We start from the raw sequence: 69,567 nt of genomic DNA on the forward strand, positions 1-69,567 counted from the left end.
AGGCCTACGAAGAGGAGCACCATTCGGGAGGGTGGAGGCAAGCGCCTCCAGGCTGCGGTGGCAGATGGAGAGACGGCTAAGTCCGAGCAGAGGCTAAGAGATGAGCCTCTGGGGAGCTGCAGGAGAAACAAAGGCCAAGTTATATATGATGTCAGCATCAGAACCTTGGCCAGCAGCCTCTTCCAAGTCCTGGGTCTCCCAAAGACACCACTGTATCACAAACACACACTTGTGTGGTCCGACCAGTCCCCACCACAACTTCTTTCCTCAGGCCTCAAGGACTTGAGGTCCGACTCTGCCCCTGTCCCTGTTCCTCTCACTCCAGCCCCTCCCTAGTCAGCATCTTGCAGACTCCCCTCTGAGCCCCTACCCTCTCATCCACTCCCTCTTTCGATCCAGCCTGTCCCCCACCACCCTCTCCGGCTTAGCAATTCACCTTCTAAGCCTCTCAACCTCGCCTCACCAGTCCTGCGGACCATCGGAGCCTCTAGGCTCCAACCCCACACTCTTCGGCAGTCCCAAGGCCTGAGTTCCAGTCATCCCTAATGACCAAGAGCAAAAAATCCCCGTCCTGGCTTTACCTCAGTTTACCTTGTTGTGCGGGGAGCGTCAGGGAGCAAACAATCTTCCCCCGCCCTCCCCGCAACAAGACTGTCCAACCAAAAACGCCCCGGCGGAGAGGAAACGGAAATATGCCATCGCGTAACAACGCTATCCCTCCCTTCCTCACTGACAAGCATAGCCCTGTGCGGGCTCAACGTCCGGAAGGCTGGCCTTCAGTGTCCGTACAAGATGGCGCTGCTCTTTGTCCAACATCGCCTTTCCTGGCTCCCAGTTCATCCCCACCGAGTCTAAGTGAAATGAACGCCTGAATATGAGATTCTGAGGAAAACTACAGCGGGTGATGGGGACCTAGAGTCCCTCCGGACCAGGAAAGTGCTAGCAATAGTGTCGTAAGAGAGCGGACATCTTGCTTTACGGCATAGAGGCGGTGACTCCGGACGGTCCCTTCCAAACGTGAACCGGAAGTGGTGTTGTGTGCTTCTGGTTTCGGTGGCTTCGGCTCTCTCGCACCTAGGGATTGCTATTAAAAACAAAAGTCTCTGTCCAAAGGTGATTTCTCTCCCTTCAATGAAACCGGCGGACTCTGTGTCAGGAAAGGTGAGCGAAACTCCCGCTCCCTCCCTGCCGCCGGCGCCGTCGCTCCCGCTAAGTGGCTGGCCTCACTGGGCGCCAGTTACGCCGTGAATGGTGGGGATCTCAGCGTTGCTCGCTTAGAGGAGGAGAACGAGGTTCGAACTAAGCCCAGTGTATCACTCCCTACTCCATAAATGGGTGGTCTAGATGCCCCTGCTACTTAGGCAAGAAGGGCAGCGGCTAAGAGCTGCAAGGTGGGGTCTTTGCTTGGTGCTGGCTGCCTCAGCCGGGTCAGGCTTTTCCCTTGAGATGAAGCACGCACCTGGGCCAAGTTCTCGTCCCATTGGGTTCTGTCCAACGCAGCCCGTGTTTGGTAAAGCGGTTACAAGATTTTGTCTAGTCAAGAGCTGCATTCCTAATTGCGTAGGGGTCATTAGGTGTTTTAAGGGGAACGTGAATGAGGAAGGAGAACGGGGGTTCCGTAGTCAGAGAAGGGAAAGGAATTACAGAGCTGCTCACTGTAGATGCTATAAGCCAGCGTGTTTCTAGTTGACAGTTACGTTAGGATTCTTCTCCGTGTTGAAAAGTATTGCGTGGTTTGTTAAAGAACAGTCAGGAAGACTGTATAAGGATTGTAGAACGAGATGCAGGGGCCAGTGCAGTGGGGGAGAGATTGGACTCCAACTACAGCGTGAACAAAAGGAAATTTATAGCCAAAGATCGGTGTTGGGGTCAGTGAATGGAATGCTGATAAGAGGGAAAAGTAGGGTCAAACAGGACTGGTTAAGCCAAACTGGATTCTTGCTGAAGACAGCCCTGGAAGGTTTGTGTCTATACCGAGGATCCTGACGTGCAGGATGGGTAGAGGAGTGGTCTTGGTAAACTTACTGCACAAAATTCCTTATTAAAACCAGGTTTGACAAGATAGTGTGCAGGTGGGCCTAGAGAAGGGGTCAGAGACCTGACTAAAGTTAGACCAAAGGATCGTTTTCATGTCTCCAAGACCAGGAGATGGAGGCCCTGTCTTTCCTAATGACTACATTGCAAAGATATGTGTGGCCCTTGGCTCTTTGTGAAGGATACCCCTAAACTGTAAGAAATACGTACACTACCATAAGGGGACAAAGGAAGGATTCAAAATTGTAGACCCTTTTTAGTAAGTGCTCTAAGAAAAGTAACTTCGGGACCCGTTATTATTAGCAACCAGGTGTTGCCCAAAATAAACAGCACATTCTCCTGACAGCATTGAGCTTTCTCAAACAGGCATTTCAATGGGACATAAGAGACTAGGTCATCCTAGGGACAGGACTGTTGGTGCTGTCTCCAAAAAAGTAAAACTGGAGTGTGGGAATACAGTTCAGCAATACAGCCCTTGTCTAGGTTCTGAGTTCAGTCCCTAGCACTGTACAAGGTGGAAGTTTTAATTTTAAAAATTCTTCTATTTAGATTTTGTTTAGCCTCTGTATGAATGTTTTGCCTGCCTTTATGTATGCGAATCACATGCGTGCCTGATGCCCCCAGAGATCAAAAGAGGACATTGGATCTCCTAGAACCAGAGTTATGGATGCTGTGAGCCGTCACATGGGTGCTGAGTCCAGGTCCTCTGCAAGAGCCAGCGCTCTTAACCACTGTGCCATTTCTCCAGCTCAGAAAAACTAGCTGTTGTTGTTGTTATTATTACTATTCTTTTATTTTATTTGGCTTTTTAAGACAGGGTCTCTAGCTGCCCTGGAACTCACAGAGATCCACTTCCCTCTGCCCCTCCCCAAGTGCTGGGATTAAAGGCATGAAGTACCACACCTGGCGAAAAACTAGTTTTTAATGAAGATAGTTTAGGGTCTGTTGTGAGGGAAATAAAAGATAGCAACAAAGGTCTGGGCTGGTGAGAGGCCCAGTGGATAAAGGTGTTGCTGTGTGAGCCTAACAGCTTGATTTCTTTCTTGGGAGGACTCAACTTCAATTCCCAGAACCCACATGGTGGTGGCTCACAACTATCTGTAACTCCAATTCTAGGGAATCCAGCATCCTCTTCTGGTCTGTGGGCATTGAATGCATGTGGTGCAATGCATATATACATACATTTTTAAAATTTTAAAAATATAAATTCTAAAAGCCTTAAAAAGAGAGAAGGAGAGGATATCTGTGTCAGGCCAGGGGCAGAAAAAGGACCATAGAGGGCTAGCAGCAGCAGCAGGTCGTGGAGAAATTTTTTTCAAATGGTTTCACTGTATTCTGGGCCTGGAAGTGCCATGACCCACTGCCTCAGGTCTGTAAGCATTAGTATAGACATTATTTTTCCTCTAACATTACTGTTTGCCTGATTTCATCCTTAAAGACTCGGACATCATGAACTTGTGAGTTTTTTTTCAAAGGGGCTGATCTTTAAATACCTGATCAGTGTTTCATCCTTGCTCTGTACCAGTCCATGGTGCTTCTGTGCTACTGAGCATTCTTCGTAGTCAGTTTACTTACAAAGGTGTAAAAAGAAACATTAGTCTTTCTGTAGGAATAAGTGTTTGACACCTTGAAGTTGACTAAACTTGATAAGCAGCAGGAACCCCAATCACTTTTTAATTAAGTTTATTACTAATAAGAGCTAGAGAGATGGCTCAGCAATTAAGAGTAGTGTGCTGTTCTTTTGAGAATGAATTCAGTTCTTAGCAACCTATGTCAGGAAGCTCACAATTATAGCCTTGGGGGAGTCAGTGCACATACACATACCCACACACATAGACATAATTAAAAATAAAAACCTTTCTTAAAAAGATTACTGTCTAACTTAATTTAAAAGATAATTGTCAAGGCATTAGAATCACTTGTATTGTTAATGTTATTTGTAAGTTTTTGCTTATCTTCTTTAATTTCCTGAAAGCTATTTTGATGTACTTTCCCATTAATAACGAGATTAATAAAAACCTTTATTCTGTGATTCAGAACTCAGTTAACCCATTCTTTCTGTTCTAGTTCTAAATTACTATATTTCACTTTCCTGTACTCGGTTCTCTCCATCTTGGAAACTCAGCTGACCACTATGAAGTTACTTGGAAAAGAATTGAAACAGGAGCAGACATGTTTTGCATGTGACCGAAATTGAAACTCATAATGGGAAACATATTTAGTGATATAGTAACATGCTGAATAAACTGAATTCCACCTTTACACAGTAGTAACAGCAAGCCTTCTACATTCACAGGCTTCACGGGATACAGCTGGTTCCGCCATTCCCACTGAGGGATACTCTCACTCTTGGGTATGGATAGGGCCTGTGATATTCTATTTATATTCTATTAGCCAGCCATGTACAGACACCCTGGCACCAGGAAAAGCTCATGAGTAGCTGAGCATGTAGCTCTGTGATAGAGCATTTGACAAGCATATTTAAGGGTCTGGGTTCACATCTCAACCTACAGAAAAAGAGGGGTCACATGATTTGTGAACTCTCCCAAAATCTTTACCACTCCATTTCCTAGAATTCTTGCCCTGCTCCACTCAGCAAGCTTACAGCTGGGATTTAACATCTTGTCTGCTCCGGCCCACATTAGACAAGAGCTATCATTTGGGGCCACCCAGAAAATACACAACACTAGCAAAATGGGGGTGTCTGTGTACAATTTTGATAATCTCTACGAGCATATATAAAGAAAATGTTTTGCATACTGATTCTACTTATGCAGCACTCTGTTCAGAGAGTCTTACGATCTCTGGGCAGTCCCCGATTTGCAGTCACTGATAACTAAAGCTCAGTGGTACATTTGAAGAGCTAACATAAATATCTGGTTCAGTGGAAGGAAGTAGTTTCAGTTCACAGATGTTCATCAGATTTTTGTTCTAACTTCACTCTTAATTGTGCTTCATTCTTGAAAATAGTTGCTCATCTGTAGCTGCTGACATGAATAAGGTGAGTGGTGGGTGTGTCTACAAAGATAAACCTATAAACATCAGACACAATCAGATTTTCCTTTAACTTGGATGTCAGATTGCAACTCTGCATTCCATTTGAAAAGTGGCAGGTAATGTAGTAACTGAAAAGAGAGAAGGATGGTGTACCAAAATGAAGTTTTCCAGTTGTTTTTTCTTACCATATATCCCTTGATAAGCACCTGATTGGGCAGTTTGTATATAATGCCTTTCAAGTCACAGTCTTAGAAAACGTACACGAATTCCCTGCAAATTAAGCCTAGCGCCTCAACCAAAATGTAGCCACTGTCCATTGTTTGCTGGACGGGCATCCTTCATATGTAGTTTGTCTCTGGAGTTCTGCTGAATTTTTATTTATTTTGCTGTGGCGGAGGCAGGTAGTGAGTTTGGAGTCACCCTAGTCTGCATATCGAGTTCCAGACCAGCCAGGGCTACATAGTGAGACCATCCCAAACCAAAGCCTGTTCCGCAATAAGAGTTCAAACCCCAATAATCGCTGCCTTTCACTCAAGTCACCACGAGCATATGTAACATCTGGTGGTGCCAGTTTAACACCCTGGAAACCACCGTAAAACTGAGCCCACACGTACAGACAAAGCCATATTTTTATGATGTGCGACATTTCAATCTGTTGTCTAAAAAGTAAACTGAAGTCGCTACAAAAGAAATCACACACACACAAAAACAACTTTTAAGCTACACTTTTGTTATTTCAACACAGAGTCCTCTTTTCACATCTGATACTGTTGTAATACACCCTGACAAAGAGCAACTAAATGGAACAAGACTTTATTTTAGCGGACAACTCTAGGTTTTATATATAGTGCCATTACTGCGGAGGAGGCAGAGCAGCAGGAACTTAAGGCAGCTGATTGCCCCATCCGCACAGCCATGACCAAAGAGAAAGGATGCATCAAGCTTTCTCTTAGTCGTCTCTCAAAACCTGCACAGTGCAGAACCCAACCTCTGTGAAAATGTCTCACAGGTTTGCCCACGGGTCAACCCAATCCATATAAGACCTCGTTGAGACTGTCTTCTCAGGTGACGTTATGTCCTATCGAATTGACAAAACTAACCATCACAGATTCTCAGGTAGCCTATGCTGGCTAGGAATTGCAGAGGCAAGGGATGACTGAATTCTGATCCTCCTGCGTCCATTTTTGGTGTGCTCGAATTTTCAAGCCTGTGTACGACCAATCCGTTTTATGTGGTGCTAGTAAAGAAATTCCGGGACTTGGCTAATCCAACAGTCTGCCACCTGGGCTAATTCCCCAGCAGGTTCCGGATTGGGGTTGATCCGCTTTCTAGGCGTCCTAGGCTGCATGCATTCGTGAGTTGGACCCCTGTGGTCTGCAGTGTTGGGAGCCGTCTCCGCTCGCACTGGTCTCAGCCTGAGGCAGCTAGCCAGCAAAACAGGAGTACCTTGGGCAGGTCATTAATCTATAGGAAAGATTAATCAATCAAGATAGTGGACATCCGGTCTGGCCTCGCTGTGTAGGAAGCTAGGAACTTGGTGACAGATTAGGGCGACCGGCCTCCCTCGGGTAACCTGCTACGGCCCTGACCCGTCTTCAGGTGGCCCTGGGCTCGGCGCCCTTTCTTCTGAGTGGCAGGAAGGGACCCACGTACAGACACCCGAAAGGGAGACAGGTTAGCAGGTGTCGCGGTCAACAGGTCGGCGTCCTGTGCTAACTTCGCCCTCAGGTCAATAGTGCGCTTGCGCGGGATCGACGCCCCCAGCAACCAGCAATAGCGATGTGGTGACCCTACAAGCAGAGCAGGCCAATCAGCATGCTGTCTTCTGGCCCCGCCCCGCGCTGCGCCCGCCCCTTCCTCCGCATGCTGAGTCCTGCACCGTCTGCAGCGCGTTGAGGTGAACGCAGCTCGGAGCTGTCCCCGGCGACTGGTGAGGGGGCTGAGGGCCTCAAGGCAGGGCGGGCGGGGCCGCGACCCTCGACGGCTGCCGTCTCCCCTCGACCCGGAATCCAGCAGCCCGGACCGGAGAGCGACGAGCGGCGCAGGCGCAGTGGAACAGTGCGCCTGCGCAGGCCGCTCCGGGACGGTCGTGCTGTCCGGCCGCGCGTCTGCGAAGTCGTGCTCCTGACGGAGCGGGTCACGGGGAGACGACAGCCTCCGGCCTGTAGTGACGGCCCCAGGGGACCCGAGGAAGCGGGGGCCGCGCGCCCCGCACTTTCACATCACTCGGGGGCGCCTGCACCCGCCCGTGGCTCAGGCAGGCCCGCGTGCTCCTCCGCGGTGGGAAAGGATTCTTGCGGCCGAGCGAGAAAGCCAGAAAGACCTGGCAGGCTGTCGGCCAGTAAGTTAAGCCCCGGATTCAGGGTCCGCCTAAATAAGGGCGGTCTTGAAGAGTAAATCGCGATTGCCGCGCAGCTTCAGTTCTCAGGCTTATGGCTGCTTTGACCTTGTCCTTTTCCTAGAAAACGATCCTGGTTTCCTGTATTTAGCCCAGGCTGCGGGCACAGGTAGTCTAAGTCCTCTGCTCAAGGTCGCACAATTAGTCACGGAAGAGCCAGAATCTGGATGCTTGCCTTTCTCTTCCCTCTGAGCAGGTGTGTCAACATAAAAACGAAACTCCCCAAAGGTAATGTGAGATGTAGGCAGGCTACAGCAGAATTGGGGAGATACCTGCTGGGAGGTTTAGATGCTGTGTGATTATAGTCTTAGCTTTCAGGTTCGTGGAAGCCAATAGTATACGTTAATGTCTTCCAAAGGCTTTACCTGATGATTTAAAGGCTGTTAGATAACAGAGGTGAGAGATAAATGGCTATTAAGGCTGATGGAAGATGGCGGGGCAATGGTGGTGCATGCCTTTAATCCCAGCTCTCTGGATCTCTGAGTCACAGGCCAGTCTGGTCTACAGAGTGAGTTTCAAGACAGCCAGGGCTACACAGAGAAACCCTGTCTTGCGGGGAGGGTGGGAAGCCAAGATAAATTTATCACCCCTACCAGTCTTTCAGCCTCAATAATAGTTGGGGTATGTTTTTTTTTGTTGTTGTTGTTATTTAAAAAAAAAAAAAAACACTTAAGAAATGATCCAGGTAGCAAGTTTGAGGACCTTGTCTCCAAAAAAAAAAAAAAAAAAAAATATGACCTAAAGTAAAGGTAGCCGATGAGAAAAATCTGCAAACAAAAGGTATGGGAAGACTGATTTTGGTTTAAGATTTACTTTATGCGATTGGGTGTGTGTGCGTGCTCATGTGTATGAACTCACCCATGGAGGTCAAAAGAAAGCATCGGGTCTCCTGAAACTGCAGTTATAGGCATGTGAGCTACCCTATGTGGGTGTGCAGAAGAAACCAAAGTTTGGTCCTTTGCCAGAAGATCAGGCATTCTTAAAATCACTGAGCCATCTTTCCACGCCCATGGTATAGGTTTTAGTTCCTCTCTGGTGACATGCTTTGCTTCTAAGTTAGTAAAAGATAATAGTTTCCTAAATTGATGCATTATAAAGGATCTTAGGTCAGGTGGGTGATAAAGGACTATTAAGAGGACTAAAGATAACACAAGATGATTTGGGCTCTCCTTCTGCAACATTCCAAGTCTTTATAATCATTCCGCATATGTGTGGCTTTTCCAGGGAACTTTACAGGTTGCAATCCCAACTCAGTTATCTAAGGCAGAGTATATAGAATATATATGGTGGATGGGACTATGGAGAACAGATTTGAAAGAGCTGGATACTAGACTAATAACAGCCACTTGACACAAAGTACCATTTTAGCTTCTTTGTATGTTGGTGATCCTTTAAGATTTGATCACCTGGTAATGTCTTAATTGAGTTTGTATAAGTAAATTCCATGATATTCACAATGACAGGCCCACATTTTTCTGGACTCGTCCCATTGTTAATTGGCACATGATTATACATCATTTTTTTTTTACAGCCTAGAGTGTGTTATTTGTGTCCAATTCATTGGTTGTCCTAGAGAAAATGCAAGAGACTGCTCGTTGCTTCTGCCATGTTCTCCCTGTTCTGAGATGTCTGGCCTTCAGTTTTGCCCATTTGTTAGAGAGACAAAGGATAAGCTCTTGGTGTCAGTATTTTTTTTACTTACCTACATACTAATCTCTAACCTTCCCAGAATTCACAATCTTTGTAAAAGCAAAACTTTTGATTTGTATTTGGATCATGATCAGACTTAGTTCTTGAGATGGAAGCAGTTGTCACTCCTGTTTCTGCCAGCTCCTTGAATATGTCACACTGGCCATAAACCATCCAGTGATAAATGGATAATTGATTCAGGGTCCAGGACAACAGTGTCTCTCAGCTTTCAAGAGGTAGGAAGAATCCAAGTGAAGAGTCACTTTCCCTGGAGAAAGCCACAGTCCATTCCTACTCCTAGTTCCGTCCCCTCATTTGAGTTTCATTTCCTGGGTAGGGTCCTAAGATTATTGTAGCTGAATCTTGGGTGAAACTTTATCCTAATTATTCATTATCAATAAGAATGCAGGAATCAGATAGTGGGTAAGAACCTGAAGGATCAGAGAAGCAGAGAAGCTACTAGTAATCTCCTACCTGCTCCACTCCTTCCATCTAAGAGCTGAGATCCCTCTCTATCCCGCCTTACTACTTTCCTGTCCAATCTGTCTACAGTCCTCCAAAACCTCTGTGGTTAATTTTGATCATCTGTGGCTAGCTCAGCCCTCTGACTCTCAACAAGCTTTATTTGTTAGAACATGATCAGAATATCATACATTTCCCCCTTTTTGTCTAAAAAAGAAGGAAAATTATAACTAACATAGTAAAACTATATACAATACATATAATAACTATGTACATGTGAAAATTACATTAATAATGTCCAGTTCATTTGCATTTGACAAATTCAGAGAAAATCCTCCATTATCTATTTTGATGAGTCCAAAAGGCTGTACCTAATTCACTTTCTATTCTAACTTGCATTACCAAAACTGTCTTTTAATGTCTCTCAACCTTACACACTATTGTGAGTTTCTTTTCTGAATTTGGTAACAAGGAAAACAATAGTTATAACTATCTAATCTCCGACTCCCATCAGAGACCTGAGGTTTAGTACTACTGAAGTAAACAGAAAGGGCCAAGCAATCAACTTCCAAAACTAAGAAATGACAGAAACAGTTGGATATCTGGAGAGTCACCCAAGGTACCTCTATAGCTTTGGGACATCCATCTTCAGCCTGTAGGCCTAGGATATCTGACAGAGTTTTCTGTGACACGGGGATTATTAAGAACTGCCCCACTTTGTCTCAGCAAAGTTCGGCAGTCACTTTCTTTTGTGTCCTGCTTGTCCAATTTGAACACCATACTGTCAGCAGTTAAAGCAAGGGCAGTTGGTTTGCCCAGTGGCTAACTTTTGCCACAAGGAAAAGAAGCTCCATTTGGAGTTTTTTCAATCCACATCATTTTCTCTGAAGTAAACTGGTGCTGCCAGAAGCAGATGTGTCTTACTGTCATTTAAAGAACTATTTTATTAAAACATCTTAAATGCCATATTCTGTAGATCTCTGAAGTGTTTGAAGACCACCTGTCTACCTAAAATATATCTCTGTTTGACCTTGAAAACATAGCTAATATCACTACAAGTTTGTAATAAGTGAATAGTTTGTAATAATAATTTTCAAAGACTAGAAGTTTATATTACATTGTTGAAGGAGCTGTATATGTACAAAACCTTATAGAGTAGAAACATATGTACAGTAGTCTCTAACAAAAATAAATTTATATCAATATACAAAAATACCTTAAACAAGAGTAGAAACATCTAGTATAGCAAAAATAACCTCATTTTTTTAATCAATATACAAAAATCCATACCAATGTAAAATATTTAGACTGGTAGTGCTTTTTTGGTTTAAAAGTAGATTTAACACTGGGGAGGCAGAGGCAGGTGGATCTCTGTGAGTTCGAGACCAGCTTGGTCTGCAAGAGCTAGTTCCAGGACAGGCTCCAAAGCTACAGAGAAACCCTGTCTCGAAAAACCAAAAAAAAAAAAAAAAAAAAAAAAGTAGATTTAATAATCTACCCTTTTATCCTATCATTTCTATATTCCCCTTTATCTTTTTAGAATGAGATTCCTGAATCTAACTTTCTTTGTTCAGCTTTTTTCTTGACCATTACTAATAACAACTACCATAACACCCTGAACAACAAAAAAAATCACCTACCCTCCCTCTTGGGAATGTAGGTATTATGTTCTTAGCCATGTGGCTCAGTACCTTTCTCAGAGGGGCAGCTCACATGTTGCTTCTTTGGTAGTCTGGGCTGGAATTGGGGGAGTGGGCTTCCTCCTTTCCAGCATTCTCCTGTGCTCATCGCCCCGCCTCTACTTCCTCTCTGGTTGACCCGCCTATACTTCCTGCCTGGCCAATTAGCATTTTATTAAAATACATGATTGACAGAATACAGACAGTTCTCCCACACCAGACCCTGGATGTTTGAATATTGACAGATGTAAAAATAACTACCCAATAGGGACTATCAAGAAAACTGGGGGGGCTTGAGAGATGGCTCAGTGGTTAAGAGCATTGCCTGCTCTTCCAAAGGTTCTAAGTTCAATTCCCAGCAACCACATGGCTCACAACCATCCGTAATGGGGTGTGGTGCCCTCTTCTGGCCTGCAGGCATACACACAGATAGAACACTGTATACATAATAAATAAATAAATAAAAAATATATATAAAAAAAGAAAGTTTTAAAAAAAAAAAAGAAAACTGGGTAGGTTCTGTAAGTAAGATGTACTAAATCATATTTCTAAATTTATAGAGCTGGTTTTGGAGTTGGACTCTGGCTCAGTACCTTTTACAGCGGGGCAGATCACATGTTGCTTCTTTGAAGTCTAGGCAGGAGTGGGGAAGGACTTCCTCCTTCCCAGAGTACTCTTCTCATCGCCCCACTTCTACTTCCTGTCTGGTTGACCCGCCTATACTTCCTGCCTGGCCAGTCAGCGTTTTATTAAAATACATGATTGACAGAATACAGACAATTCTCCTGCACCACAACTCCAAAGCCAGCTTTAATTTTTAATTGAACTACAAAAAGACCATTTGCAGAACAGCAGAAACAAACATTTGAGATTTATGGAATTTTATCCTGTTGGAAACGTGATATACTAAAAGGCAATTTACTCTTTTTCTGGGACATTTTCTCTGGATGATTTATCCTTTTTTCTTTTCAGATGCCTCATTTGTCCAGTGGTCTTCAGATTCTTGAGTTAGATGTCTTCATTCTTCTGAAAAGATAAAAACAAAACCCTGCCCCAACCCTAACTTTAAGGAATTTCCCTTTAGGCAAGTTATATCTGATCAAATGAAAAACATCTGTTAGCCTTATAAGTTAGTTTCAATAGACTGTTCACACTGATGAAGATAGACTGTTCACACTGATGAAGATAGACTGTTCACACTGATGAAGTAGCTATTGCCTCTTCTAATCAAAAGCTCTCTTCAGTTCGTATCTAATCTTTGTCAATTTTGATGGTATCCATAGTTTTTCTTCTCCTCTTCCCCAACTTAACACATATCCTGGTCTCCATTCTGAGGTCAACATATCCTTAAAGTATACAGGTTGATTTAATTCAGCATTATTTTCTATTATCCAGTATCTCTCCACAGCTGTTGTTCCTTTCTCATTAGCATTTAAAAATTTTAAAGTTAATAAAGCGTTGTACAATCTATCTCTGGAGTATCTTAATTACCCCTTTCTTTTTATTAAGCATATCTTTTAGAGTGCAATTATATCTTTCTATAACTACTTGCCCTGTAGAATTTGGGGGTTACCTATAACATGCTTTATGTTATAATATGCAGAAATACTGTTTTATTTTACTAGAGACATCTGCTGCAACATTGTCAGCCTTAATGTATACAGGTATACCCATGATGGCCAAGACTTCTAATAGGTGTATAATTACAGAATCAGCCTTTTCAGAACTTAAAGCAGTTTTCCATTGAAATCCTGAATATGTATCTGTGGTATGGTGTACACATTTTAATTTTCCAAACTCTGCAAAATGAAACATCCATTTGCCAAATTTCATTTATTTGATACCCTTTGTGTTACTTCCTGTAGGCAGTGGTGTTTGGTTATACAAAGAACAAGTAGGACATTGCCTTATAATTTCCTTGGCTTTTTGCCAAGTGATGAAAAAAAAATTTTTCAAACCCTTGCTATGGTTCTTCTTATGAAGTTCTGAGGCTTCTAACACTTTCCCACTAATGGTGATCAATTTCACCATTACTTTATACTATATGGCCTGATAGATCCCTATAGGATCTGATCTGTGTTTATTCGAGAGATGACTTATTTTATTTACTTATTTATTTTGGTTTTTCAAGATTGGGTTTCTCAGTAGCTTTGGAGCCTGTTCTGGAACTCACTATGTAGACCAGACTGGCCTCGAAATCACAGAGATCCGCCAGTCTCCCCCTCTCCCCCATGTTGGGACTAAAGGTGTGTGCCACCACCGCCCAGCTCAAGGGATGATTTTTGTTTCTGATTATTTCTTATAATTGAATAAATAGCAAAGTTAATTTTAGATCATCTGGAATAAATTCAGAAGTTTCAGTATGTGAAACAACTCTTTTTGCATACTGAGTCAGTAACTATATAAGAAGTTCTGGAAAATTAATAATACCATGAGAAGATCATATAATTCTGACTTTTGAACAGAATTATAAGGGCTTTCAGCCACTTTACTTAAATTTCCTGACTTATAGCCTGACTTTCCTGATTTGTTGGCATCAGAATGTAGGGGCTCCAGAAATTGGTATTCTCTTTACAGTGTGAGGAAAGATCCAGTGAGTTGTCTTTATAAATGGAAGTCTCTTGATTTGGAGATATTTATTACTATTCTTTCCCAAAAAATTCCTACAAACTCTTTGCCACTGTCCATTTTCTGTCCAATATGAGGAAATTTCAGCATTAGTAAAAGGTACCACAATTTCTGTTGGGTCTACTAATTGATTAAGTCTCAATTTTCCTTTCAGAATCAACTCAGAAATTAGTTCTTTAATTTTTTACTGTATGGTAAAAATATCCATTCTTATATATTATCTTTTTTCTGCACTAGAATTTCAGTAGACGGTAAAATAAGCAGAGTACAGTCAAGCTGTGGATCCAGACAATCTACATGTACATTCTGCAAATTTTTTTCTTCCAAAGCCAGTTCTCTCTCAACCTCAGCTGATAATTTTCTTGTACTATTTAAGACCTTATCACTTTGTAATTTAGAAATAAATTACTAAGTTCTTGGGTTGTCAATCCAATTGTGGGACATAGCCAATTAATATCTCCCAGAAATTTTTGAAAATAATTGAAAGTTCATAATTGATCTCTCCTGATTTGTACTTTCTGTGGTTGAACTTTTTTGTAAACCTCTATTATATCCTTGGTAGAATTGATAGAATCTCCTTGTGGTTTTTCAGGAATAATTTATAATTCCCAATGAGGCAATTTTTTTTTACTTCGAACATTATCTTTAAGGTATCTGCATCTGAATCAACTAGTAAGATATCACCCATAAAATGGTAAATTATAGATTGAAGAAACTGATTATGAATTATTTCTAATGGCTGCTGTACAAAATATTGTTACAAGGTAGGACTGATTAACATTCCTTGTGGAAGAATCTTTCACTGATATCTTTTAACAGGTTAGGAACTGTAAGTAGGCACTGTAAAGGCAATTTTTTTTTTATATCCTGTTCTTGCAAAGGTATAGTTTAAAAAGAAGCACAGTCTTTTAAATCAGTCAATATAATAGACCATCCTTTAGGTGATAGAGAAGGCAAGGGAATTCCAGCCCCATTAGCTGAATCACCTTATTAATAACTCTTAGATCTAGTACCATTTTCCAGATTTCTTTTTAATAACAATACAGGAGAATTCCAAGGATTGGTTGTTTCTTCAGTATGTTGAGCATTTAGCTGTTCCTGTACCAGCTATTCTGAGACCTGTAATTTTTCTGATATTAAAGGACATCGTTCCACCCAGACAGGGTTGTCAGTTATTTTTAAGGTAGTGTTGTTTGTACCTTTGAAAGATCAGCAGCTGTTGTGCCCTGTTTATGTATAACCTGTATGGTCAGTGCCTGTTCTTTATAATACCTTTTAATGTTTTTCTCAGAAACATATGTTAGTTTCTGGTTTGTTCCCAAGATTGGAGGAATGTTAATCTGGGCATTCCATTCCTGTAATAAGTCATGTTCCCATAAATTCATTGCTATGTTAGTCCCATATGGCTTTTATTTTCCTCTCTGTCCTTCTAGCCTTATACATTCAGCCCATCTTATACTTTGTTTTACTTAAGATAAAGTTCCAATCTCTAAAAGCTGAACATTTACCTCCCAAAGAGGCCAGTTCTGATGCCAAGATCTTGGTGTAATTATTGTTACATCTGCCCCTGTGTCTATCAGACTCTCAACTACAATGCCATTTATTATTCATATTTTTAACTTTGTTCTTTGATCATTTATAGAAGTTTGGCAAAATGTGTTTTATGGTTTCTCCTTGAAATTTTTGTTTTATCTTCTAAAGCTATTCTGTCATGGAGAGCAGTATGGTTTTCCATAACAGGCATTAAGTCTTTTAATTGCTCTGTGGAGGATCATGACTGAACTAAATTTAATATAGGACTTGCAAGAGGCCCCCATGGTGTTTCCCAATGGTAAAGGGTTACCTTGCGTGTCCCATGTTGGTCTGAATTCATTAGGCCAATGTCTGTGTATTCCAGAAGGCTAGGGCCTTCTGTTTGGAATCTCTTTAAAAAAAAAAAAAAATGTTCCTGGGAACATCTTGTCTGTAATCTCTTTTCAGATGACCTGGTTTACCTCAGTTCAAACATCAAACCCTTTTGATTTTTCTTAATTTTTAGCAGTCACTTCTATCCAAGTATCACCACAAGTGTGAGATCTAATATCAGCTGTTTTTTAATCCATTCCTCTGTGGGTGCTGATCTTGCTTCCCAAGGCCTGATTGCCCTTTTATGTTCTGAATTAACATTTTCAATTAATATTCTTCTAACTCCTGTATCTGATATCATTCTATTTACAGTCCGTCTTTGTAAAAATCAGTGAAGGTTCTTTGGGGTCTTGTATAATTTTAGCAAATGGCTCAGTTCTCTTTCCTGATTCATCAATCTTGTCCTAAGCATTCAAAGCTGCTGTATAGCATAGGAACAAGGTATGATCATCAAATATAATCTGTCTTTCCACATCAGCATAACAGCCCTCACCAAAACTTTGATCTTGGGAAATCTCATAACTTCTATCCCTACCTTGCTCTTCAATGGCCCTAGCTTCATTTCTCCACTGTAACCGAGGACCAGCTTCCAATACTGCTATAACTACATCTTTCCAGTCTTGTGGAAATTCTGTTCCAAATGAACCATGAGTTTAACATCTGCTTCACAAAAAGTGAATGCATACCATATGAAACTATTGGTTTCTTAAATCTCTTCAAATCTAACATTTCTATAGGTTCCCAGTTAACTTCTGAATAGCCTTGGGGATGCCTATCGCTTGGTGGTTGCTCTTAAATGATTAACTGGATAAATTAAGTCTAGTTGTCTAATAGCCTTGGGCTGCTCCCCTTCAGTTTCATAATACCATGGTGTGGTAACTTCTGCTGTAAACTCCTCTGTGTGTAAATATTTTTCCTAGTTCTATTAGTCTGTCTAAGAATGTTATCAGTCAGGTTTTTTTTCTGTTGTTTTTTTTTTTGTTGTTGTTGTTGTTGTTTTTGTTTTTCGAGACAGGGTTTCTCTGTGGTTTTGGAGCCTGTCCTGGAACTAGCTCTTGTAGACCAGGCTGGTCTCGAACTCACAGAGATCCGCCTGCCTCTGCCTCCCGAGTGCTGGGATTAAAGGTGTGCGCCACCACCGCCCGGCTCTCAGTCAGTTTTTTGTATTTGTCACTAATATCAAATAATTTTTTAGGGGTAAAATAAAAATTACCAAATTGATAATTGACATTATGTCAATTATAACTAAGTTGATTTATCCATTTTCAATTTTCAAGCCATTCATTATAGAACTATACAGAGACCTGCATCATGTTTCCCATTTTTAACATGTAGGGGAAAAAAAAAGCCTCTTTAAACTCTTCTCTTTTTTTTTTTTTTTTTTTTTTTTGGTTTTTTGAGATAGGGTTTTGCTGTAGTTGTAGAGTGTGTCCTGGAACTAGCTCTTGTAGACCAGGTTGGCCTTGAATTCACAGAGATCCGTGTGCCTCTGCCTCCTGAATGCTAGGATTAAATGCGTCCGCCACCACTGCCCAGCTTCCTTTCTTTTTCTTTCTTTTTTTTTTTTTTCAAATCTTAATTTCACCCTTTAAGAATTTCCAGGAGTCTCACCAGATCTGCTGCTGATGGCAGTGAAGTGTGAGGATGGCTGAAGCTGTGTGGCATGCCTGGGTGGAGAACGCAAGTTGTGCGTAGCCTGACTGATGGCAGCTGTAGCTGATGGTGTGTAATTGTGAGCTGAGAGTATGTAGCAGTTGCAGCAATAGAAGCCAGCGCTGGTGCCGGAGCAGCTAACCTAGTGTGGCAGCAGCCTGAGGAGGGGGTCCAGGAGAAGTCCACAACCCATGGGGAAAAGGAACCAAGGAGCCAGCTTGTGAAAGGCAGCTTTGCCTGAGGTGAGGGTGGGGGCCATCTCTCCCAAGTGCAGAGGCTATCTCTCTTGTAGTGACCAGTGAGAGGGAAGGCCAGCAAAGGGCGGGGCTGGCTCAGCATGGCCCTTTGACTTCATCTTGCACGGTGCCTAAGGTCTCCTGAGGTGACACAGGCCACAGACATCAACACAGTCCCTAGCTGTAGTCTGGGCCTGGACAACATCCTGGCTCTGGGTGGAAGGAATGGCCACTCAGGTGGGAATGGTTCTGATAGCCATGTGGCTGCCTCAGGTTGCAGCCCCAACTCTGGGTCTCTATGGATATCCCAGTGGGGTTCTGTTGAGGATCCAGTGATGACAGTGTACCAGAAGCCCAAGGTCTTGAACCAGACCAGTGACTCATTGCATGAACATTTGTAGTAAAGCTGGCAGAACAAAGGGGTATAAGATGACACACTGAAGCCCCAATGCCACCAGGACAAATGAAGAGATGTTGAAAAGGAGGAGAAGCAAAGAGATCTGTTTTGGTTTTGGGGGAGAATTTTGGTTTTACTTTTGTTTTTTTGCTTGATTTGCTTTGTTTTGTTTTGTGGGGGCCTGGCAGGGGTAAGGAGAGGATATGAGGGGTGAGCAGAATTGGGGTACATAATGTGAAATTCCCAAAAGGTCAATAAAGAAGCTAAATTTGAATGAATGAATAAATAAATAAATAAATAATCTCACTCTCAGATCAATGATGGATGATTTCTAAGTGTTCTAAGCATTATAATTTTTTTTTTACAGGCTTCTACCCCAGGAACAGACCTTTGCTCATGTAATGGGATGAGGTAAGGAAGAGATGTAAAAGGGCCAAGCAGCAAGCTTATACCCTACACTCCTGTCTGTTATACTGAAAAGATGGAATATTTTTTATTTGCCTTTTATATATTTATATGTGTTGTGCATTAGGGTTACTTTGCTTGGGCATGTTCCCTGGGAAGTACTGGCCTAGGAGAGGATGAGCTCACAGAAGCATGAGCTAAGATGCCGGCCTCTCAGAGTCAGAGTATTGCTCTTGTACATTTGAAACCAGCCACTGGGTTTTAGTTTTATGAAGGCAACTATTCCTTTAAATGACCAGCATTTGGGAGGTAGAAGCCGGCAGTTCTCTGGGAGTTCAAGGCCAGCCAAGGAAACATGAGACCCTGGATCAAAAATAAAATTAGGGGCTGGAGAGGTGGCTCAGCAGTTAAAGAGTACATACTGCTCTTTTCATGGGATCCAAGTTCAGTTTCTAGCACCCACTTGAAGTCACTCCATTTCCACAGGATCTGATGTCCTGTAGTCTCTTTAGGTTCCTGCACTCTCATGCACATATCCATACACAGAGACATATGCATAGACATAAGTAAAAATAAGATAAATATTTAAATTAAAAATAGAAGCAAAGCTCTCCCTGGAGGATTCAGAGTTAACTACTCTGAAGTCTGCTCTATGGCTACAAAGGTGCCCCTGCTTTGCAGTACTTAAAAGTCATCTTTGATAAGGTATCCTGGGGTTTCTAATAGTCCAGATTGGGATAGGACAGGAGGGACACACATAAAAAGTGAAGTGTATCACAGTTAAGATGAGTAGTAAATGAATACATGTGGCACTATTCCTCAGTTTTGATTTCGTTTTTTAAGATTTATTTATACAGTGCTCTACCTGCATGCCAGAGGAGGGCACCAGATGTCACTACAGTTAGTTATGAGTCACCATGTGGGTGCTGGGAATTGCTCTTTTTTTTTAATGATTTATTTATTATGTATACAGTATTCTTCCTACATGTGTCCCTACAGGCCTGAAGATGGCACCAAATATGATTACAGGTGGTTGTGAGCCACCTTGTGATTGCTGGGAATTGAACTCAGGACCTCTGGAAAAGTAGTCACTACTGTTAACCTCTGAGTTATCTCTCCATCCCCAGTTTTGATATTTGAAAATAACTATTTAAGAAATAGCTTCCTCCTCCTGTATGTGGTGATGTGCCCTTTTAATCCCAGCACTGGGGAAGCAGAGGCAGGTGCATCTCTTAAGTCTGAGGCCAGCCTGGTCTATATATCAGGACAGCCAGAACTACATAGATTGACCCTGCCTCAAAAATTGAAGAAGGAAAAAAAGTCCTTCCTTCAGGAAAAAAATGCACAAGAGGAACATATCCATGGTCATCCTCCACCCAGCATGGAGGAGCAGCAGATGTAGAGTTCACTCTGGCTTCTTGTTGGCCAAGCATTTCATCCACTTGACTCTACAGAAGTAGAGGCCCAGTCAGTAGGTTCTTCAGCCAAGCCAACAATGCTGGTTATTGAGGGATATATTTCTATTTTCCACAAGAGAATGACTATTGGCCATTTTGTTTGCTTTTTCTCAATGATCTAAGAGCACACCTTACTAGAGGTTGTGTGATGTCCCATGCCTATAAAAACAAAGACTGACTGATCTCTCACCTGGTTGACTTTACTAGTGACTTCTCCCTCAGGGCCTGGGATCTGTCACTATCCCCAGACACCAGTATGATGTATGATCAGTGTAGCTGTGTCACCCATTCGATCAGCAAGTGTGTCATACCTATTTTCTGGTAGGTAGGGAATCCCCACTGGGATGCATTAGAAAATGACCAAGGAGGAATGCCAGGCAATGAGAAATCCCCAGGGGCTTCAGTCACACCAGAATGTAGGTTGAGTTACTTCCCTCTTGGCTTCCCCAGCAATGTTATGTGTTTCTAGTTCTAGCAAAGACCACACACACACACACACACACACACACACACACACACACCTTGGAATCCACACATGCTTATTTACTGGACAAGTGTCTTGCCTTACCTGGCTCTACCCTCTGAATTTCTAGGACTCCGAGTGACTTCCTTCTCTTGAGAGCTAGGCCAGCTAATATGTTACAGGCCTAAAGAGTTCAAGGTGCCTTTTCTGTGTCCCCAGCCAGAGTTGTTGCAGCCAGTGCTAGACTTAGGGTGACCTCCCTGCAGGGACCACAATGATGAGTCCAATTCCTGCCTGCCTTTGGAACGGCTGGGACATCAGCTCTTGAAAGAAGAAACTGAGGAATCCGCAGACCAGTTTTCAAGGCCACAGTCGTTTTCCCTCTGGTACTTTCCAGGTATTAAAACCACAGATTGTTGACTGGAAAGACAGGCATCATGTTCACAGCACCTGGCATGGCAGCGGTTGGGGGAAGACCTTATTCCTGCAGTGAATGTGGCAAGAGTTTTCGGTACAGTGCAGTGCTGCTGCGGCACGAACGTGCGCATGGTGGTGACAAGCGTTTCCGCTGTCTAGAGTGTGGTGAACGTTGTGCTCGAGCCTCAGATCTGCGTGCGCACAGGCGGACCCATGCTGGCCAGACCCTCTACGTCTGCAGTGAGTGCGGCCAGAGCTTCAGTCACAACAGCCTGCTGGATCTGCACTTGGGGACGCACCGGAGGCGTAGCCACACTTGCCGTTGCCGCCTCTGTAGCCGCCGCTTCCCTCACGTCCCTGCACTGCTGCTGCATCGGGTCCGTCAGCACCCACCAGAGAAGCCGCACCGCTGCCCACTGTGTGCCCGTTCCTTTCGGCAGAGTGCTCTTCCTTTTCACCTGGCACGGGCACACCCCCCGGAAACCACCACTGCCACTGCCCCTTCCCCTAGCACGCTCCACCACTGTACACAGTGCCCACGGGCCTTCCGTAGCAGTGCTGGGCTACGGAACCATTCCCGTATCCACGTGGTCCTCAGTCTCAGCGACCCTGGCGCTGAGGCCCACCAATGTGGTGTGTGTGGAAAGAACTTCAGCAAGAGTTCCACACTTACACGACATCTCCAGAGGCACTCAGGGGAGAAGCCTTTCAAGTGCCCTGAGTGTGGCAAGGGCTTCTTGGAGAGTGCCACGCTGGTGCGGCACCAGCGAACACATACTGGGGAAAAGCCATACGCGTGTAACGACTGTGGACGCTGCTTTAGCGAGAGCTCCACGCTACTGCGCCATCAGCGCAGCCACCAGGGTGAACGGCCACATGTGTGTCCCACTTGTGGCAAGGGCTTTGGACAGCGATATGACCTTGTGGTGCACCAGCGCAGCCACACGGGCGAGAGGCCCTTCCCGTGCCCAGAGTGCGGCCGGGGCTTCACAGACCGCTCAGACCTCACCAAACACCTGCGCACACACACAGGGGAAAAACCTTACCACTGTGAGCTGTGTGGCAAGCGATTCACCTGCATCTCCAACCTCAATGTGCACTTGCGCAATCATGCTGGCCATAAACCACACAAGTGCCCGGAGTGTGGCAAGTCCTTCAGTGTTGCCTCCAAACTTGCACTGCACAGAAAGACACACCTAGGTGAGCGGACAGCAGAGTGCTCAGAGTGTGGCAAATTCTTTAGCCATGGCCGGTCACTGTCACAACACCAGCGGTCCCACAGACGTGCTCGAGCAGCTGCCATGGCAGCCACTACCACCACCACTGTAGTCACTGAGGTGACAGTAAGTCCTCCCCTTGCCCTCACAGGGCCAATGCAACAGGAAAAACCAGGGCTCTTGGTGTCTCCATTTCAGGAAACTTGCTAAGAGGACCCCATGAGGGGTGTGGGTGGACACACATTGAGTGAGCCCCAAGGAACAGGGCAGCTCAGATGGCTAGGTATTCACCTAGCTTGCCTTGTCTCTAAACCGAGATCCCCACCAGCTCTTCCATCATCTTCCCCAGCTCTAAGTACTAGGAGCCAGGGAACCAACACCACATCCCTATGCAAGACAGACTAGGTGTTCGTGCTGTTGCTGCCACTCTGCTCTCTGATGTTGGTGTGGCTCTTCAGGAAACATTTGGTCAGTTAGATCTCTTGCTTTTTATCGATCTGTTATCTCTACTGCTTTCTCTTGCTTGAAACATGTAGTTGCAGAGGTGAAACACAGGCAGTATGGAAAACTGGAATGGCTCCATTCATTAAAGAACCAAAATCTGTGGCAAGTTACTCCCTTGACGAGGTAAAAGTAGCCAGTAGCCTGGCTAGCCATATGTCCTTTCACAAGATGCTTCTTAGGGCCCAACAAAGTGGTTCAACATCAGTTGACAACCTGAGTTTGATCTCTGGAACCCACATATATACCATCCATGGCCCATGTGCACACACAAAGAAGTAATTTCCCCCTCCCCCAATAAATGGCTCTTAGGACAGTTTTCTCTAGCCAGGTAATTGTTTGCCTTGGGATGCAGCCCATGACTGTGTGGGTCCATAAAGCTCAGTGACACCATGTGAAACAATGTTATTTACAGATGAAGCTTCAAGGCACGAGGAGACAAGTTCCCTGGAGTCCTGGGCAAGGGCAGGATGTAAAGCCTGGAATTGGTCAATGACTGCTTATAGGTGGTGAAATTGTTACTTGTTTGGGTTTGTGACACCAAGAACCCCTTCGTCAAAATGAGTTCCAAGTTCTCATCCCTTTTGGTGGTGGTTTCTTCATTGCTGTGACAAAATGCCCGAGAAAATCAACTTAAAGATTTATTTTGGCTCGTGGTTTCAGTAGTGTCATTCCATTGTCAACTGGTTCCAATTCTGTGAGCCTGAAGCAAAGCCGAAAGGCATGGGAGGCTACTTACTTCAGGGAAAGCATACAGGAACACGATTACTCTTCAGAGGTAATTCCCCAGGGACTGTGGCCTCACTAACAGACCTTCAGCTGTGAGCTTAACTCTAACTCTGAACAGCTGTTTCTCTGTAGGGCTTGGTACTGCATACCAGGTCAGACTGCAGGGTCCAACCTGAGGCAAATGCCTTCTGGTGCAGCCTGCCCCCAGACCAGGGCAGATGATACACTACAGGAAAGGTCTCAAAAGAAATTGGGCATGTTAGCGGATCAGTTTCTGCTGCATTTTGGCACAGCTAACATCCTGTTTTCAAAAGACTCTCAGATTCTTAACTCTGTAACACCAAAGCATTTGTTCTGCACACATTTGTATAAAATACCGCTTATTGTTCCTTGAGGAATGCTAAAGCAAGGTATCTGGAGCCCAGTCATGCCCTACCCTCAACTTCACTCTTAATACCTAGCTCCTGGGGACCACCATCTGACTTTTCTCTGCATCCCTGAGATCTGGCAGCCCAGGTTGTGAAGAGCTGGCTGCTGAGAGGGCAGAATTAGAGTCAAAAGAGGAAGAGAGGCTAGCGCCCTCAGGAGTTTGCAGGGTTTCAGCCACAGAGATGCTGGGACTAGACTCCAAAGAGCCAGGTGACTCCTGTGCAGAGAGCAGGGTTGGGTGGCTTTTGCTGCAGTGAGCTGCCACACTGTCTGGCTTCTCAAAGCGTTTGCCACAGAACTCACAGGGGTATCGCAGGGCAGCTGCAGTTTCTGCATGCTTGCGTCGGTGCCAGTTTAGAGAGGCCTTCTGACGGCAAGTGAACCCACATATCTCACACCTGCAGCCAGAGACAGAAGCCTTGGTCCACTTTCACCTCCCTGGAGGTTCTGCTGCCCACTTCCTGGCTGCCAGATACCAGCTCCCTCCATGGCCCCTGGCACTCACTGCAGGGGCTTCTCTCCTGTGTGGATTCTTCTATGGATGACAAGGTTGCTGCTAGTGCGGAAAGAGCGAGCACAGAATTCACAGATGTAGTCCCGGGTATCTGTAGGCACACAAGGGACATTCAGTCACCTGTCTTCAGGCTTTAGCCCACCATCCCCAACAGAAGGCGAGTACTGGGGCTCAGGAATCTTGGGTCTTAATACTTGACTGGTCCTAAAAACTAAGTGAGACAGACAATAGAGCATCTAAAACTGCACTCCTGTCACCTTTAAGCCCTAGCTCTGACTGTCTCCTAGGCACAGGCATGCCTCCCCTATTTGGGGCCTTGGGCTGCATCTTTGTCAAAGGAGTAATTAATGGAGAGCTGGAGGCCTGTGTGGATAGGAAGTGCCAAGTAGCAGGCACATACCCAGGACCAGAAATCTTCCAGGTGCACGTTGTACCTGCCATCCCCAGTGCCATGTCTACAAGTGGCCAGTCTTCCTTTTACTGAACTTGCTAATTCCAGCAGCACTTGGTGTCACCATTGTTACTGATCAACAGCCCTCAGGCTTTTGTGGTTCCTCTCCTCTGCCACTAAACCTAAATGCCTGCAGCAGAAACATCCTTGCATCTTATGACTGTCTCACAGCTCTCTGAAGACCTGGCCATTACCAGCAGACTCTTTCCTCCATCACTGCGCCTCCCACAAGCTCTGGCTTCAAATCCTCTCATCTGCTGTGTCCAACTATGTTGGACAAACCCAAGCCGTTACCATCAGTGTACAACCATCTCTACTCATCTAGAGTCCAGATTCTCCACATAGTCATCTCTGAAAGTCAGCTATCTCCCTACCTTGGGAGAGCTCACAATGGACTCATCCCAAAGTAGAAGCCACATCATCCTTACTGTGGCCTTCGAGGCCTCCTCTCCATTCCTGAACACATGGATGCTTCCCACATGCGCTTCCCTCTGTTCCTCACTTCACTCAGGTCTTGCTACAAAGCTTTGACCACAGAAACAACTTGCCCTTCCTGCTCTCCATCCTCCCCTTCTTTCTTATCTCTTCATGGCCCTACCTGACTAGAGTAGACATTTCACAACAGTCTCAAGCAGGCAAGGGCTAATGGCACACAGGAACTAAGGGATGTCGTCCTCCCCAGGGAGCTGAAGGGTCCAGCACTCACCACTGTGCAGCTTCATGTGCTCCTTCAGGTGCTTCTTAAAGTTGAAGGACTTGCCACAAGCTGGCTCAGGGCAACAGAATGACTTCTGGTGGATGTGCTGGTACTTCTTGTGGTGCTAAGAATGGGTGACGAGACGAGGCAAAAGGATGGCTGCCTCCGCAGGGAGACTGACTTGAGCTGGGTGGGCAGGCAGGCTCCTCTTCCACCCTTGTTTCCTACCACAGTTCTGTCATAGTCTGGGCCACCACTTTACCTATGCCCTAAGTAGCACAACTGTCCTTCCACCCTGACCACTGACTGCCCTCACCTGCTCCCTCTGGATGGCCACCCACTCACTTCCTTACACACCGTGATTACCATGGCCACAGAACTGCCTGCACAAAATGACATTCTGAGTGACACTCATGGTTTATCTGTCTTGCCTTGTCTGTCAGAGACAGAGTGTAGTTTAGATGAATATGATGACCCACACTGATATGTGCTGCAGTCTCTGGCTACTGCTATTTATACATACCAAGGTGGGGCTTTCTCCTAAACCTGCTTTGAAAATGCACGGGCTTCATAGGCTCTCAAAGTAGAGCACTGTTGAGGGAAAAGGGTTCTTTGGGGTTTGGGGGAGGGAGTTCTTGTTTTCTATTTTCTTTTTTCAGTTTGGGGTTCTGATCCAGGACCTGGCATATGACAGGCCGGTGCTCTACCACTGAGCTACACCCCCACCTGGCAGATAGTGCTTCGAACTAAACTTCCCAATGAGCAAGTCCTTCTTAAGTGATCTAGTCTCATCCTAGCTCCTGCAGTCCTGGATGCCTTCCGCACTCTAGTCCTTTGTTCCCAGAGTTAATGGCAGCAGCTGCTGCAGTCCCCCACATAAGAGGCTCAAGTCTGACCTGCAGGTGCCCTTCTCAGGTCCACCCTGTCCACCTACGCCTCACCATCTCTCTGATCCTCCCTATACTTGGGGCCAGAAGCCCTTACTTACTGTGGAGCATGGGTCTTTCCCTCTACACCAAAAGCTGTGTGTGCTACCTTGCACATGCTAGACAACTGCACTACAACTAAGTTATATCTACACTTCAGCCCAGGAGTGTCTTTTTCTCCACCCCACCCGCAACCCCAGTGGTCCCGCAGGCCTCAGCTTGTGTCCCTCACATTCAAATACTGCCGGTTGGAGAAGATCCTTCCACAGCCAGGGAAGTCGCAGGGCATCAGCTCTCTTTTAGCAGCTTTTCTGTGGGGAGAATGGGAGCAAGACTCCTGCGCTCTGCCTCACTCCTGACCTCCCCCCTCCCAACAGTCCAATCTCCCCAGTCCTACCTAATTCTCCTGAGCCCAATCTGGGCAGTGTCCTCATCCCAGGTCGGGTTCGGATCAGACTGGGCCTGACTCCCAGGTCTATGGGTAACAAAGAAGCAGCCAAGCACCTCAAGAGTGACACATCCCAGGGCACCCCGGCCCTCTCTGTCTCAGCCATCAGGTTACCTGTCCAGAGACTCGGTTATTTGCAGTTCTACAGAGGCCTGAGGGGTCCTTCTGAGATCCAGCTGTACCTCAGCATCTGATGTTAGAGCAGCTGGAGAAGCCAGCGAGGAAAGAACAGCACAAGGAGCGGGGAGAGTTGCAGGTACTGGTGGTACCTCTCCCTCCTTAGGTGTATGGGTAACAGGGGATGGAGGCGGCTTAGGGACATCTGGTTCACTACTGGAAAGAAGAGGAGAAGGAGGACATTATCCCTCTGGGCAGTCAGTCAGCCCTAACCAAGTCTAGCCCCTAAATGGAAAAAATCCCAACTCCCACAGCGGGTTCTCATGCTCTCAGCCTCCCCCAGACTTCATCCCTTTCGCACATTCCCAACTCAATTTCAACTCACTTTCCCCAACATCTGCCCTGCCCACCCTGCAACAAGTCCCTCCCTCCAGCTGACACATCTCCGAATTATAAGGAGCCAGCTGCTTCCTCCCTCTCTCAAACTGTTCAACATCCTCCCTCAATCCCAACTGACTCATCTGGGGAGGAGCTGTAGGTCCATGGGCTGGCATCACTGAGCAGCTCTTCATCCTCATCCTCGTCCGCATCCTGTTCCTCTCCCGGGGGTGGGAAAGTCTCCAGTGGGGATTCTAGTCCCCTGCAAGCTCAAGAAAGACAATCCTGAGAAACTGCCACCTTACCCCGACTACCTGTGCAGGTCTAGCCTGTCTCTCACCTCCCGTCCTCACCTGGACAGCCTGGTTTCTGGAGTCCTTTCATGCTGCTCATGGTCCAAACCTGTTGGCACGAGCAGGTCATAAGAGAAGGAGGCCTGTGCTCAAAAGACTGAGGACAGTTTCTTCCCAATGGTTTGCTAGGTAGTACTTTTTTACAGATGCATTCTCTTTTAAACCTTATTTCTAGTTTCTGTCAAAGACAGTTTACCATCACTATGGTTTTGCTTCCTATACCTAATAATGCATGTGAGGATATATTTCCTTGCTAGCACAAAAGGATCGTTATTAGTAACTCCAGCACTCAGGAGGTGGAGGCAGGACCAGGACTTCAAGGCCCCTTGGCTATATGAGACCCTGTCTCAATCAATATATTAATTAACAAATAACAAGATCATTTTTATAAACCAGTTTTCAGCTAGAGAAGATTGGAAAACTGTTTTCTTTCTCCACAACCCTTCTTTCCTTACTCACCTTCAGGCTCCTGCTTCCTCCTAGCCTCTGAGCACCAGGTTCTCTCAGTAGTTTGTGTAAGGGGGTGCTGCTTAGGCACCTCTGAAGGTGTAGGACTCAAAGAAGGTTCCCAGGAGAACGTGTGGCCTGCTGAACACTCCCACACAAGCTCCCCATCTCCACTTCCAGGCCCCCGAAGCCCAGGCACTAAGCTGCACTCCCGGCTGTGCCTATGAGACAGGAGCACCAGGTACTGCAGACCCTTTTGGGGCAGAGGTTCTGGACCTGGAGGTAAGATGATGCAGTCATGCAAGGTTGGAAATTTCTCTCACCCAGAAAACCACTCAAAGCATCCTAATCCCTCTAAATCCATGGGCAACCTCAGTTCAAATCTGGTTTATCGTTTTTTAAAGTACTCTTTTTAAAAATATCTTATTTTTAATTAGCTTTAGTGTGGGGAGCGGGGGGGGGGGGGGTGTGCACATGAGTGCAGGTGCTCCTGGAGGCCAGCGGTGTTAGGTCCCCCTGCAACTGTAGTTTCAGGCAGTTGGGAGCCCCCTGCCATGAGTGCTAGGGAATGTACTTGGGTCTTCTGCCAGAGCTGCACCCGCTCTTAACCTCTCAGCCCTCTCTTCAGTCCCTGGAGAGTTTTGCTTTTGGTTGTTTTGCTCTTGTTGTTCTGCTTTGGCTTTAAGCCTAGACACACCCACCCCAAGGTCCTGAGACAAAGCTCTCTTCCCAAAGGCTGGGGCACCATGCTATTTCGGGCTCGTCCCCTTCCCAAACTCATTACGGGCTTCTGATCCAATTCTCTTTGAGCATAAGATTCTGGGAGCTGCCACTACCTGTTGCCATCTTTTACTTACCTGCACAGAGGACACAGCCTGAAGAAGTATACCTGCCAGAGAAGAGCTTGGAGTCAGTTCAGAACCTAGGAAGCTAATCACCAGCAACCCGCACCCAGGCACTCAGACACTTAAGGGGCCAACCCTACAGACCTCCCATTCGCTGGGGCTGTAGGGGAGGAGCAGTCTGCCCTGACTAAGCGAGAAAACCGAGGCCGCAGGAACAGATTGGGCGCTCTGCCTCGGTGCCCACCCCAGTCCCTCCAGGCCCCTAACCTGTCCAGCAGGAACTTGGCGAGCTGTGAGTGCAGGGAGAAGCCCAGCCGCTCCTTGAGGAGGCACCACTGCTCCATGTGGCCGCCCAGGCGGATGCGGCACTTGCTGCGGCGCGCGTCCAGCAGCCTACGCTTCTCCCGCCGGCGTCGGGAAGCATCTGCCACCGGAGAGGCCATGCGCGCCCGGGTCTGCGGGAGGACGTGGTGCCGTCGGGGAGTGCGGGACAGACACAGCCCCAGCTCCGTCTGCACTGAATGGGGACCCGAGCACACTCCCTCCAAAGCACTCGCGACTCTCGGATCCAGCCACCCATTCTTAGAACCAGGGTGGGACTTGGGGTACGGGGACAAGAGACCTCCACTGGGAAATTTGTTCTCCTTGTCCCAGGGTGGTGGGGTCTGCGTGCAGCCGTGCCTCGGCCTCTTCACTGCTTCCCATGCAAGGAGAGGCCCGCCCCGCACTGCCTGGGTACCGGGCGGGCCCACGTCGGAGTCTTACCTGCGCGCCCCAACCCGCCTTCGCCTAGACTGCGCGTGCGCCTCCCGGTCCCGCGTGCTCACTCAGAGAGCCGCGGGAGGACCGGGGCCCACCGCACTCGCCGCCGCTGTTTCTCCTTTAAGAAGAAACAGTCCCCCTTGGCGTCGGAGGTTGCAGACGGACTTACAGCGGGAGGCCAGAGGCCTGCGCTTGCGCACCGCGCCCTGCGCCCCACGCAAAGCCTACCGGGAATTGTAGTTAGCCCTGGTCCTGAATGTCAGGGGAGCCTGCTGTAGTCAACTGCTCTTTTCTCTGGAGCATCTCTGCCTCTCAGTTGCCACAAGCAAGCTCTAGTTGCAGCATCCCCCTCATGAAGTAAACTGGAGCTCTTTCTGAACTGCTAGGCCACCCTCCAGGCGCAGCCCATAACCTGTTACTATCAACATTCTTTCAAGAAGTTGCCTAGATTCTATGCAGACTTTCATTTCACAGTATCTATCTACAAATGCCTCTGACAGAACTATTTCCACCAAGCAACCGCAACGGGGCTTTCCAATGTCACATTTTGTTTTTTGTTTTGCCTAAGACAAGGTCTCATGTCGTTCAGACTCATCTCCAACTCACTACGAAGTCAAGGTGACTTTGAACTGCCGCCACCTCGGAAGTACTGGGATTACAGGACCGCACCTCTGTGGTGCAGGAGAGTTTAGCTCTCTCCTCCTTTGCCACTGCATTCCTCCTACTTTCTCCTCAGCTTCGCTATCTGACTTCACCTACTCCTGGTTTCCTCCCTCCTTGCTGGCCTTTCTTCTGGGAATCAACTGTTACCAAAGGATAAAGTGCACCAGGTTCAGACCCTGGCAAGCCAGTCTTTTGATGCTTTCTTTGGGGGTGATCTATATAGGTCACCCATTGATGGCCCACTAGGTTTATGTTTCTGGCCTCCCTCTTTGGATTCCAGACTCCTTTGACTGCCTAGTTGGCCCTTCATGGTTAATTGAGTTAATACACTTCTTGCATATAAAGAATTTAGGGATCGGGAGAGAGATGGCTCAGCAGTTAAGAGCACTGACTGCTCTTCCAGAGATCCTGAGTTCCATTCCTAGCAACCACATGGTGACTCACAACCATCTATAATGAGATCTGGTGCCCTCTTCTGGTATGCAGCCATATATGCAGACAGGACACTGTACACATAATTGTTGTAGGAAGGCTGCTTGTTTGTTTCCTGCTGCTCAGCCCCAAAATAACCACGAAGAAACCATATTATTTGCAGTATTGTTTGGCCAATAGCTTAAGTGTATTTCTGGCTAACTCATATCTTAAATTAACCCATCTCCATTAATCTGTGTATCTCCAGGAGGCTGTGGCTTACTGGGTAAAGTTCCGGTCTCTGAGGGGCTACATAGCTTCTCTCTGACACTGCCTTCTTTTTCCCAGCATTCAGTTTAGTTTTCCCCACCTAGCTCTGTTCTGCCCTGCTCTGCTATAGGCTCAAAGCAGTTTCTTTATTAACCAATGGTATGCACAGCATACGAGGGGGGGGGGGGGAATCCCACATCACATAATAAATAAAATCTTTTAAAAAAAAAAAAGAATTTAAGGCAGTGCCTGGCACAAGGGTATCAACAATGAACAGCTACAGGAATGAGCTCAAACCTCACTCCCAGCCACCTGTACTATTGGCCGCTTTTCTGAGACAAATCACTACAAAACTGACAGCTGGAGACGGCAGAAATTTACTCCCTGGAAGTTTTAGAGATCAGAAGGCAAGCACCAAAGTGCTGACAGGAGTGAGAGCTCCTGGAGAGAACTTTCTCCTTGCCTTTCCTGCCTTCCAGTGGTGCCCAGCATCCCCCGCCTTCTGACCATGCCACATCAGCTTTTGACTCCACGATCACACGGCCTCCTTTGAGGGCAAGCCGTCATTTGCCTGCTTCAAACACAGAATCAATTTTGGTAATCCAGACAATCTCCCATCTCAATGCTTCAAACAATTATCTGCGGGGTGTTTGCTACAGAGAGCAGTTTTCAGAGTTTCTGGGAGCGGATGTTTGAGGAAACTATGTTTCCATGTCCAGGATCCTCCCCATAGACTGCGAGGTATCTCCGCAATGAACACGGCTTGCTGAGCAAGTCTGGTGGCCTTAGTTCAATCCCGAGAACATACATAAGGGTGGAAGGAGAGAAATATGGATTCCACAAAGTTGTCCTCGGGCCTCCACAAACATGAACCATGGCACACATGCCCACACATGTTACATACATACATACAGAACACTAATTCTTATTTTTAAAGATGATCACCAGATGTGGTGATGCGGTGCATACCTTAATCCCAGCACCTAGGAGGCAGAGGTACATGGATCTCTGTGAGTTTTTTTTTTTTTTTTTTTTTTTTTTTTTTTTTTTGGTTTTTTCGAGACAGGGTTTCTCTGTGGCTTTGGAGCCTGTCCTGGAACTAGCTCTGTAGACCAGGCTGGTCTCGAACTCACAGAGATCCGCCTACCTCTGCCTCCCGAGTGCTGGGATTAAAGGCATGCGCCACCATCGATCTCTGTGAGTTTTGCAGGTCAACCTGATCTACATACTGAATTCTAGGCCAACCAGAACTATAGAGTGAGACCGTGTCTCAAAAAAAAAAAAAATTAAAGACTGTCTTCATGGGTTTGGAAGAATAGCTTCGTAGTTAAAAGAGCTTTCTGCTCTTGCCAAAATCCAGAGTTGGTTCCCAGCACTCACATCAAAACAGACCACTAAAACTTGAAACTCTTAACTCCAGGGGACCCAACACCCTCTTCTGGTCTCTGAGGGCACCTGCACTTCTGTACACAAACCCACACCCTGACACATCCCCATATAATTTTTTTTAATTAAGAATATTTTCCCTTGCAGCTAGAAAGGTAATGTGCACCTTTAATCCAAGCACTTGGGAGGCAGAGGCAAGAGGATCTCTGTGAGTTTGAGGCCAGCCTCATCTACATAGTAAGTTCTAGGACATCCAGGACTATGTAGAGAGACCCTGTCTCTAACTTATTTGTTTGTTTGTTTGTTTGTTTGTTTATTAAAAGAAAGAATTTTTGCTCTGGCTTTAAAAAAAAAATAGACAGTTTTGCTTGGCGATAGTGGGGCACTCCTTTAATCCCAGCACTACGGAGGCAAAGGCAGGAGGATCTCTGTGAGTTCCTGGCCAGCCTTTTAGAGAAGCGAGTTGCTGGACTGCCAAGACTATACAGAGAAACCCTGTCTCTAAAAACCAAATCAAAAAAGAAAAAGACAGCTTCAAAAGAGTGGCGCAGTCAAGCAGTCAAGCCTCACTGATTACTGCGGGGACACGAACTCACCCGAGTCTGTTGGCTCTCTCTTTACTCCGTGTACTTCGTTCATTCACCACTTTGGGTACTGTTACGCCCAGTCCGTGAGGACCCCAAAAGAGTGGATTATTTTTAAAATCTCAAACTCTCCTCTGTGTGGTTTCAACGTCCTACAAATCATCGTTAACCAACTTTCAGTTACGTTCCTCGGACCCTTCCTTTGACTAGGCCTGAGCCTTGACCCGCACTTATCTCCTGGATTAGTCCGTGGAGGGTACCTGATGCTACCTCCCTCCCCCTGCTCCTAGAGATAGCCTTTTCTCACTGTCCTCACTTTTTTATATCAACCTTTTATCCCCGTCCCTCACCTTTGCTGTCTAAGACTTTGGCTTGGTTTTTGTAAGAATTCCACAAGGCCTGTTTAATAGGAATGTTCTTGTCCTTGACATCTGCCCTTAAGAACTTTCCACCCACCCTGGCCACCATTTCCCTGGCTACACCCCCCTCACCCCCCCTCACCCCCCCCCCCCCCGTCTTTGCTGGCCCTCTCTGCTTCTGCCATAGTCTCAATAGAATAGCCTTCTTCTCCAGTTGAACAAGGGCAGGGTATTTTTTTCCTTAGCATCGTTCATTAATTGAATAAAATCCCGACATATATAACACTCATGATTGGATGGGTCGTGTGCTAGTCTTCTGCTTCATTTCGCTGAGACCAGTTCCCGCGCTTCCAGAGCTCACTGTGCAGCTGAGGATTAACAACCTTGAACCAATTGCTCTGCCCGCGTATATTAGTTATTGAGGAATATTTCTCAAAAGGACATTGCACTAATGAGGCCTCCCCCCAGCAGTTCTGACCCCTCTACCTATCAAAAGTCTTGTGTGGTTTTGTTGGTGGTGATTGGTTTTGGTTTTTTTCTCACGGGTTGAATAGCTGTACCGATTATTTCCCTCAGCAGCTCACCAGGGCAAAGGGAAGTTTTGTGGTTACATGAAGGAAAAAGTGGTGGCGGGGGGAGGGGGTGTCTGGGAGCAAAACACTCGGCCATCCACCAACCGGTCCAGGACTGTTCTGTAGGGAGGTCCTGGGCCTTCCCCCTTTGCAAGCTAAAGCTCTCAGAGTCGTGTCGCCGCTGCTGGTGCCATCCTCGCCTAAGCCAGGTCGCTCAGAGAGGGAAGCCGGGAGCTCCTAGTCTGGCTCCCAGTCAATTATGCCCCGATCGCTGGGTGCGTTTGCAAGGCAACAAGGGTGAACGTGCGGTCTGTAGCTGCGGTTCAGTGCTGCCTGCGTCTCTCCCAGCAGCGCTTTTCTGGGTTTACAGCCGGCGACGACGCTGGAACCAGCGGGGAGGGACATTGTAGAGCGGCCGCACGTAGCAGCGCGCTTAGCACAGGCTCCAGGATGAGCGGGAAGGCGCAAAACTTCAGGTGTCAGGATGGCCGAGTGGTCTAAGGCGCCAGACTCAAGGCGTGAGCCTTCCCTACGGGCGTTCTGGTCTCCGAATGGAGGCGTGGGTTCGAATCCCACTTCTGACACATCTCCTTTTGCTTTTTTATTTTCCTCCGCTCAGGAACCGATCCTTCCGTGCAAGACTTCTCTCAGCTGCCGGCGTTGTCAGGTCCTCCAGAGCAGCGAGTTGCGAGGTGCCTAGTTGCTTACTCCCTGGCCTCCGCAGTTGCCCGGCAACCCTGTCGTCACCTACTCTAGTGCTGTCAGAAAGGAAAACTAGTATGTCCTCCCTGGTGGTCTAGTGGTTAGGATTCGGCGCTCTCACCGCCGCGGCCCGGGTTCGATTCCCGGTCAGGGAAGTGGCTCTTTTGCTTTTTGTTCTCCAAACGTTTCATTACTTAGTAAAACTCAGACTGAATACTTCGTTAAACGAAATAAAAGTGAGTTCGAGTTCGGTAACTTTCTGTTTAACAGAGAACCGTACTGTGGTTTTGACACCAGCAGACAAGCCAGTCAGGCGTTGACGATGAAATACGACCCAAAGCAATACTCCCCGCCAGCCTCGCCTGGCTCCTGCTCAGAACCCTGCCACACCCAGGGTACCCTCACAGCAGCTCCTCTGCCAGCGCTTGCCTTTCTAGTTAGAAAATATGTAGAAATAATTCAAACAATGCTGCGAACACTAGTGTTCTCTTTACCTAGAGTCAATATTTTATCACATTCTTTGCATGGGTGTTGTGCTAGCGAATTAACTCTGCAACTTCTGAACCATCTTTTCCAGCCCCGAAACACCATTTTAAAAAAATGAAAAAAAAACACCATTTGTCACCAGTCCCTCCTGAGTCAACGTAGTCCTGAAATGAAAAGCTTTCTGTGATCAAGGTCGCAGTGTGCTTATCAACTGCTCTGCTTTAAAGTTAGCCAGTTGTAAAAGATTTTGAGGCTCAGCTCTGCCCCTAGTGTTACCAGTAAAAATCCCGTGGGGATCCAGAGTGAGCTTGCTTGATTTGACATAGCTGTGTACCCTTCTGCAACAGTAAAACCTTTACCTTGCCAAGATATCGCCAAACCCACATCTTTTCCTTTCTTTTTTGAGGGGGAGGGGTAATGGGGGGACCGGGGCAGTGGAGACAGGGTTTCTTTGTGTAGCTTTGACTAGCCTAGAACTAGCTCTGTAGACAGGCTGATTTTGAACTCAGAGATCTGTCTGCCTCTGCCTCGAGTGCTGGGATTAAAGGTGCGCATCACCATTACCCATCATCCCCAACCTATTATTAACAGGTCTTAAACCTGGCTCTCCCAGGAACAGGTGTGGTGGCGGCACACACCTTTAATCCCAGCATTTGGGAGGCAGAAGCAAGCAGATTTCTCTGAGTTTGAGGCCAACCAGGTCCACCTCTGGAGTTCCAGGCCAGTCCGGGCTACATGGTGAGTTCACCTGCTGGCCTTGAATTTGCCTGTTCTGTCTTGTGTCCTGTACCTTGCTAGCAACCCTGCCTGGTGTGACACACAGCACAGGGCAGCTGTGTTTCTGATTTCCAGGTAGAATGAAGTAGATGAAATCCCAATTTTAAAAAACGATTATTAATATGTTTGAAGAAATGAGATAAGTCATAAATAAGTTCCTGAACAAATTTCAAGAGAACCCAAACAACTAAGTAAAAAAAAAAAATATTTAAATCAATGCAATATAGAAAAAAAAGGAATTCAACAAAGAGATGGCAATACTGAAGAAAAAACAAACTGAAATACTGGAAATGAAAATCACAGTAAATCAAATAAGATGCTTTCAGGAAGCCTCACCAATAGGACGGACCAAGGACAGAACATCTGGAAAATGAGGCAGAAGAGCTGGAAGGATAAGCAGCGCTTCCTAGATGGATGGACACTGAAGAGACAAATCTGAGAATCGTGGCCACGGAAGGAGCAGAATTTCATTCGGACAGCATTTTTAATAGCATCCCAATAAAAATTAGAGTGGAAATTTTCCCAAATTAGGGAGTGTGGCAATTCAGACACAAGAGGCCTTTAGGAGATCAGCCTGACTAGCCCAAAAAAAGAGCAAGACTGAAAACAGAGAATCTGCTGCACTACATGGTGCACAGTGCTCAAGAGGTGGAGACAGCTAGAGCTCTGTTCAAGACCAGCCTGGTCTACATAGTGAGTCTCAGGCCAGCCAGGGTTACACAGTAACACTCCATCTCAAAAAAAAAATATTGCTCACTAAATAAAGTCCAGGTCCTAATGGCTCATTGCTACATCCTATCAGACCTTCAAAGAACTAGCCTCAATGCTTCTCAAGCTACTGCACAAAACAGAAAGGTGGTACCACCTCCAAGCTCTTTTTGATAGGCCACTATTGCCTATCTGATGCTAAAACCAGACAAACACACACACACTATTGCCCTGATGCTAAAGCCAGACAAACACACACAAATATTATAGACCACAACCTCTCTGATGGGGATAGATGCAAGAGTTCTCAGAAAAGTACCTGCAGATCAAACTCCAAACCACATCAAAACGATCATTCGCACTGACCAAGTTGGCTTTATTCCAGAGATGCAGAGATGGTTCAACTTAAGCAAATACTAAATATAAAACATCGTATAAATGGACAAAGACAGAAACCATGTGATCATCTCAGTAAGATGTAGAAAAAGCTTTTGACAAAATCCAACATGGCCTCAGGATAAAGCTTTAAGAAAACGCCGAGTAGCAGAACCATATCTCAAGGTAGTAAAGGCTACACATGACAAACCTGTAGCCACCATTGTACTAAATGGAGAAAAACCCATGAAACTTTTCCACTGAATCAGTGTTCATTTTCTCCACTCCTCTTTAGTTAAAAGCTGGAGGTCCCAAAGCAGTAAGAGGAGAACAAATAAGAAGAATTCGGGAGGAAAAGAAAGAAACAAAGTATCTTACTTGAAGGTGATCTGATTCTCTAAGTGGGAGACCCTTATAAGTGGGAGACTCCTCCAGGACACTCTTAGAGCTGATAACACTTTCAACAAACTGACAGTTTGTAACATTAACACAAAAACCAGTAGCCTTCCAACACACCAATGACGAGCATACTGAGAAATATCTGGGGAACGATATTCCTTAAGATTGACTCAAATTTATTTTATTTTTGGTTTTTTGAGACAGGGTTTCTCTGTAGCTTTGGAGCCTGTCCTGGAGCTAGCTATTGTAGACCAGGCTGGCCTCGAACTCACAGAGATCCGCCTGCCTCTGCCTCCCGAATGCTGGGATTAAAGGCGTGCGCCACCACTGCCTGGCTTCAACTTTTTTTAAATACCTTGGAATAAACCTAATCAATGAAGTGAAAGACCTCTACAATGAGGATGTTAAAGACAGTCAAGAAAGAAATCCAAGAAGACTCTGGAAGATGGGAAGGCTTCCCATGCTCATGGATCAGAAGAGTCAATATTGCAAAACTGGCTATTTTGCCAAAGGCCCTCTACAGATTCAGTGTAATCCCATCAAAATCATAAAAATCACAGAAATAAAAAAAGGAATCTAAATTTTATCTGAAAATGCAAACAATCTTTGCTAGCCAAAGTAAACCTAAGCAAAAACAATGCTGGAGGTGTCACTAACCCTGATTTCAAACCTAAGCAAAAACAACAATGCTGGAGGTGCCACTAACCCTGATTTCAAATTTGATTTTATATAATATACAGAGCCATAATAACAAAACAGCATGTTCTGAAACAAACAAAAACCAGATCTTTACATAAAGAACAGAATAGAAGACCTAGGTACAAACCCATACACCTGATTTTTCACAGAGATGCCAAGAGTCTGCGTTGGAGAAAGACGGTCTCTTTAATGAATTGTACTGGGAAAAGTGGGTGTTACCTGTAAAAGAAACTAGACCCTCACCTCTCACCCTACACAAAAATTAGCTCCAAATGAACCAAGGAGCTTAATTTAAGACCTCAAATTCTGAAAACAATAGAGGAAAAGGTAGGGCAAACATCTCAAGACTTAGATAGAAATAAAGACTTTCTAAACAGGACTCCAGTTGCTCAGGTAATAAGGCCAGCAATTGACAAAAGGAACCGACCTCATGAAATTGAAAAGTTTCTCTACAGTCCATCAGCTTACAGAATGTGAGAGAAACGTTACCCTCTATACATCCGATAAAGGATCAATATCTAGAATATACAAAGATGAAAAAGCGAAACAAGATAACAAACAACTCAGTTTTTTAAAAGAGCTAACAACCTGAACAGAGAGTTCTCAAAAGGAGAAATACAAAGATCCAATAAATGTTTTGAAAAGCGCTCAACATCACTAGCCACCAGGGAAATGCAAATTAAAACTACTTTGAGAACCCACCTCACCCCAGTCAGAATGGCTATCATGAAAATAACTGACAGCAGGTGATGGCGAGGATGTGGGGAAATGAGCCGTCACTCACTGCTAGTGGGGGTCTAAGCCACTATGGCAATCAGTGTGGAGATTTCCCAAAACACTTCCACATGTCCCAGCCTCTCTACTCTTGGATATGTTCCTAAAGGACTCTACATCCTACAATAGAGATACTTGCTCAGCCATATTTATTTCTGTTCTCTGTACATACACACACACACACACACACACACACACTAGATATAAAAATAATCTAAAATAATTTTAAATAACACAATACAAATTTTAGTGCAATTGAAGGAGGTGAAAGGTGAGCATTCCAGCCCAGCCCTGTGGCACTGCTGTGAGCCTTAGGATTAACGAGGGGAGAAGTCGGGCAGGGAGCCAGGCCTGCATAGCTGCTCTTGGTCAAGGTGTAGTTTGGTTGGTCCTTATTGTGCTCTGGCTCTGCAAGACAGCTCGGAGAAGTCCTTACTGCTTGAGGGAAGAAGCTGGTTCCCTGATAATGACTTCTGCTACTCAGGGGTAACCTCAGCACACAGGGATCTATCTGCCTGGGAAGCATTGGGGCAAAAGGATTTACCAGATGAGAATTGATATAAAAGTTTTAATAAATAGTCACTTCCTTGAGAGGGGCTCTTTTTTTTTTTCCACAGCAATTGAGAGAAGTCCCCTGGCCTGGCTTCCTTGGGTTATTTGAATGAACTTTAGGAAAGCAGCTCCTGTCCTGAGACTAAATTCTTTATTTCCCCCTTAAGGAGTCTATTCATTTAGTTCTCTGATAATTCCATAGTGCATTCTGGCTACTCCCTGGCCCTTTCTTCCCTCTAGTTGACTAGACCCCGTTGCTGAAGACATCACATGCTCTCAAGGCGAGTTACAGAGAAATCAAATCTGCTGGCCAGTTGCCAGAGTGCAGGAAGGCGCAATGCAGGCGGCCAGGAGAAAAAAGCATCAGTGGTCTCATACGTCCACCATCGTTTCCTCTCGGCACCACAAGCAGCCACGTGTCTCTGCCTTCACCGCCGTTCATTGTTCTGGTGGGAACCCCAAGAGGAAGAAAAAGGAGCTGGATTGTAAGAGGCTCCGAGGCCTCCCCGAACAGCAGCTCATGTGGGGTGTCTGTTGGAGATTGTCTTGGTTGCTTTAACTGGAACCAAGCCTGGAAAGACCCAGTCTAGAAGAGCAGCAGCCCCACTCTCTGGTTTGGTGCCCTGACCTCTATAAGACTAAAGAAAGTTATTAAGCACAAAGCATGCGTCCATCTATTCTCTTTTTGCTCTTTTTAAAAAGAATTTTAAATTTTTATTTATTTATTTTTAAAATTTTAGATTTATTTTATTTGTATGAGTGTTTTGTCTCCATGTATGTATGGACATATGTATGTGGGTAGGTATGTAGATATGTCTACCATATGCATGCCTGGTGACCTCAGAGGTCAAAAGAAGGCATTGGATCCCCTGGAGCTGGAGCTACAGATAGTTATGAGCCACTATATGGGTGCTGGGAACAGCACACGGGTCCTCTGCAAGAGCAACCACTGGGCCATGTCTCTAGCTTCATGTTGTTATGTTTTGGGGTGTATGTTCTTCAGCGTATGCACACATGTGTGTGCAGGTGCCCAAAGAAGCTAGAAGAGCCCTGACCCTCAGAGCTGGAGTCACAGGTGTTTGGGAGCCACCTTCCATGGTTCCTGGCAAGCAAACTCTGGTCCTCAAGAGCTAGCAACAAGTGCTCTGCACCACTGACCAATCTGTCCAGGCCATGTCTCTGCTCTTGACCATGACCAGCTGCTTGAGTTCCTGCCTAGACTCCCCCGCGGTGATGGAGTGCAGCTTAGACCCTTTCTTTCCTCAGCTGCTTTTGACCGAAGTGGGAGTACACAGCTCGCTGCTCTCTGTGGGGAGAGAGAGACTAGGAAAGCGGGTGAGTCAGTCCTGGAAGAAACAACCTGTAGCCTGAGTGTCTCTCCACATGCCTTCTGGGTGTGCTGCGGAGGTGAGATCCTGGCTGGTTTGGGCCAGGGCTGTTTGTCATGGTTGTGGTTTGGTGAACAACCCCAGGAGATAAAATAATGCCTACCCTGCCTGAAGAAAATTATATCATGGAACTCGCTCTGTAGACCAGGCTGGTCTCAAACTCAGTGATCCACTTGCCTCTGCCTCCCGAGTGCTGGGGTCTCAGCAGATTCTTGACAGTGCCTAGTTGTCTTTGGTTTTGAACTATCACCTCACTATGTAGCTACCTGGTCTCTTCCTGTGACCCTCAGGGTGACTAACTCAAAACCCCAAGAGTTCCCTTCAGGGCAAAATTCAGACCAAGTCACTGTCAAATGACAGGCTCGTCTAGAACACATCCATCCATCTCTACACCCTTCATCTCGTTATCTCTCTGATTAGAAGGCATCGCCAGCATCAACTCTGCCATCTCTTACACCCCTCCTCTTGGGTCTGCCAGGACAGGGAGGAGTAGGGCGCACAAATCAGACTGCAGTCCTGGGCCTTCCGAGACAATGTATTCATCAAACACCTAACCTACTCATTGTGACAGGTCCCCAGTGTGAATCACTAGTTATATGAGCACAAAGGAGAATAAGACAGAGCCGAGGATTTGGAATGACGGCTAGACGGGTTTGGTGAGAATGAAGGTGTTATGCAGAGAGACCCTTGGGTCCTGTCTTTGACCATTAGACCATTGAGACAATGGACCCCAAGGAATTGGAATTCCTCCGGAAGTCTCCTACAGAAAGAGGGGAAAAGCCAGAGCCTGGCGCCAGGCAGAGATGAAGCTTTTCTCCCCGGAAGAACTGAGACATTGATGGGTCAGTGTGGGCAGGGCCACACCTTGACAGGATTGTTTGGTTATTCAGACATGGTGCCTTCTATCTACACTGTGTTAGCAACCCTGAAGATGGCCTGACTTTATTCTTCCCCATGTGGCTACACCCAATACAGCTGCTTTCTCTGCTTCCAGCCATTATTATCCTCCCTTTCCACGGGGTCTCACTATGTAGCCTTGGCAGGTTGGGAACTCTCTATGTAGACCAGGCTGACTTCAAACTCAGAGTTTCCTCTGCCCCTGCCTTCTGAGTGCTGGAGTTAAAGATGTGTACAACCATACCTGGCTTACTCTCTTTCCAAAGATATTTTCAATGTATTTGAGTATTTGCCTGTGTGTGTGTATATGTGTACAGTGTCTGTGGAGGTCAAAGGAGTAGATTGGATCCTCTGAACCTGGACTTACGGGGGTGTGTGTTGGGGGCAGGGGCATGTTCTAGGGTCGTGTGCAGAGGTCAGAGGGCAACTTGTGAATCAGTTTTATCCAACCACTTGGAACCTGGTGACTGAACTCAAGTCAGCAGACTTTGTGGTAAGTGCCTTTACCTGCTGAGGCATCTTGCTGGCCACATTGTTTGTCTCCTTAAATAGTATGTTAAGAATAGGTGGACAAGCCTGACTTATTGACTTATTGGGGCTTCCAGGGCCCAAGTCTTGACTGTGAAAATCCCAGAAACAACACTATTAGAGTATGTCCACGGAGGCCATTGGAACAACACAGGAAAGCATGGAGCATATTGCTGGCCATGGCGGCCTCAAGTGACCAGCATCTCAACTTCCCTCAAAATTTGGTCATGGAGCTGGGCAGTGATGGCACATGCCTTTAATCCTAGCACTCAGGAGACAGAGGCAGGTGAATTTCCGTGAGTTCAAGGTTAACCTGGTCTACAGAGGGAATTCCAGGACAGTCAAGGCTACACAGAGAAACTTTGTCTTAAAAATATTCAGTCACGGAAAGGAGAGAACCGAGAAGAGGAGGGGAGGATAGTGGTGTGAATGAGAACAACCCCATAGGCTCATATGTTTGAAGACTTGATGTCCCAGTTGGTGGAACTGTTTGGGAAGGACTGGGAGGTGGGGTCTTGCTGGAGCAGGCATGTTACTGTTGGAGCAGGCATGTTACTGTTGGAGCAGGCATGTTACTGGGGTGGCCCACAGCACTTCCAGTTAGCTTTCCCTCCCCCTCTCCTTTCAGCTAAGGATGCGAACTCTTAGCTTCTGCTCCAGCACCACACCTGCCTGTCTGCAGCCATGATTCCCAGCACGGTGGTCATGGACTCACCCTCCATAAACTGCCTTGGTCATGGTGTCTCCATCGCAATAGAAAAGTAAGCCAGAGAGTTAGGACTAGATAAAGGATAAAAGCCGAGGTCCAAGAAAGGCAAGGGTCTCATCTGCCCTCAGGACACAACTCTAAAATTATTTAGGTGACTCTAGAATGTCAGGAAACACTTGGGCTGGCCAGATGGCTCAGAGGCTAAAGATGCCTGCTACCAAGCCAGGGGTCTGAGCTTCATCCCTGGGAGCCACACAGTAGAAGAAGGAGAGAACCGACTCCCTAGTGAGAACCTCTCACCTCCAGGCCTAGAACCATGGCATTTACACACACACACACACACACACACACACACACACACACACACACGGGGAGAGGGGAGAGAGAGAGAAAGAGAATAAATAAAATTTAAGTTTAAAATTTTTAAATAAAAATAAAACAATGAACGTCGAATTCAATAATTGCTTTATTGTTTTTATCTCTGTGACACAAGTTCTTCCTGATCTACTGTCATAGATCCAGGGGTCATGGGCCTTGGGTAAAATCTGAGCAAAAGCGAAGATGGGTAAAATTGGGTTTTGCATCATCTTCTGATGGACAGACTTGTTTGGAATCACCGTAGTTCCTGAGGCCCATATGGGTGTTTAGAGCTCACTTTTGGGGAAGTGTTCTTTTGTGTTTCTGGGGTTCCTTGTCAAAGCCAAGTCCACAGCCTCCTGAATGTTCTTTGCCACCCTAAGCCCTGACTTGATAGCAGTGTCAATCCAGCCGTGGGGCATATCTGTGTGCTCACCTGCAAAAAAGACCAGCCCTTCTGGCTGGCTGAGCTCCTGGGCATAGTCCACATATTGGTAAGGGGTGAAAAAGGCAAAGCCACCCATGGAATAGGGGTCTTGGCTCCAGTTCTTGACTGTGGAGTAGGGACAGAGGGCACGGAGTTCTTCTTTGTTGCGATTGTGAATAGCAGCTAGGTCGTCCAGAACAATGTCCACTACTCGGGTGTGGTCCAGGGCAGTGAAGAACGAGGAGTCATCATCCAGGGTATAAGAGGCTAGGACAACGCCCGCACCATTGGGGAAGATGTGGTTGGGATAGTAGATGAAGCGGGAAGGCCGGTCAGTGCTAGACTTCCCACTGAAGATGCCATCGTGTTCCCAGAAACGCTGTGTGCAGGCCAGGATCACTTTGGTGGCGCTATTGTAGTGGACGGAGCGCAGAGCATCCTGCTTACTGAGAGAAAGAGATGGCTGGAATCGGAGGAGCCGGGCAGCCTTGGCAGTGCTGGCTACCACCACAAAATCGGCAGTCACCCGTGCCCTGGGCTGCAGAGGGTCAGGTGTCCGGTAGGTCACGTGGACACAGTCGCCAGACATCTCCACTTCCTCAGCTGGGGAGTTGAACCAGACAGTCCCCGGGAGGAGCGAATTGTGTAGGGCCTGGGGGAGCTGGTCAAAGCCCCCAACGATTTCATCAAACCTGTGAGTGAACAGCAGAGAGGGAGATGAGTGGGTTGATGGACAGGGCCTTCAGAGGACAGGCCATTGGGACTGGACAATGACTCAGTCCCTTCACGGGCATGTTCCAGCCATGTTTTAGGGGGACGAACTGTTGGCAAAGAACCAAGGGCAAGCAGAGTGTCCATTAGCTCCAGGGACCCAGAGAAAGGCACTGCTTTGGGGTGACCAAATTGGAAACATGCATCTACCCTGAGCTCATACAACCCCTCCTCTGGCCGCTTATCTCCTCTAGACACCCAGATGCCTGGTCAGAAACTGACAAACACCCAGAATCGAACTTCCGATCCTCCTGCCTCCACCTCCCAGGTTCTGAAGTTATAGGCAGTTGCTGCTCCTCCCAGTTTTAAGTGGTGTTTAGGAAGGAACCCAGGGCTTCACGCTTCACGCTTCACGCCCCAGGTTCTTAGAGCCCCTTCCATAATGCCCTCAGGGGCTGCTTAAGGAAAGTAGCTAAAGACTACTGAGCTGTTTTACTTAGTCCATCTAGGAGTTCCTCCCCTCCCACGCCCCTTCAGAGCGGTTTTGGTTAGAATTCAAATTGATAAGAAGGGCAAGACTCCTTGCCAGAAGATCAGCATGTCTAAATAAATCAATATCCGGGACTTCCGTTCAGCTGTCTTGTAGCCTGTTTTTTATTTTCATTTTTTCACAAAACCAGTTTATCTTTATCTTTTTGTTGTTGTTGTTGAGTCTGGAACTTCAGATCCTCCCACCCCTACCTTGGGTGGCATCACAGGTGCGCACCACCTTGCCTGGCGCCCTTTTATCTTTATAGATACAGATCACGGGGTCAGTGACCAATGGTGACTGGAGTCTCAGGTTTGCATCCCTGCTAAGTCTTCCTGGGCTGAAAGATGACAAGTGTCTCTCGAAGCAGAGCTGAGGCCACAGTCCCTTTCACAGAGCAGATGAGGCTCACACGCTCTGGATAGACCCTTAGTGTATCCAGAGGTTCTCAGAGTGGAGTCCCAAGGTAGGCAGCCTATCGGAAGGCTCGCCTCGGGGCTCTACCCCAGGTGTTTAACATGCCCATTGGCCCCAGTGACTCTGAGAGTCGGGATTCCCTTCTTTCTCCTCCCCCGCCCCGCCCTTTTTGAGATTAGCTGTAAACTCAAAAATCCACCTGTGTCTGCCCTCTGAGTACTGGGACTGTTAGCACCACACTGGCTTCCAATTTTGGAGGAATTTTTCTCCCGGTTTCTTAGTTCCTCCTTTCACTACCATCCTCATCAGGAACTAGTGACCCCCTGTCCTGCCCTGTTCCTCACCGGGGTTCTTGGAAGAAGGAGATGATGCCACGCAGGGTCTCTGTGAAGGCCTCGTAGTAGCCAGAGTCTGTGTTCAGCAAGTCCCCGATCATCTGCACAGCCCCGCGGCTCAGTTTCCCCACCTTGATCAGGTACTCCTGAAGAAATGAGGCAGGCAGATGAGAATGTATAAGGAGTTAACATGTGAACCTTGCTTCCTATCCAGGGACAGCAAGGAACAGGGCTGGATGGGGCAGAAGGACAAGTGTGTAACCCCTGGGCCCCAAGGCTGCATTGTACATGTGTCCAGACACGATTCCCTTGGTCCCTGCTTAGGGACAACGGGTAACAGTAGGTATGTTTTTCAGCCTACACACTGTCAGCCATTCATTCATACAATCCTCTGAATATTGATAAGGGTTCCTGCTTTGCCGATGAAGAAACTGGGTCCCAGTCTCTGTGTCTGCCCGTGTGGACCCAGTCTGGTTTCTACAGAAGACCAGGCTAGGAAGAATCTGAATACCAAAAAGTTCTCATCCTACCCTGACCTCCCACCCCTGCCCCATCACCTGCTGATCCAGCCGCTCCAGCAGCAAGTGACCTCAGAGCTGGCTCATGCTGCACCTGCTGCCCTGATTGTGCCCTATGCTTTTCTCTCAGCTCTGTGTCTTAGATAAAGCCGGCGTATGGCCGTGACAAAGCTGGCTGGAATGGCTTCACCAGTTAGAGTGGGTGGCCATCTGGTTTGCCTGGGGCTGCATGCTCCCTGTCACCAGCACACGCGGGACCTGAAAGAACCTGCTAGGACGTCCAAATACTGCCAGCTGGGAAAAGTGCCACTATTCAACATACTTGTGTAACCCAGAGGCTAAACCAGAGGGCTGTGAAATCCTAGGAACAGCAACACCAGGGTTCCCGAAGACATGCTGGATCTGTTAGGACTGCCAACACCAAGGTTCAAAGAGGTTATCTCTGCCCCACATCTGAGGGCATGTTCATTGGGGTGTGGGTCCTGGAGATCTCTGACTTGTCTCTTCTCTAATCTCTCTCTTGAGCAAGCAATGGTCAGACCACACATGGCCACAGGCTTTGACCCACCCAACAGCTGAAGCAAGCAGCCCACGGAGGCAAACCACAGTCAGGACCTGGAAGTGACTATCAGCTTCTCTCTCAGGATCAGCTGGAGAATACCCACCACCCTCCATCCCATCCCCAGGCCCATGGGTGAGCTAGCTCCAGCATCCAGGAGCCAACAGCCTCCAATCAGGCCACATCTGGAACCTTCCTTGTGCTTTTGTTATCTGCAGTGCCAGGGATTGAACCCGGGGCCTCACACATAACAGACCAGCAGCTCTTACACCTGTGGGCTATACCGCAGGTCCAGCCTTTCCTGACTTTCACCATAGTTCTGTGTTACGAAAAATGTTTTCATCAGTGGTAACCTGCATACGGCAGTGGTCCCCAGCAAGCAACGCTGTAGCCTGCTTGGTTCATGCAAGTAAACATTGTGATTTTTGCACAACTATACAATCATTTAAAGATACATTCTGAGACATTAGCACCTTGTTAAGCAACACACACCTATATAAGGTTTTCCCATACCTCTGTCTGCCTTGGCTCTGTGGGTATTATGGATGATCCCCTTGATACAGCAAGCTGTGACTAAGTAGCCTTGATTGCCCTCCTTGGAGGGTCTCTGTTTAGCTCCTTCCCTCCCGCCCTTCTTCCCTCCCTCCCTCTCCCTCCCTCCCTTCCTCCCCTAATGGAGCTTGCATTCTGTCAGGGCAGACAGTTAAACTAGACAAGTACAGTGTAGTGCAATACGCCCCAGGTAGCAGTCCCGCTGGGGTAGTGTCAGGGCGTAAGGTCTCAGAACTGACCTTGGTGGAGAAGGAGTCGTACTTCTCCAGGACCTCACTGCAGCTGCTGTTCTTCAGCTCTTCCACAATCTCAGGAGGGAAGAGGACAGGGAGGACATGCGGTGAGGGTCGGCCCACAGAGATTGTCCAACCCGCCCTGTCCTTCCCCCTTCCCCATGCACTACATTTGTTCAACAGCCTCTGTGTGTGTGTGTGTGTGTGTGTGTGTGTGTGTGTCACACTTAAATGAATCCTGCCTTCCAAAACTGTGTCCTAAATCTGGGATGGTGGGAATTTCACCTCGCATGGATACCAGGTGTCCAGGGTCCCCCATCAGCCTCAAGTCTACCTCCTTGCCCTGTGTTGGGGACACTTCTGTGGACTTCTAGGTCACTGTGAAGCATGTAGGCACCAGAGGCTGGCCCCACAGAGCTGCTGAAAGAGGCTGGGTATGCTGACGGTGAAGTGAACCACAGCAGGACAACACTGGGGGACACCGGGGAAGGGGCCTCCCACTGAGCTCAGTTGTCGTCCTGAGGTCCTTCCAGGCCATGGATTAGAGAAGGCAATGGCATGGTCATTGCTGGGCCAAGTAGAGAAGGTGGGCAGACAGTCGAGGCAGAGTGCTAATTGTTCTTCCTTGACAAGCTGCCAGCCGTTACGACTGCACAGTAAAGGAACACTGGTCCTGTACCTAGCACCATTTTGTCACCTTAACGCGTCCTGTCACCTAATCCTCATAGCAACCCAGGAACAGGAGGCTCTGGCAATAATGGAGAAGAGAGAGGGAGCCGGCACGTATTGTGCCTGGAGTCACACAGCGTATTCAACCCCAGAGCTTGCAGGGCTCTCCATGAAATGAACCTGGTCCCAGCACGACGATTTCTCGGCAGCTACTTTGTACATGTCTGTACAGGCACCGATGTCTGGGGTCTGAGAATATACTGACTGCAGAGCCGGTGCCTGACACAGGACAGAGCCATGAGAGGGAGTGGAAGCCAGTGATGCTCAGTCTGGTGCAGGCTTTCTGCCCTCAAGGATCTGGGGTCCACTAAAGCTCCTCCCTGGAGAATCAGAGGAACTTGAGGGTGTTTGTGCCGAATGGCCTGGGGGAGGGGGGGGGGAGGTGGGCTGCTCTCCACTCTGCCTTACCTTCCTCAGCGACTTATCAAAGAGCTGTTCTGCCGTCTTCCCTATCTCGTCAGCTCTCAGTGAGTAACCCAGAAGCCCAGGGTCGTCCTGCACCGCCCCCGTGCGCTGCCGGATTCCATTCACCAGCACCCAGGTCTGATTGTTGTAGGGACAGAATTCCTTTAGCATCAGCCCAAATTTCCTGATGAGCTCATGAGAAAGCCTGTGAAGGGGGTCAGAGACTTCAGGCTCTGAGAGTCAGCCAACAGCCCTTCCTGCTCCCCGGGGCCTACCTCCTGCCTCCCTCGGATTCACCAAGACCACCCCTGGCCTTTCTCCACGAGAGGGATGCCAGGCACCCTGGGCATTACACCAGACTAGAAGCTGTAAGGCCAGGACAGAGCTGCATTTCCTGCCAGTGGACCTCTATGATGGCTGAGGTCTCGGCCACTTTGTGCAGAACCTGCAGCCTTCACACTTTCAAGGGTGAACATTCCTGAACACCCCAGTTCCTGGGGGCACAATGAGGGTGGTGTGCCGAGTCTGTCTGTGGGGCCAGCCTTCCTGGAGGCTACGTTCACTACTCTTGAACTTCTCCACACTTCTCACCGGTTCAGAAAGAGTCTCCTGGAAGGATACCAGGCTTCCTTTCATTTACACACTCAGAAGGCTGCTTTTGACTTCCCAGCAGGTTTATCTTGGACCACCTTTCTTCTCTGATCCTGAACCCATGCTAGTCAAACCTAGCACAGCTTTCTCCTTATGTGGATTAAACCTGAGGCTGGGAGACGCTCCTGGGCTGGGAAGTCAGTTGAGTCAGACCCTAACCCCTGGGCTTCCAGCAAAGAGCTCCATCCACTGTCCTCCCGGTGTGACAGCCCTTATCCTGGCCTTCCTCCTATTTACCTGTGGTTGATTGGGATCCGCATGGCGCCCAGCTCTATGTACCAGTGTGCTCCAGGAACTCTGTGGGTTTCGATTCTGCCACCTACGCGCCCTGAGGCCTCCAGGACAGTCACCTGGAAAGGTAGACGACTCTTTAATGGACTCAGTGAGCCTTCTCACATACCCTCCCCTGTGGCAGACCCAGACTTACCACCCTATCCCTCCTAATCTCCCTCCTTCCCTCCTTCCTTCCCTCTTATCCTCCCTCCCTCCTTCCCTTCTATCCTTCCTTCTTCCCTCCTTCCTTCCCTTCTATCCATCCTTCCTTCTTTCCTTTCCTTTTCAGTGCTGCGGATGGAAACTACAGGGTGTTCCTCATTCTACCACTGAGCTACAGCCCCAGCTTCATCCTGCCTCTTTCTGGAAGCCACTCTTGATTACTGGGTGAGCTTATCTGCCCTCCTACCCCAGCTACCCTAGAGCCCTAGAGCTTCCTCTAGGCCCCAGCTCCCCAGGAATGTCCACAGCTTGGCCTTCTACCTCCCTGCTTAGAGCCCAATCCTCCCACAAGAGATTCTCCCCTGCCCCATCACGTACCTGGTGGCCAGCATCCTGCAAGATCTTGGCAGCGGTGAGCCCAGCCATGCCTGCCCCAATCACCACCACCTGCTTCCTCTCTGCTGTCTGCCCCAGTCCATTTCGAGCCAGTTGCAGCAGCTCCTCATACTGCGGGTCCTCAAAGCACTTGACAAGCTGGCTGTTGAAGGCCTGGGTATCCAAGCTCAGCACAGACAGGAGGGTGAGAGCCAGCCAGCTTGGGAACATAGCTGTGGATGTGGCAGTTAGGCAAATGACTAGGGGTGAAGGAGGACTGGCCATAGCCCTTGATCTGAAGATTTATCACTGGACCCATGATGCAACATCCCAGGCACTCCCCAACCCAAGAGAGCCTTAGTCATGGGTCCTCCCGAGTGGACCTGCCACTCTTCCTGCTGGCCCACAAAAATGCCCTTCAGGTACCAAAGCCTCTCACTCAGAGAGTGACACATCCACTCTGCACTGCCATGCACACAGTGAGGTAGACCTGCCCACCACATGGGATTTCCCCATGTCCACCACCATTTGAGGTAGATAGACTTTCTGCTGCAATGAGAAGACCCTTAACTCAGTACCACAGTGAAAGACAGAAGATTGGAAGCCTGAAACCTTGTATAATAAAGCAACAGTCCCCAAGAAGTGCGAGATAGGTCACCAGGTTCCCAAGACCCAATGGATCATTACAGGGTTGCCTCTCAGAGATGGGCCTGGCTCCTTGAAGTTAAATTTACCAGGCGATGAGCTTGTGTTTTCACGCTTCTCTTCTGATGTGTTTCTGTCAATTCTGGCTCCGCTGAGGGAGAGGCAAACCATGCCTTCCCTCTGGGAGCCCATCAAAGGTGTGTGTTTTGTGGTAGCTGAGTTCTTGGTTTCAAAGCTATTATCTCTTATGGGACAAATTGTGTTTTCCCAAAATTCCTATGTTGAGACTTTAACACACACGATCTCAGAACTCAACTCTGTTTAGGGGTCGTGGTCTTTGAAAAGATGACTGAGTTAAAGTGAAGTGTGAGGGTGGGTCTTCCCGCAATGTCCTCCTAAGAAGTGGAGCCTACAGGAGAACTACTACTGCCTCCTTCCTAAACCGGCGTAATTTCTAACTGCATCCTAAATACTTGTCTTTATGTCCACAGCTAAGTGTCGCTCTCGTCCCTCACCAAAAAAACTTCTTTTCGCAGCACACAGAGACCAGTATGGGAAGCCTCAACTTGTCAAAGTGAAGAGAGCAACTGATTGCGGGGTACCCAGCCCCAAAAGATACATCTACAACGCAATCCCTACAACTACGGCTCAAGAAAGAGGGAGCAGAAAGATTGTAAGAGCCAAAGGACTAGGGCATCTACTTTGAGATAGTCTCAGAAAAACACACACACACACACACACACACACACACACACACACACACACACGGGAAAAGTAGGAGAAGGGAGGAGAAGGGAGGCCTGGGAAGTTTGGGCGAAGAGTTAGAAGTGACCACATTGTATGGAATTCTCAAAAAAAGTAATAATAATATTGTGTTTTTAAAAAGGAAGAAGAAATGTGAACACTAAGAGAAACATCAGGGACGCCTCACAGAAAGGAAATACTGATGAGGACGTGAAGACATTGGGAGATCAAGGTCCACCCTCCATACCTTCACTGAAACATCTATCCTCTATGAGACATACCATGTTCTATGTATTTTCTAACATGGTTTGAGGTGACTAATACAGGTTGTTCCTCTGTGTCTGTCCCCATGTTGGTGAAGAAACAATCGATTAGGTACCTTTCTCCAGGAACACAGTTTACCACGGAAACACGTAGTCATGTTACAGCAAATGGAGGCAGAGGGATTGCCACCTGTGTATGACTGATTGCTCTCTCACCCCATTCCACCCATCACCGTGTTTCTGAGTTCCTGTTCGTCCTGGGTACGTTAGATAATTGCTCAACCTGGGTATCAGGCATGAATCAGAAGTCATTTCTGTCTGCTCAGAGCCTGGCTCTGGGGAGTTCTCAGAGCAGCTGAGGGGTATGAGCGGGGAGCAATGAGCAGAGGGGAAGGTGGTGGGTAGAGGAGTGGATGAGTAGACAGAGGGACGGACACGTGGACAGGTTGTCCTCTGCAGTTATCACAGACACCAGGCCTGGGGCCAGGGCCAGGGTCAGGGCCAGGGGCTGAGGTTTCGTCTGGATTTGTCGTTGCTCACCCTTCAACTCAGCTTTACAACCTACTTCTGTCGGCTTTCCTCAGGGCCTGCCTGACTCCAGACTCCCTCTGTGAACCAGAGCACTGGGCATCTGGCTTTCGAATTATTCCTGAGGAATCAAACGCACACACACACTCACACACACACAGATAGATACACAGTCTCACATACACACTCAGACACACATATACACACACACTCACATACACACTCTCTCTCTCTCTCACACACACACACACTTTCACACACCACCATGACCGGAATCCAGGCTTCTTTCCACCCCTTGGACTCACTCATCTCTAGGACTAAGGAAGTGGATCCTGACTTTGAAACCAGAAGTCTCTGGTTTTCCCTCTTTGCCCCCTTGAGGTATACTTATTTACATTTATTCTGTGTATGTGCACATGATTCAGTATGATACACGCGCCCATCACCTTAACTGCATGTATTGTTGGAAAATGGTGCTTGAAATTCCCAGCAACCATCCCTTTTAAAAAGGGTGGGCCCTCAGGGAAACAAACTCCCTTGAGTTCTCCCTGCATGGAGGAAGTTTGCACTGGGCTGCTCTTGTCTTCCTGTCAGCTGCCCTGCCCTGGAGAACCATGTCATCACGGTGACTCCAGAGCAGAGGCAAGCAAAGCATCTTCAAGCCTCAGGAGCTATCAAAACAACCCACAGTCCCCAGCTACAAAAAAAAAAAAAAAAAAATGGAGCCAGGAGACCTGTGGTGGCCCAGGCAGCCACAGGCATTTACTATACAAAGTGAAGCCAACACCAGCCCTAGCGTCCCTCCACCCACCCTTGGCTTTAAAGAGTGCTGTGCCCTGTGTCTGTTGTGGGGTGACCACTGAGAAGCCCAGGTGTCTGCTGGAGTCAGGAGCCATGTTTGCCGTAGCCACACTGCATTGACCCTAAACTTTATGTGGCCACGGAAATACTGTGAACATGTGTGTAATGACTTTGATGGAGGAATGGATAAAATCTATCTGCAAGTGAGGAACAGGACACAGAAATCTCACATCCTGAATCCGTTTGTTTCTTTGAGATGAGCCTCACTCAAAGCGGCTCAGATTGGCCTGGGAGTTCTAGAAGTTACTATATAAGACCCTGCCTCAAAAAAAAAAAAAGTACACACACACACACACACACACACACACACACACACCAAAGACAGAGCATAGTACTGAATACCTTAATCCCAGCACTCAGGAGTCAGAGTCAGACAGATCTTAGAGTTTGAGGCTAGCCTGGTTTACAGAGGGAATTCCAAGACAGCCAGGACTACACAGAGAAACCCTGTCTCAGAAAAACAACAGCAAAAATCTACCAACAGGGAAGTTGGAGAGGTGACCCATTGGTTAGAGCACTGGCTAGGTTCGGTTCCCAGCACCCACAAGGGTCTCAACACCATCTGTAACTCCAGTTCCAGAGGCTCCAATGCTCTCTTCCGGTCTGCATGGGTATCAGGCACACACATGACACACAAGCAAGCAAAACATTCATATAAATACATATATGTATATGTGTGTATATATATATAGTAAAACCTACCTACCCCCCCAAAAAAAAGAAAGAGGGAAAGAAAAGGTTCTAATGTTTTACAATAAAGTAACTAACCAACAACCTAATTAGTATTTCTGTTTGTTTACTGATATAGGATCTCAGGTGGCTAAAACTGGCCTTGAGTTCCTGATCCTCCTGCCTCTACCTCCCAAGTGCTGGGATCACAGGCCTGAGCCACCACACCCAGCTTTAGTTTTGAGAAAGGGTCTTACTCTGTAGCCCGGACTGGCTTTGAACTCTCCATTCTCCTGCCCCAGCTTCCCAAGTGATAGGACCACAGGCACCTACCACCATGCCTGACTTCCTTGCATATTTTGTAAAGAACACGAAGGGGGGAATTTGAAAAGATACTGAACAACAGTAATGGTGTACATGAATGAAAACCCTGCCTCTGCCTTATGATTACACCCTGTATTATATTATCACACCCTGTACTAAATTATCACACTGTGCTCCATGAATATATGTGATCATCATGTGTAATTAAAAAGAAAAAAAATAGAGATGGCCATGGTGGCAAACACCTGTAATTCCCGCACTTGGGAGGTGGAGGCAGGAGGATCAGGGGTTCAATGTTCTCAGCTACAGTTTGAACCCAGCAGGGGGATACATGAGACCCTGTCTCAAAAAAAAAAAAAACTAAAACAAAATAACAAATTAATTAAAAATGAAACCAACGCTGTCCTTTTAAAATACACCTGTCAGGGAATTTCATTTCTGTTACTGGTTTGGAAACCATAATCACCTTGGATCCAGAGCTGGCCAGTGGGGATTACAAGGGAAGACTGAAGGTGGTCCAGAGCCCTGGCCTGGCAGCCTCCTGGGGTTCTCACAGAAGCCCAGCTTGGATTTCAGTCTCCAGTGGCCAGCTGACTCCAGTCCTTGAGTCAGTCTGAGGGTGGACAGACAGAACATGTCTCTCTCCCACCACAGAGCTTCCCCTATCTCGACCCTAGAATCGCGATTGCCACGGGAGGCACATGGAGGAGCCCTGGAGAAGCGAGCCCAGAGCCTGGGGGATCATGCCCAATCTGGGGGCTCATGTCGAATCTGGTGCCCTCTACACACAGGCTAAGTTCTGTTCACCTTGTCACTAACTAGGGGGTTAACAGATCCTTCTACCAGTTCTTCCCAGAAACCTTAGAGAAATTTGACCCTCCTGAGTTTCTGTCCAGGGCTCCTTAGCACTGCTTGCTTAGGGCCATTCACCTCAGAGTCTACTCCTTCCTCATGCCCGTTCCCTACTGCTTCCACCACCTAGACGAGGGGCTTTGTGATGTCTGTCTGTCTGCCCACCCTCCTCCGCCATGTGTCTCTTTCTCTCTTTTTTCTTCCGTTCCCCTCTCTCTTTCCTCTCTTCTTCTCTTTTCTTTTTTTGAGACAGGATCTCACCATGTAGCCCAGGTTAGCCTGGAGCTCACTGTGTATCCCAATTGACCTCAGACTCCTTCATCCTTCCCCTTAGGTTTTACTCAGACTGAAAAGGACACCTCCTTCTTCCTGCAGGGCTCCAGGGCACTGGGAACAGAATCTCCAGGGTTGTGCTTGTTTCCTGCTTGGTGCATCCCTGGTGTGTGCTGTTCTTCTGACACACCTCTCATTTCCAGGACTTGACTCTGTTTTTCCTGGAGCCCTTCTGAGAACCATCACCCTTCCTTGTCCCTCCCTTATGCAATGGAGAGCCGAGGAGGTGTGGTGGAGCCCACGTAAAGGTTGATACGTCTGCAGACCCACCCGCGTAAGGAGCAAACCTGGGCCTGGTGGAAAGCAGGGTGAAGGGAGCAAGTACAAGCATAGGCTCCTGGTGCCCGGCACATCCCCGCTCCGGCACAGCCCCTCTCCAGCACAGCCGCCCTCCGCCCTCCGGCACAGCCCTGCTCCGGCACAGCCGCCCTCCGGCACAACCCTGCTCCAGTGCAGCCCCGCTCCGGCGCAGCCTCACTCCCAGCCTCACTCCGGCACAGCCCCGCTCTGGCCCTCTGACATCTGGAGCCAGGGGGGCTTCTGAAGCTCGACCCCACCCAGCAAGAGCATCACCAGACTCTGGGTTTAGGCCCTCAGTCTCCCCTCATAGTACTCTAATTACCTCTCCTGCTCATTCATCAAGCAGATTTACAACAGGAGGGGTTCATCAGAGACAGACCGTGCCAGTCAGAGGATGACGCAGCAGGCTGCTTCCTAGGGTACCTGAGTGTCTCCAGAGGACCCCCAGAACAGCATGGATCAGAAAATTGGATGAGCTATCTATGGGGATTTCATACTTATACTATGTTTTAAAAGGACAGATCTGAGAATGGAGATAAAGTGACCGTCAGGGGCTCACACTGGTCATCCCTGCACTCCAGAGGCTGAGGCTGGAGGCTGTCCATGGCTCTGAGGTCAGCATGAGCTACATGGTGAGTTCCACGCCAGCTGGACTAAGGGTGACTCTGTCCCTAATAACAGCATAAGTGATGACGGGGCTGATCTCTGGAAGGTGTTGCTTGAGCCCAGACACAGGAGACCTTCCTGGGCCGATGAGAAATTCTCTGCAATGTCACCTTTGTGGTGGTCACATGAGTGTGTCACCAAGTTAGATATGTATACAGGGCAGTATATGCTCCATAAAAATCTCAAAGGCCAGTTCTAAATCATAAAAGTAAACCCAATGCTAACATTAGAATTACATTTCTAAAAATTTTTGAGACAGTGTCTCACATAGCTCAGGCTGCCTCCAAACTCACTACGTAGCAAAGGGTGGCCTTCAACTACTCATCCTCCTGCCTCTGCCTCCTAAGTGCTCAATCAGAAATGTATATGCTTGGCTGAATTTTTTTTTCCTTCAGGGGCTGAGGCAACAGCTCAGCGTGTGACACTTGCTGCGTAAGCATAAGGACCGGAGTTCGAATCCAAAGCTCCCATGTGAAAAGCCAGATGTGGCTGTGTGCACCTGTGACCCCAGTGTTACAGGAGGTGACTCACTGGGGCTTTACCGGCTGGGCTCTAGTTTCAGGTTCCGTGAGAGACACTGTCTCAAGGGAATAAAACAGAGCTTGAGAGATCAGAATATCCAACAGCCTCCACACCTGAACACACACACACACACACACACACACACACACACACACTGTTTTTCCTACGTTCAAAAGGTTGGGGATGGTGATCCTAGCACTTGGGAAGTGTGCTGGCTAGATTTTATGTCAAATTCACACAAGCCAAGGTCATCTGAGAAGAGGGAACTTCAATTAAGAAAATGTCTCAGTTAGATTGGCCTGTAGGCAAGCGTATGGGAGCATTTTCTTTCTTTCCTTCTTCCTTTCTTTTTATTTTTCTTCTTTTCTTTTCTTTTTTTGTTTATTTATTTATTTATTTATTTATTTTTACTTTTCAAGACAGGGTTTCTCTGTAGCTTTGGAGCCTGTCCTGGAACTCGCACTGTAGACCAGGCTAGCCTCGAATTTCCAGAGATCCACCTGTCTCTCCCTCCTGAGTGTTGAGATTAAAGGTGTGCCCCACCACCACCCGGCCTATGGGAGCATTTTCTTGATTGATGATTGCTATAAGAGAGCCTAGCTCAAGCTCACCATGGGTGGTGCCACCCATGTGCAGGTGGTCCTGGGTTGCATAAGAAAACAGACTGGGCAAGCCATCGGGAGCAAGCCAGTAAGCAGTATTCCTCCATAGTCTCTGCTTCATTCCTGTCTCCAGGTTCCTACCTTGACTTTCTATATAAACTGATGACATGACCACTCCAAGGCATGGTTAAGGGGAAGGTTTCTATTATAGATATAAGAGAAAGAACAGCCAGAGGCATCTGGAAGAGTTCAGAGCAGAAAGAGAAAGAAGTAGACAGAACTAAAGGAGTAAGTCACAAAACAAAACAATCCCACACCAATTAGGAATTATGATTAATAAAAGGGTTATTTATTTAAAGGGAAAAAACTTACAGATCACTGTCCTAGACAACAGCCTCCTGCACGACCAGGAAAAGCGTCTGATAGCCAGAAACGGAATGCAAAGCAAGCAAGAGAGCCAGAGAGCTGCCTTCGTTTATTTTTAAAGTGAAAGATACCACACCCCAGTGGGCTGGTATCTCAAAGGCTATTGGCTGAAGGAGCAAAAGTAGCTCCCGCAGCACCTCCCCCTTTTGTTTAAGTAAGAGAGTTTTAAACCTACTACAAAATTATGTACAATAAGAACAAATATCCTATTCTAAGTATCATAAGTATTGTATAATAAATAACTTGGCCAAGTCATGAGAGGAAAGAAGCTACATTTATCTAGTCTTCAACCCCATTGATCATTGAAGATCTGAGAAGGGAAATAATGTTACCTGGGTAATTAGGAAGTGCAATCAAACAACTTCCAAAACATGCAATAAATCACAGAGACAACTGGCCACCTGGGCAATCACCCAAAGTCACATTTGCAGCGTTGAAACAACCAACTTTGGCTAAGGCCTAGAATAACTGACAGATTATTTTTAAAGGCAAGAAATATTTCAAAACTGTCTGACCCCGTCTTTGCAAGATTGGACAGTTCTGCTTATCCATTTTCAGATACTATGTATTTTGTCAGTAGTTGAGGTATGGGCAGTTCCTTGCCCAGAGGCCAGTTTTGCCAAGAAGAAGACAAGCTCCAAGTGGAGTGTCTTTGGTGTTCAACAATCTCTCAGGAATAGATGGGTGCTGCCAGGAGCGATTGTGTCTCACTACCACAGAACTCTAAATTAGCTTAAATGCCATTTTCTACAGCTCTTTGAAGAGGCTGAAGATTATTTATACAGAATATAATCTCTATGCATCTAAAGAACCTGATTAGTCTAACTACAAATATGACAGACATAGATGATTATTGATCTACAATTCCTAATACCTATCTAACTTAAAAACTAAGAGAATAAATAACTGTGCAATAAATGAGGGCAATGACCTCCAAATGTAAACAATGTATATCATTACATAAGCAATATATAAGTATTTTAGTCAGAGGTAGAAACGTATACTGTAATAAGGTAAATATATATATATATGTCAATACAATATATATCAATACATAGAAAATGTTTTAAACAGAGGTCGAAGCATGCATGCATACAATATTCAATATAATTTAACTTTGTATCCATATACAAAAATCTATGCCAATGCAATTATCTATACAATAACTCACAAATACCAATCTATTATACCATCATCCAGTTCCCCCCCCCCTTTTTGAGCTTATAAAATTCCTCCCCCAACCGTCAACCATATAATAATTATAATCAACCCCTAAATAATGTCCCTAAACCCAAGGACAACTTTGCTGGGAGAGGGGACGTCGGTTGTGGTGGCGTATGCTGGTAGGATTTGCTGAGGAGGCAGAGGCAGGAGGATCATGAGTTCAAGGCCAAGCTGCCCTAGCGGCAGGCAGCCGAGCAGGGTTTGCCCCACGTTGGGCGCCAATTAAAGGAGTAAGTCACAAAACAAAACAATCCCACACCAATTAAAAATTATGATTAATAAAAGGGTTATTTGTTTAAAGGGAAAAAACTTACAGATCACCGACCTAGACAACAGCCTCCTACACCACCAGAAAAAGCGTCTGATAGCCAAAAGCAAAATCCAAAACAAGCAAGAGAGCCAGAGAGCTGCCGCCACTTATTTTTAAAGTGAAAGATACCACACACCAGTGGGCTGGTATCTCAAAGGCTATTGGCTAAAAAGAGCAAAAATAGCTCCCATAACACAGAACACAGCCAGCAGATTGGACCTGACCTGGGCTCTCTGCAAGAGAGGGGAAAATAGCAGGAGACAGAGAATTCATGGTGAGAGGAGCAGGAGCAAAACAGAGACCAGGTCGGGGCACGGGGACAAGAATAGCAGGAGTATACAGAGAATGAGAAGTTGTAGGGAAGGAGGCCCATGAGCTGGAGGAAGGTTAGGATAGAGCAGAAACTGAGAAGAGCTAGGATGCCGACATGGATGTTGGAATGTGTAACAGGTACATGTGATACAGAGGGCTCCTGGAGGCCAGCATGTGCTTGGATGTGCTAAAAGGTAATACAGGTAGCCATATGTCCCTTCTGCCCAAGGTAAGAGGAAATAACTCCCTTGGTAGATGGGAACCAGTTTCACAAGTTCCTGAGGAAAGCTGGCTTTTATCTAACTGTCAGAAATCCTCCTATAGTTGAACCCATTTCTAGGTATTTGGATGCCTTTTAGAGCTTGGGGAATTGGAACTTCCTTTGGACCTAACACTGTCCTCTTTGATGGACCTAAGAGTTGTAAGCAGAAATAAACCCTTTCCTCCCCAAGTTGCTTTTGGTTATAGTGTTTATCACAGCAATAGAAACCTGACTAAACTTTGCAGTGGTAGCACATGCCTTTAATCCCAGCGCTAGGGCAGAAGCAGGTGGATCTCTGTGAGTTCAAGGCCAGCCTGGTCTACAAGAGCTACTTCCAGGACAGCTAGGGCTGTTACACAGAGAAACCCTGTCTCAAAAAACAAACCAAAAGGAAAGGAAGGAAGGAAGGAAGGAAGGAAGAAAGAAAGAGAAAGAGGAAACCTTGACTAAGACAGAAGGTGGAAGCAGGTGGATCAGAAGTTCAAGGCCAGCCTCAGGTACGTGGCAAGTTCAAGGATAGATTGTACTAAATGAGACTCGGGCTCTTAAAAAAAAAGTGTGAATTACACGAGCATGCATGCACTCATACACGTACATGAGTGTGTACAGACAATGAGACCACGGTAGAAAATGAAATATAGTAATTGAATAAAATGCCAGGTGGCGTTGGGATGCTTCTAGCATGAACTGGGATGTGTTTTGAGGCAAGGGATTATCTTCTGGCTAGGGCTGTCAGTCTGCTTATCACCACGACGGTCTACTAGGGGCTTCTGTTCTCTACTCCACGTGTCGGAAGCAGTTGTGCTGCCCTGGATGCAGAGTTTGGCCAACATGAGATTGGCGCAAATAGGAACTAGCTTAGCAAGCCAGGACCCCACCTGTGCCAGGATGCATGTATACCTGCTTGAAGTAATGGAAATAAGTTCCTCTCCTTTGCCACCCCTTAATAATGACCCATTTCTATACCGACATATCCTAGAACACATCCTGAAACCAAGATGGGCTGAGTCATCCTAGACCAGTTTTGGGTGACATGCATAGTAAGACAGACTGTGTTCCTGAGTAAGCTATTTGCCATCTTATACTTAGGCATAATTGGGCATAAATATGATTAAAATCAGATGCATTATTGGAAAGGATATGCATAGTGAGCAAAGGCTTGCATAACCCGAGGCTGTCAATCAAAACAAAGACCCACCCACATGACACCTAGCAACTAAACTCCTCCTTCTGATCTTCACAAAAGGAAAGCCTCAGACAGTACCCAGAGCCCTGGAGTACCCTCACTCACGTGACCCACTGCTCTCTGAGGACACATTCTGACCTGCGCTACCGCTTTGCTTTGAATAAAATCCTCTCCACTTTTGCTAACCTACGTGTGTCTTTATTTGAGTTTTCTGAATAAGATGCCAAGAACCTGGAAACTCCTAGATGACTTTGACCACCAGTAACAAAGAGATTCCTGAAAGGCACTCTTGTGTGTTTGGAACATTGGCATGGATCTCTGCCCAGGAGATATTGTCTTGCAGATGGGGGAGTCCATCCTGAAGGTGTGTCCTGAAAGTCTAGCTTCGAGATTTGTCCTAAGGGTCTATCCTGGGGGTGTCTGTCCTGGGGTCTATCCTGTGGTCTGTCTCAGGGTCCATCTGTCTCTCTGTCTATGTATATGCTATGTGTGTATGGGTGCCCACAGAGGCCAGAAGAGGGTGTCCAACCCTCTGGAGCTAGGCATTTGTGAGCCGTCTGACGTGGGGACTGGGAGCCAAACTTGGGTCCTGGCAAAGGGCAGCAACTGTAAGTTCTGAGCATCCTTCCAGCTACAACCCTCCCCTTTCTGAGAGGGGGAGACTACCTAACCTGGTCTGTGTAACCTGGCCTGGAATTCCCTATGCAAACCAGGCTAGCCTCACATTTATGGTGGTCCTCTTGTCCCTGCTTGCCCAGTGCTAGGATTATGGGAGGTGTACCACCATGTGCAACTTCTGTTTCTCTTTGACTGGGGGGTATGACAGCCTGGGTAGGGATTCCTCTGCCATGCTGAGCAGGGGAGAGATAGCTGTCCTCATCGTGTTCCCAAGGCTTGAGTCTGCTTCCTGTGAGTCAAACCGGTAAGAGCACAGGAAGCAGGACGAGGAACTGTGGGTAGATGCTCTGCACTGGCCCCTGCCCTTGCAGCATGCCTTTCTCCTTTTGCACCTCCTGTATCTACCTCTGCACCGACTCCACAGGCCATGTGGGAATCACCCGTGCACTGCACACGGAAGGAGACCGTGCCCGAGCAGAGCCCTTCAGGGACTGCTCCATTCTATGACTCTGGACAGAGTCGGAGTCAGATAAGGCACAATAGGTGATGTGGGTCAGGAGTCTGGCCCTGCACGGCGTGCATAGAACAGAAGCTCAAAAGCATCATGATGGATGGGGCAGGGTAGGGGAAAGTGTATGCAGAGAAGGGAGAAGGGAGAGAGAACAGGAACCCAGGAAAATGGAGAGTTCCCCCCCAAAACAGCTGGGAATAGGGGGACACACAGCTCATACCCTTCCTTGTTCAGTTCCAGACCCAATTAGCACAGATCACACTCACAAAAGGCACACATATCACATATAACATACAATACACATGTGCCACATACAATATGCATAACACACAGCACACATGCAAAAACACAACACATTACAGAAAGCACACATAATTTTCTCTCTCTCTCTCCCTCCTTTCCTCCCTCCCTCCCTCCTCCTTGGAGTGGCTCTGGACCATCTTACACCTATGAAATAGCAGAAGGAGAGACAGGTCCATCCTGTGTTATTGAAGAAAGGGATAGTGAGGGACCCTCACTATCCTGTGTCTTGTTATCCTGCCTGCTTACTACCAAGAAACTAGTCTTAGGATGTTATGCCTGGGCACAAAGGGACCTGGCACAGTCAGAGGGGCCAAGAACGTCCTTCTAGAGTGACAGAAAAGCTGGAAGAGAGGACATTTCCAGGGTCTTCCATCCTGGGAAAGAAGGCAGAGGGACCTACCTGGGAGCCTGCCTGGGGCTGGTAGCTTCCATGTCCATAGAGCCAGAGCTTGGGCAAGTTGTCAGTGTTGAGGAGGTTGGGTGGAGGTCAGCGTCCTGGACCAGGAAGTGGCCCTCTATGCTCCTCCATCATGAGCCCATGGCTCTGGTCTCGACAAAGCTGGGCTCCCTTGGTTTTCCTCTGGTTTCCAGGTCTGCTGATAGGCTTAGAGAACAGGGCAGAGGGTGGGATGAGATCAAATGTATAAGCCGCTGTGTGACATCCAGGGCAAGGCTTTCATCCTGATGCAAGCAGAGGCATGGTGCAAGAGGGCGTGCCTGTCAGTGGCTCAGCAGGACCTGGCAACTCTGCCACTGGGTGGGGATGGGTCCTCGGTTCTGCCTCCCACCGTCAGTGACCCAGCTCCTGGGCTCTGTGTCCTCAAGTCCTACAGGGAGCGTACTCAGGTGACCTGATGTGACTGCAGGGATGCTTCTGTCCCCACCTTTGCACCTGACCTTTCCCTTCTCAAAGCTGCATAAGGAGAGAAGGTTCTAGCAAGACTAGAAGTTTTGAGGTGTCTCCTGGAAGATGGTGGCACAGCAGAGGGTCTGCAAGATGGAGGGGGGCTACAGCCTGAACCTGCTCTCCACCTCCAGTGGCCCTGTTTCCCAGGGGTCTGGCTTCTCTGCCCTTTCACACAGAGCTGTCCTCTAGTGGTCAATATGGTGGTAACAGCAACGGGAATACTCTGCCTCTTGTCTTTCTTAATTCTGAGCCTGGCTCTCATTAAATAATAGAACTGTTCGTTACCCTTGTTAAAGACTACAAGGCAAACCTAATTCAGGAAAATTTTAGCATGGCTTTAATATATATATATTTTTCATTTATTCGTTCAAAATTTCATAGATCTATGCCCTGTGTTGCATCTTCCAGTGCCTCTGTCTTCTTAGTGCTCCCACCCAGCTACAGGTCCACATTTTGTTATTGCTATTAATAACCCCCTGAGTCTGTTAGTGCAGTCTGTATGTGCGTAGATGTGTGCCCATGGCACAGGCCATGTGCCTGCACACATATCCCTAAAGGAGAGTGACTCTTTCTCCCTCAGCACCATCCACTGCCCAAAGTTCCCCCACCAAGGAGCCATGTTGAGATGTCAACTGGCTTGATCTTCTGCGGGTCTTATTCAGGCACCTAAAACTGCTGTGGGTTGATGATTCCAGGAGCCACGCCATGTCCAGACGTCTGCATTTCCCAACTCCTCATCCACTAGCTCTTAGATTCTTTCCACCTCCTCCTCCTCCTCACAGTTCCCTGAGCCTGGAATGGGGAGAGGTTGATCTAGATGACCCGTCCACAATTTAGCACTCACAGTCACTTCTCCTGGACCCCTGGACCAGTCGTGAGTCTCTGCATATTCACTAGCCACTGCAAAAGGAAGATTCTCTGACCAAAGTTGAGAACAACATGAATCTATGGTATAAACATAAAGATTTAGAAGCAAGTTTAGAAGCGTGAGCACTTTACATGACAGCAATAGTAGGTTCCCCACTATGACCTCCCCTGTCATGGACTTTTTGACCAGTACCAGGCATGAAATTCCTCCAGTTGAGCAGGCCTCATAGCCCAACCAGAAGGCAGTTGGTTACCCCCATCGCTATCATGCCACTATGCACCAGATGGAACAGCCTGCCTGTCAGCTCAGCATATTACAAATAAAATTTATTATGTGTATTTGAGGTTCATACATAACGTTCTGGGGGTATGCATGCATGGTAAAATTCCTTGTCTGTCATCCTACATAGGTTCTATCCTGTGTGATGTGTGACATGACCAGAGAAATCTACTCAACAACAAAATATACCTATTACAATGTAATGAACTTGGTCCTCATACTGTATGTTAGATCTCTAAACTTGCTTATCCTATCGACCCCTATTTTATAATGTCATGAATTTTTTTTTGTTTGTTTTTGGTTTTGGTTTTCCAAGACAGGGTTTCTCTGTGGCTTTGGAGCCTGTCCTGGAACTAGCTCTTGTAGACCAGGCTGGCCTCGAACTCACAGAGATCCGCCTGCCTCTGCCTCCCGAGTGCTGGGATTAAAGGCACGCGCCACCACTGCCCGGTAATGTCATGAAATTTTTAACCTACATCTCCTCATCTCCTCTGCCTTCCCCTTGCCCCACTCATGATAACCCTTGTGTCACTTTACTATCACCACATATTTGAGCTTTATGAGATTTTAAAATACATTCCACAAATGAGTAAGCTCAGGCAATGTTATCCTTTACATGTTTAACAGTCCATTATGTGCCAGGTGGTGGTGGTGGCACATGCCTGTAATCACAGCACTTGGAGGCAGAGGCAGGTAGATCTCTGTGAGTTTGCAGCCAGCCTGGTCTGAAAAATGAGTTCCAGGACAGTCAGGGCTGTCATACAGAGAAACCCTGTCTCAAAAATATCCATTGTGCACATGTGCCTACTGTGTATATGTGTGTGTATCATATATATGGATACATATGTGCATGGAGAGAAATGCATAGGTGTATGTCATATGCTTAGATAATATATATATGTACACACACACATACACACACACACACACACACACACACACACACATATATATATATATATATACAGTGCTTGGAAATAACTGGCATATTTTGTTTGTCCATTCAACTGTCGAGATTTGTTTCCATAGCTCAGATATTTTGACAGTTCTGCTATGGATATTTTAGTACAGGTATCTTTAAGAGGTGATAGTTTCAAGCTGGAAGTGGTGGTGTACTCCTTTAATCCCAGCACTCAGAAGGCTGAGGCAGGGGGATCCAGCCTAATCTACACAGTGAGTTCCAGGAAAGCCAGGGCTATGTAAAGAAACCCTGTTTAAAACATGCAAAATGAAAAGAAAGAAGAGGTGGTGGTCTAATCTCCTTTGTGTATGTATACATTCAGGAAGAAGATTGCTGGCTCATTATTGTTTTGCACATAGATGCATGGTTCTCCCGAGAACACTGTGCAAGCAACATCCCTTCCCCATTGCACCATCTCGTTACCCTGCAATGGGGTTTTGTAGTGCAATAGAAACTGGACTGAACTTTTAACACAACAAGGACAAGTGGGGATTTACAGCCAAGGAGTCAAGTAGATGTGAGAGGATGGAAAATTACTAACAGGTGCTAGGAGTAGCGCTCAGTGGGTAGAGCACTTGCCTGGCATGCAGGAGGCCCTAGGTTTGGTCCTTAGCACTGCATAAAGCAGGCCTGGTGGCTCATGCTTGGAATCCTAGTTCTTGGGAGGTAGAGACAGGAAGAGCGGGAGTCATCTTTAGCTACATATTGAATTCAAAACCAACCTGGGATATATGAGACTCTGCCTCAAATTTTGAGAGAGAGGTGGAGGGAGGGAACAAGAAGGGACGAGTAGAGGAGAAAAAGAGAAGAGGAGAAGAAAATAAGGAAGGGTGGAGAGGAAGAGAGGAGTGGGGAGGGGAAGAAGGGAAGAGGAAAACTGAGAGCAGACTAGGAAGATACATCAGTCATTGCAGTGTTTGCTCTGTATCCACAAGGGTCTGAATTTAATCTCCAGAAACGTAAGAAAACTGGAAGTGGGGTCAGCAAGATGGCTCAGCAGCCCAAGGTGTTAGCCACCCAGTGACACAAACCTGAGACCTGGGTTCTACTCAAGGTGAAGAGGAAGGACTAGAACGCCACACGCGTGCATGACACTCACCCTCACAGCACACACTATGAGTAGACGGGATAATACCACAGGGCAGATGTAGTGGCGCAGGTTTGCACCCAGCACTGAGGAGGCAGAGACATATGGATCTCTGCGGCTCGGTGATCGGCCAGTCCAGCCTGCTCAGTGAGCTCCCAGCCACGTAGGGTCCCTGCCTCAAAGTGAGATCAGTGGCTCCTGAGGAATGGCGCCCAGATTGTTCTCTGACCTCCGCATGCATGTACAAACATGAACACTTCGTGCACCCACAGTATCATGAATACACACTCACACACACAATTTGAACAAAAAATAAAATGACTAAGAAGAGACATGGAGGGTAAGGGGATTGTCTCTCTACCGAATCAATAAGAATGCTGAAGGCAGGCCAGGCGGATGAGATTCTGAGAGATGCAGAAGCGAACTGTGATCTTACATCCAGGGCAGGGATCTGGGGTACGCTGACTTACCAGGAAGAAGATTTGGTGGAGTCAGATTTGTTAGGTCAAAGGGGAGAGCCTTTGTTGGCACCCCCAGTCAAAAGCATGCTGCCTGAAACAAACATTTGTGTTTTTCCATAATGTCAGGATCATTTATTAACAATAAATTTATAAGGTACTCTCTGTTCATTGACAGCTGTTTGCCAAGCAGTTCAGCTTTCCTTGGCAGCCTGGCCAAGACAAATACAGGTTCTTTCATTCCAATATTAATGATTAGTAGTAACTCTCAAATCACATATTATATAACACAGTAAATAAACATACCCATCCATCTATCCTCCTTCCATCCATCTATCTATCCATCTGTCTGTTTTTCTATCATCTATCTATCTATCTATCTATCTATCTATCTCTCTATCACCTGTTTGTATGTAGGTTACAAAGTGACTACAGATGGCTGAAAGGCCACAGCAGAACTCGAACTGTTTCCAGGCGGTGTGACAGATGTACAAGATGCCGCAGCTTGTGAGCTACAGAGCTAAGGTATGCTAGAGGCAGTGGAGGCGAAGGGTTAGACCAGGTTCAGACAAACTGGCAGATGGACGGGTGGACAGCAGATTCAGATGGATGAACGAGCAAGCAGGCAGTTCATGTTGGCCATACCTACAGAACCAAGCTGAACTGAAGCTCCTGAGATGGTGGAGAGTATGATGCCAGAAAGTCACCTGATACACAACCAAGTGGACATTTGGCAAGTTGGTGGGGCTCCTAAAGTGTTCGGTGCCCTCCTCTCTGTGGGATCTAGAGGAGTGTGTTGTAACCTTTCTGGAATCTCTGTGTCTGCTAAACTCTCAAGTCTGGAATTTCTACTTGATTTTAATACACAGTGTCTTCCTACAGTGTCAGTCTAGCACCATTTGGACTCCTAGGAGAGAATGATTTTATCAGCTTGTGCTGTGTGGGAGGTGCCAGACACATGGTGTTGTCCATCTGTCCACGGAGCTGTGGAGTCACCCTCATTCTCAGAATGGAGTCAAAGTCAGGTGTGGTGGCTCACGCCTTCAATCCCAGCACTTAGGAAGTGGGGACAGTGGATCTCCATGAGTTCAAGACTAGGCTGGTCCACAAAGTAAATTCCAGACCAGCCAGGGTAACATAATGAGAGCCTGCCTGGAAAGAAAAAAAAGGAGTGCTGGGGGTTCCTTTTAGCTCTTTGGGTGCTCCAGGGTAGCAGGTTCACACATCTGAGTAGATGAAGTCGCTGAAGCCTCAACCAAGTCACCCAGCATCAGCTTTGAGGACTAGCAGGGAAGGACAGCATCAGTTCCCATTAGATAGATGATAGACAGACAGATACGCAGGCAGCTATGGGGTTGTGTGAGAACCGACTCCAAATCAGAGTGGGGAGAGAAACAGGAAATGTCAATTTGGAGCACAGATGCCAGACTCTAGAAGAAGCAGCGCGGACTGAGGCTCCACGGGAGACACATAGCTTTCTACTGAAGCTTTCTGCTGAGGCTCCATTGGGAAACATGCAGCTTTCTACTAAGACTCCACAGGAGACATGCAGCTTTCTACTAAGACTCCACGGGAGACATGCAGCTTTCTGCTGAAGCACAATTTCTGCTTCAGTCACCCTATTTTTAAAAGATTTGCTTTGTTACTGTGTGTGTGTATCTGTATGCGTGTCTGCATGAGTTTATGTGTACCATGTGCATGTAGTAGGTGCCTTTGGAAGCCAGTGGATGCCCGGGAGCTACAGTTAGAGGAGGTTCTAGGCTCCTGTGCAAGTGCTGGGGACTGAACTTGGGTCCTATGAAAGGGCAATTTGTGCTCAGCTGAACCTGAGTTCTCTGTAAGTCTGGCAAGTGCTCTTAACCACTGAACTAACTATCTGGGCAACCTCATTATTTTTATTTTATTTTATTTTAACTGTTTATTTCTTTATTTTGGTTTTTCAAGACAGAGTCTTACTATGTAGCTCTGGCTGTCCTGGAACTCACTCTATAGAACAGGCTGACCTCAAAAATCAGAGAGATCTACCTGTGTCTGCCTCCCAAGAACTTGGATTAAAAGGCATGTGCTACCACATTTGTCCAGCACCATTATTTTTAAATATGTATACACATGTGTGTCTGTGCAGGGGTATATGCACTTAAACACAGTGTCCACACAGGCCAGAAGAGGGCGCAATTGGAGCTAGAATTACAGGCAATTGTGAGCTGCCTGATGTGGATGCTGGGCACTAAACCCAGGTCGTCTGAAAGGGAAGCATGGGCTCTTAACCACAGAGCCATCTCCCTAGCCTCTGTCACCTCTATAACCAATGTAAGGTCATTCTCATTTACCAAAACACATCTAATTTCATTATATTTGCCAATTGGTTTTTGCTTGTTTGCTTTTTGAGGTAGACTCTCACTCTAGTTCAGGCTAACTTGGAACTCACTCTGTAGCCCAG

The 69,567-nt window shown here is 46.9% G+C and overlaps 5 protein-coding genes and 2 non-coding genes across 21 annotated transcripts in view; 3 read left to right on the top strand and 4 right to left on the bottom strand.

Moving 5' to 3' along the window:
- Sh3bp5l (SH3 binding domain protein 5 like) overlaps positions 1-675 on the bottom strand; it is a 14,532-nt gene extending 13,857 nt beyond the window's left edge. Inside the window, exons 1-2 of one of the 3 annotated variants that reach the window (XM_041664896.1) lie at positions 592-675; positions 1-116 (exon numbers count right to left, since the gene is read on the bottom strand). The exon at positions 1-116 is cut by the window's left edge and continues 484 nt beyond it. The gene's annotated coding sequence lies outside the window, so the exon portion shown is untranslated. The other 2 variants (XM_041664895.1, XM_041664897.1) reach the window with 2 other exon arrangements.
- Positions 676-5,788: 5,113 nt separating this feature from the next.
- LOC121456357 lies at positions 5,789-9,610 on the bottom strand. The gene is made up of 3 exons (XM_041664439.1): positions 9,593-9,610; positions 6,621-7,245; positions 5,789-6,495 (listed from the first exon to the last, which is right to left on the bottom strand). Exons 1-3 carry the CDS (start codon positions 9,608-9,610, stop codon positions 6,491-6,493), a joined length of 648 nt encoding a protein of 215 aa, XP_041520373.1. The 3' UTR covers positions 5,789-6,490.
- Znf672 (zinc finger protein 672) lies at positions 6,891-23,194 on the top strand. 10 transcript variants are annotated; one of them, XM_041664242.1, is made up of 4 exons: positions 7,153-7,372; positions 7,494-7,625; positions 18,446-18,489; positions 20,623-23,194. In XM_041664242.1, the coding sequence occupies exon 4, from the start codon at positions 20,841-20,843 to the stop codon at positions 22,245-22,247; it is 1,407 nt and encodes a 468-aa protein (XP_041520176.1). In that variant the 5' UTR covers positions 7,153-7,372; positions 7,494-7,625; positions 18,446-18,489; positions 20,623-20,840; the 3' UTR covers positions 22,248-23,194. The 10 variants fall into 10 exon arrangements, with proteins under 10 accessions (XP_041520170.1, XP_041520177.1, XP_041520179.1 ...); XM_041664240.1 differs by lacking the exon at positions 7,494-7,625 and adding an exon at positions 17,386-17,687 and having other exon boundaries at positions 7,243-7,372; XM_041664244.1 differs by lacking the exon at positions 7,153-7,372 and adding an exon at positions 17,395-17,687 and having other exon boundaries at positions 7,388-7,625; positions 20,801-23,194.
- A 127-nt stretch (positions 23,195-23,321) lies between these two features.
- Znf692 (zinc finger protein 692) lies at positions 23,322-29,822 on the bottom strand. Of its 4 annotated transcripts, none has more exons than XM_041664234.1 (12): positions 29,638-29,822; positions 29,140-29,327; positions 28,885-28,916; positions 28,040-28,303; positions 27,581-27,629; positions 27,367-27,489; positions 26,847-27,062; positions 26,682-26,759; positions 26,517-26,595; positions 25,368-25,482; positions 24,202-24,301; positions 23,322-24,094 (listed from the first exon to the last, which is right to left on the bottom strand). In XM_041664234.1, the coding sequence occupies exons 2-12, from the start codon at positions 29,313-29,315 to the stop codon at positions 23,725-23,727; spliced, it is 1,602 nt and encodes a 533-aa protein (XP_041520168.1). In that variant the 5' UTR covers positions 29,316-29,327; positions 29,638-29,822; the 3' UTR covers positions 23,322-23,724. The 4 variants fall into 4 exon arrangements, with proteins under 4 accessions (XP_041520168.1, XP_041520166.1, XP_041520169.1 ...); XM_041664232.1 differs by having other exon boundaries at positions 26,847-27,065; positions 29,638-29,820; XM_041664235.1 differs by lacking the exon at positions 28,885-28,916 and having other exon boundaries at positions 26,847-27,065; positions 28,040-28,248; positions 29,638-29,821.
- Positions 29,823-34,357: 4,535 nt separating this feature from the next.
- On the top strand, positions 34,358-34,463 carry Trnal-caa. The gene is made up of 2 exons: positions 34,358-34,395; positions 34,418-34,463. It is a non-coding gene; the product is annotated as a tRNA-Leu (tRNA).
- Positions 34,464-34,664: 201 nt separating this feature from the next.
- Trnae-cuc lies at positions 34,665-34,736 on the top strand. Its single transcript has one exon. It is a non-coding gene; the product is annotated as a tRNA-Glu (tRNA).
- Positions 34,737-43,517: 8,781 nt separating this feature from the next.
- Positions 43,518-53,182, bottom strand: LOC121456358 (L-amino-acid oxidase-like). The gene is made up of 7 exons (XM_041664440.1): positions 53,098-53,182; positions 50,110-50,339; positions 49,534-49,646; positions 48,649-48,850; positions 47,518-47,586; positions 45,659-45,795; positions 43,518-44,349 (listed from the first exon to the last, which is right to left on the bottom strand). Exons 1-7 carry the CDS (start codon positions 53,180-53,182, stop codon positions 43,518-43,520), a joined length of 1,668 nt encoding a protein of 555 aa, XP_041520374.1.
- Positions 53,183-69,567: the final 16,385 nt, after the last annotated feature.

The sequence above is a fragment of the Microtus oregoni genome, unplaced genomic scaffold (assembly GCF_018167655.1).
Source record: "Microtus oregoni isolate MIOR12 unplaced genomic scaffold, Mior012 000015F_ref0000493, whole genome shotgun sequence".
Classification (NCBI taxonomy): domain Eukaryota; kingdom Metazoa; phylum Chordata; class Mammalia; order Rodentia; family Cricetidae; genus Microtus; species Microtus oregoni.

Coding starts and splice junctions, on each gene's coding strand:
- Znf672 (XM_041664236.1), top strand. CDS start 20,841: ATGTTCACAGCACCTGGCATGGCAGCGGTTGGGGGAAGACCTTATTCC.
- Znf692 (XM_041664232.1), bottom strand. CDS start 29,315: ATGGCCTCTCCGGTGGCAGATGCTTCCCGACGCCGGCGGGAGAAGCGT. Junction 28,917..29,139: donor GCCAAGTTCCTGCTGGACAG/GTTAGGGGCCTG, acceptor CTTCTCTGGCAG/GTATACTTCTTCAGGCTGTG. Junction 27,630..28,039: donor GAGGAAGCAGGAGCCTGAAG/GTGAGTAAGGAA, acceptor TCGTGCCAACAG/GTTTGGACCATGAGCAGCAT.
- LOC121456358 (XM_041664440.1), bottom strand. CDS start 53,182: ATGGCTCCTGACTCCAGCAGACACCTGGGCTTCTCAGTGGTCACCCCA. Junction 47,587..48,648: donor TTGATAAGTCGCTGAGGAAG/GTAAGGCAGAGT, acceptor TTCCCTCCTGAG/ATTGTGGAAGAGCTGAAGAA. Junction 45,796..47,517: donor ACGACTCCTTCTCCACCAAG/GTCAGTTCTGAG, acceptor TCATTTCTTCAG/GAGTACCTGATCAAGGTGGG.